The 72,089-nt window shown below is 45.5% G+C and overlaps 1 protein-coding gene across 1 annotated transcript; it reads right to left on the bottom strand.

The window, feature by feature from the left end:
• Positions 1 to 22,607: 22,607 nt before the first annotated feature.
• Positions 22,608 to 61,493, bottom strand: WDR1 (WD repeat domain 1). Its single transcript, XM_066631994.1, has 15 exons — positions 61,346 to 61,493; positions 60,700 to 60,821; positions 49,053 to 49,143; positions 44,461 to 44,608; positions 42,567 to 42,747; positions 41,703 to 41,780; positions 40,890 to 40,961; positions 39,150 to 39,383; positions 37,205 to 37,292; positions 35,930 to 36,086; positions 29,441 to 29,528; positions 28,197 to 28,307; positions 25,563 to 25,736; positions 24,866 to 25,010; positions 22,608 to 23,313 (listed from the first exon to the last, which is right to left on the bottom strand). Exons 1-15 carry the CDS (start codon positions 61,359 to 61,361, stop codon positions 23,204 to 23,206), a joined length of 1,815 nt encoding a protein of 604 aa, XP_066488091.1. The 5' UTR covers positions 61,362 to 61,493; the 3' UTR covers positions 22,608 to 23,203.
• Between the last annotated feature and the right edge of the window lie 10,596 nt (positions 61,494 to 72,089).

The raw sequence follows: 72,089 nt of genomic DNA, 5'->3' as shown, positions 1-72,089 counted from the left end.
GACTTTACACTTACTGACATTGAAGCGCATCTGCCATTTTGCTGCCCATTCTGCCAGTCTGGAGAGATCCTTCTGGAGCTCCTCACAATCACTTCTGGTCTTTACCACTCGGAAAAGTTTGGTGTCGTCTGCAAACTTAGCCACTTCACTGCTCAACCCTGTCTCCAGGTCATTTATGAAGAGGTTGAAAAGCACCGGTCCCAGGACAGATCCTTGGGGCACACCGCTTTTCACCTCTCTCCATTGTGAAAATTGCCCATTGACACCCACTCTCTGCTTCCTGGCCTCCAACCAGTTCTCAATCCAGGAGAGGACCTGTCCTCTAATTCCCTGACTGTGGAGTTTTCAGTAGCCTTTGGTGAGGGACCGTGTCAAACGCCTTCTGAAAGTCCAGATATATAATGTCCACGGGTTCTCCCGCATCCACATGCCTGTTGACCTTTTCAAAGAATTCTATAAGGTTCGTGAGGCAAGACTTACCCTTATGTTTTTTTATTTAGCTTACTCCAAGCCCCAGGTCCTATTAACATACAATTCCTTAGTCAATAATTACCTCAATTTTTCATGTAAAAGATTTTTATTATAGCTTTAAGGGAGCTTCAATTGCTCCAAGATACATATCTACATGAATTACAGTAGCTTAAAAACAAGAAAAGATCATATCTAAAAAAGGCTAAAATTACCATCTTACAGGTCTCTCAGCATTTCTTCCAGTATAAAAACTGTTAACCCCCAGCTCTCTTCCTCCTGCTGTTTCCGTTTTCAGGCACCCACGCCCAGGTTTTATTCTCTCAATTACTAATACACTACACCTGGGTAGCAAACACCCCACGTAATCCATTTTAAAGCAAAAGGCCCTTGCCCCACCCTGTGGCATTAATGGCTTTGTGATGCTACATACAGTGTGCCACCAGCAGGCCATTCTGAACCATGGTCCGGTGACTTCCCTTGACACTCAGGTCACAATGGAACTTTTAGTGCAACCCTGTGCATGTCTCTCATGGGGATCATGATCTCATGAGGAGCAGCCTGTCAAGGGTGGGGCAAGTGCCTTTTCCTTTAACATGGATTAAGTTGGGTGTTTGCTGCCCAGGTGTAGTGTATTAGTAATTGAGATAATAAAACCTGGGTGTGGGTGCCTGAAAATAGACACACAGAAGGAGGAAGGGAGCTGGGGGGGTTAACATCTTTTATACTGAAAATGCTGAGAGATCTGCATGGTGGTAATTTTAGCCTCTTTTTAGTTTCTTCCTCTATGGAGAACTCCTGCAAGGAAAGTGCCCTACAGGTAGACCACAGCTGCGATACAAGGACATCTGCAAGAGGGATCTGAAGGCCTTAGGGATGGACCTCAACAAGTGGGAAACCCTGGCCTCTGAGCGGCCCGCTTGGAGGCAGGCTGTGCAGCATGGCCTTTCCCAGTTTGAAGAGACACTTGGCCAACAGTCTGAGGCTAAGAGGCAAAGAAGGAAGGCCCATAGCCAGGGAGACAGGCCAGGGACAGACTGCACTTGCTCCCAGTGTGGAAGGGATTGTCACTCCCGAATCGGCCTTTTCAGGGATCTGAAGGCCTTAGGAGTGGACTTCAACAGGTGGGAAACCCCGGCCTCTGAGCAGCCCGCTTGGAGGCAGGCTGTGCAGCATGGCCTTTCCCAGTTTGAAGAGACACTTGGCCAACAGACTGAGGCTAAGAGGCAAAGAAGGAAGGCCCATAGCCAGGGAGACAGACCAGGGACAGACTGCACTTGCTTCCGGTGTGGAAGGGATTGTCACTCCCGAATTGGCCTTTTCAGCCACACTAGACGCTGTGCCAGAACACCATTCAGAGCGCGATACCAGAGTCTTTCGAGACTGAAGGCTGCCAACTAACTAACTTTAGCTACTGTAATGCATGTAACCAGTGCTTTTTCTGTATAAAAAAAGGGGATCTTTATTTATTTATTTATTTATTTTTAAACCATTTTTATTGGAGAAATAATAAGATACAACTAGACAACACGCAATTAACACGTACAGAGAGGATAACAAAAAGGCATTCAACACTATTGAATACAGATATATTAAAAATAAAATATTGAAATGAATGGGGACCTACCTGAAATTGGCTCATGACCCACCTAGTGGGTCCCGACCCTTAGTTGGCAACCTTCAGTCTCGAAAGACTATGATATCGCACTCTGAATGGTGCATCTAGTGGGTCCCGACCCACAGTTTGAGAAACACTGTTCTAATGTAAAATGCACTAAAATACGCTGTGTCTACAGTTATCAAGTTAACCACTCTTTGTTATCGGCAAAAAATAGTTCAGGACGTTCTTTATATCAAAGACTTGCAAAACTGAGGGTCAGAAAAACATTTTACCAAATTTATGGTGGTTTTTTTTTATGAATTTGGGTTGCTGATTCCAAAAATGGCCATAGCATAGGCTTCCTCATGAGGAAGCTCCTTGAACCATTCACTGACAAGACTATGCCATATTTCCAAAACTAGAAATGATAGAGGGAAACTGATGCCATTTTTGGAATCAGCACCCTAGTGGCATCACTAGGATTTGCGTCACCGAGTGCAGGAGGCCTGTGCGTCACCCCATGCAGTGGGCAGGGCACTGCCCCAGGGTGATGTACCATCACCCTGCCCCCACTGGTTTATTGGCTGTACCTTTTGTTAGAACACAGATATTTCAGTGTGGTTTGTTTCACTGTATTCTGCATGAAATTATGCATAGATATAAAACATGATGGTATTGCTCCTCCAAATTCTGATTTAATGATTTTGAAAACTTGTAGAGTCTCTCTCTCTCTCTCACACACACACACACCCCTGTGTCAACTTACTAACAACTTATGGCAGCAGTTCTCAAACTTTTAGCATCTTGTTTTGCCAGATTCCAAGGCCAAGCTCTGCCTGGAGAATTATGCCCAATTTAAGCAAATTAGCTCCCCTTCTTTTCCCCAACAAATGACCCTGGTTCTGCCCTGCAGTCCTGCTGGACCCCACCTCCAGGGTAGCTCGCCTGTTCAACCTGCAGAGGTCCTCTCTCCTGCCAGCAGCCTCCCGCCACTACAGCAGACCCTGGGTCATCAGCAGGTCTTGGGCACAGCAGCCACACACCAGTCTCCATTCATCAGTCAGTCCACCAGCAGTCCATTAGCCATCAATTCCTTAGTCCATTAATCCAGTCTCCCCTGCCTCAAGCTTTGCTCCTTCTGCTGCCCACAAACCCTTCCTGCCTCAGGTACTCCTTATATCCCTGAGGGCTCTATTGCCTTCAAGTGGCTGCATTCTATTGAATGGAAGTGGTATAGAAGTGGTGCGTGTGTTCTATTACAAAAAAAGCCCTGCATGTAACTATGTCTTTTGGAGCAATTGAAACTCCTTTAAAATAAAAATCTTTTACATGAAAAATTGGGTGCAATTATTGACCAAGGAATTTTAATAATAATAACAGGTATTTATATACCGCCTTTCTTGGTCTTTATTCAAGACTTTATTCAAGGCGGATTACATAGGCAGGCTTTATTTAAATCCCTTATTAAATAGGGATTTTTACAATTGAAAGAAGGTTCTTTCTTTCAAGAACCACTACATTCAGGTGTTTCATTCCGATCTGGCTTCACATTCTGGCCTCCATCCTCCCACGCTCAGAGCAGATGGAAATAGCTCGGCTTCAGCTTGTCAGCTGCTCCAAGGTCACACGGTGCCAGTGGCCTCGAACTGGCGACCTTGTGGATGTTATCTTCAGGCAGACGGAGGCTCTACCCTCTAGACTAGACCTCCTGCCCTTGGAGGAGAATTGCATGTTAATAGGACCTGGGGCTTGGAGTAAGCTAAATAAAAAACAACAACAACATTGCTCTTGGGGGTTTGTGGAGGATGGTGTAAGATTGGAGGAGGGTTAAATCCTGGTTGACTTGGGAATCTCCCCTGGCCCTTCCCTACCCCAAGGGTGATGTTTGTGACACAGCCCACAGACTGAGGTAAAATACACTGTGCTATATTTAAATGAGATAAATGCAGTCAGTTCTCTCTACATGCAAGTTTGCTACCCACAGATTTGCTTATCTGCCGGGAGCAGGATTGCTGCCTACCTCTCAGTATTTGAGTGTATGTGGAGAAGTGTGTGTCCCAGTTATTTGTAGTTTCTGTGCCATCCCCACCCAACTTGAAGTGCCCTGCAGCATCCGAAAAACCAGCAAAGACCCTCAGCAAGGCAGCTGAGGCCTTCTAAATGGAACCCACAACTAACATGGAACCCTTTAAAATGGCCATGGGAAACTTCAGAATGCCAGTAGCTATTTGCTGGCATACTGAAGCTTCCCATGTCCATTTTGAGGGCTCCATGGAAGTCATGAGCACCATTCCAAAGGTCTCTGCTACATTGCTAAAAGTCTCCGCTGGAATTCGAGGATCTCTGTTGTTGGTAGGTAAGCTACTCCTCTACTACCCCTCCCATAGGATCAATGATTCCCAGTTTGTCGATTTGGGATTTCCCCAGAACCTAATCCCAGCTGATTACCTCTTGCCATACTAGGTAGTTACTTAAGAATGGCAGATGTGCAAAGAGGTGTATCATCGGTTCTCACCCTTGAAGTGACAGAGGGACACTTCACACATTCCACAGAAGCAAAGACTGAGGAAATGACGGTGACTCAGTCCTGTTTTCCCTGTGCTTCCAGGCTGCATGTGTATGTACACGTAGGGAGATACTGCGTGTTCTAGCCTGCATTGGGAGAGTGTCTCTCCCCACATGGAATATGTTCATCTCCTCCCCCAGCTTGGCACAAGACCTGGAAACCATGGGACAGGAAGTGTCAGGCAGTTGCACTTAAGTATGGAATTGACACGAACCACCTGTGGACTATGGGAGGAAGGTCTCGTGTTTTAAAAGCACCCTGAAAGACAGGGAAGTGATTGTTCTATTATGCTATGTCACCATTATTTTATTTTTTTTTACATTTCCTTTGTCTGTGCCTACCATTTGATCTCTTGCATGACCAGTGGTTGCATGGCTTTTACATCACAGTTTTTTAAATGGAGAGAGCGTTTATATTTATGGTGAATGAAAAGCACATTTTGGAACAGGACATGTGCTAACATCTGCTTTTGCAAAGCCTTTATCGGAACAGTTGATTTATGCTACAAGCCTAACTAGCTATGGTAACCCATCTGTAGAGGGCTTCACTCATAAGCACTTCAGGTTTCTTAAATAACAGTTTTCTCTTTAGATGGATTTCAGGGGTTTCCTACTAACTGAGCTAAGAGGCACCTTTAAGGAAGTGATACTCATATTTAGCAAGGGGAGAGCAACTCTCCCTGTTCACTCTGGAGCAGCATTCTGCCCAATGGCTATTTATTGGTATCTCTTTTCCAATTTTGAGTCTTTTCATTTATTTTGCACATAAACCATATTATGAACGCTTTGTTGAAAAGTGATATATACATATCACCATCATCCATTGATGATGATCCTGGCTTGTTGTGTATCTTCCAATTCCAATGCAAAGAAGCCTTTTTTAAAAAAGGGCAGGGTATATGTCAGGCAGCACAATCCAAACCAACCCTTAGGCCAGCTCACGTAACTTGCATTGCCTTCTGGGTGTCGCGAATGTGCCATAAAGCACATTTGCACCATCTTTGGAGTCAGGTAGGCGCCAGCCTTTTGGCACCAGATCCAGCATTAGAGACAATGAGCGCACCAGCCTTGGCAGGCTAGTGGGGATGGGGTTGGAGAGGGTGGCAGGAGGGCAGAATAAGTGTGTTTGAGTGGAGGGAGGACAGGGGGAGGGCATGCCAGTGGGCAGACTGGGTTTGGGAGGAGGGTGGGACTGGCCTTGTCAACTTAGGCTTGTTCCTAACCCTCCTCCCAGTTGATCCGGTATTACACTGGGCTGCTCAGATTTGCTCCAGCAATTTCACTGGCACAGATCTGAGTAGCCCCATAGAGGTGGCAGGTGTGTGAAACAGGGTAAGGGGATAAATATCCCCTTACTCTGAATTGCACTCCAGCCCACCTATACTTTACCAGTCAGCTGGCCTGTTCCAGCGCAAGTTAAGATTGGCCCTAAGAATAGACATGGTTGTCTGAATATTTGACACACACACACACACACCAATTCCTTTCTCTGAAAATGGGCTTGTGCATTGGAAAAGAGATACCAGTAAGTAGTGATTGGGAGGGGTGCAGGGAGAATTGTTCTCCCTGTGCACTTAATCACTTTGGTGATTTTTGTTTTTATGATCTATGTGTGTATACTTTTTGCACTGACTGAATCCAGCTGTGCTGAAAATTCACTGTGTATAAAACAAATAGAACACCTACTGGTCACTCCTTGATAACATGATGGGGCACTGTAGAGGATGGTAGCCCAACCTGTTGTAAAGTTCAGCTGAGGCTCAAGATACCTACACTGCAAATGGAATCATTTGGAATAGAGTCCCAGCTAGTTAACATCACTGTTCAAAGGACACCTTAGCGAACGTTTGTGACTATGTAACATCTTTAAAAGAATACAGATTTGCAACATTTTAATCATCTACTTATTTTAACACACTCATAACCCACTTTCTGATTCCAAAAGTTAAGGTGGAAAAAAATAAAGACGTACCAACAACAGCAGCTAACGAGATTTCAAAGCAAAACATAACATGACTAAAACAATCATTACACTATAAACCGATACAGCAGAGAGAACACAATAGCCCACACCCATGGAAAAGAATCCAGCAACAGGCCTTGACCCAGTGCTCCTGAAACCTGCTCAAATAAAAGAGTATGTTAGGTAAGGAGAAACAACTCCCTTAGGAGGAACGTAGGACCCAGTCCTAAACTGACCCCGCGCCAGTGCTGAGCCCTAGGGGAGGGCAGAATGAGGGTGGGTGGATGGAGGAAATGGGATGGGGGGGGGGCTTCACCAGCTCCTGAATTCCGTGTTGGGCCGGAAGGCACAACACAGAGTCTCTCAAGTCTGTATCAGCAAAATAGTCCTTGTGAGGCTTGGGGCTTTCCCCAGGGGAAGGGAACAAAAGTCCTACTCCCCTGAGGAGACCCCTGACTGCCTCCTTGGGCTGTTCCAAGGCAAGGTATACAATGGTCAGAAAGGCTCTGTGCTACATACATACCTGCCTAACTACTTAACATGGGGGCTGCTGAGCAGGGATGCAGATAATAGCCTTGGCAGAGTCCCATGAGAGGAGGTGGGACTCCTCTTGACCCAGAAAATGCCTGTGTTTCATGGGCTCAAAAGTTAACAGGAAGCCAAGGCAATTGACATAATCTGGATGTTCTTTAATTCTGATGATGGACTGAATCATGTTCATTGTGTCTGCCGAGGGCTGGAAGTAATGCCACTAAGCAGAAACTGACCTCCTTAAGTAGGTGATGAACAGAAACTAGCAGTCTCCCCCCCCCCCCACGCCTAGGAACTCATTAGCCACAAATGGCAGAAGATGAAATATGCAAATTTTGACCATATTTTCATGATACAGTTATCACATGGGCCACCCTTGCGATAGACCAGCCTCTTCCCCTGTACCATTTCTCACCTTCTAAGTTTCCTTCTCTCTCCCTCCCAGCATTTTGGCAGAAGGGAGGCACTGGGAGAGCCCAATTATTTTGTGGGCTGCCCTTTCAGCAGTGATATCTTAGTAGAAGTGATGCTGCTGAAAGGGTGGCCTTCATGATAATTGGGCTCTCCCAGCACCACCCTTTCAGCTGTGTTACTTCTGCCAGTGCATCTCTTTGCAGCTCAGCAGCTGAGAGTAGCTGATGATTGTGCTGGAAGAGCCCAGCTATCACATGCACCAGATAAAGAGCTTATGTTTAGCTTGTAAGGCCCACAGGCCTTATGTTTGACACCCCTGCTGTAAAACTGTTGCCATTGCTATAGCAGGCTGGGGGAGAGAGGATCACACAAGTCTACATATGTTTACAAAGGGCCCAGAAATAACTTATCCTGGCATTGTTTCGTCCCACTTTTGTGCAAGCAGGCTGATAGCATGTTGCCTCAGAACTTTGTTTCACACTCATACATCCTCACTTTTTGCAATTCTACAACAAGACAACTCAACCTGTAAGTCAAAGATTAGGTTCAGATCAATTGGCTGCTATTCATCACATTTGCCCTGCCTATAAAGTTATGAGTCAGTGTACAGTTTCCAGCTAAGTCTCCCAGTCATTTAATCAATATCCTGTTGCTAACGGAGATGCTTAATAACATGTCAAACAATTGCATTCGAGAAATATAATCTTAATGGCTGTAGAAGGTACGTCCCTAGAAAATACTGGCATTACTTGTGGGTAGGAAGTGCTCAGGGTTCATGAGCGCCCACACTTTAGTGGCTAGCAATGTGACTAACACCCAGGTTCATAATTTAGCGTAAATGATAATGGATATAAATAGGGTTGCCTCTCCCCAATTGAATTGCGAGGTTACATTGGCCCTAGGCACTTAATACTCCCGTTTGAAAACTCGTGCTTAGATTAGGTAATGCTTTGAGCTGTAGGTGTAACTCTATTCCAAGGGCAGTGACATTTTTGCAATAAAGTAGAACAGCATGAGATTGAGGGCAGCCCACTCGTGAGCCTGACTGAGGCAGGTCAAGCAGCAGACTGGCACCAGTATCCATCCTGCAACTCCTTTCTTCTGCACTTCCTTTTCCAGTCCACCATATTCTTCCTTTTCCTTTCTAGAGAGAAGAATCCAGACAGGAGGAGGAGCAACGGCCAAGTAAGGGGGGGGTGCATTTAGCACATTTCCTGAAGCACCAGGAGGTCTGGATGGGCCTGAGAAAGGCTCATTACCTTTCTAATGGTCACTTTCTATGAAGCCCTAACTGGGCAGTTTTCAACATTTTTCTTCTCATGGCGCACTATGGTCTTCTCTATGGTCTTCACCTCTTGTGACCTCACTTCCAGCTAGGAGGATCTTGTGGGTTCTGCAGTTCCATTTCTAGGGCTGAGCCAGTGGAGGAAGAGGACAGACAAATTATTACAGTTCATGTTACTCTAGAAACAGAACTGATGAGTTCTGTCTCCTCTGATAACACAGGTGAGTTTTTCAGCTATTTTCAGCCACTGTGCTCCAAATTCCTGGGGCACATCTGTGGACCTTTCAGGGCACACCAGTGTGCCATGGCATACCAGTTGAAAACCACTGTTCTAACTAGTGAAAGGATGCCTGATGCTGGTGCTTCCTTTCCTCCGAGAGTTATGTATAAAAGGAGGTTAGATCATATTGAATAGTCAGCTTTCTAAAGAATCTTTGCTGGATTCAGGAGGCATCTCATGTTGTTGGCAACCTTCAGTCTCGAAAGACTCTGGTATCGCGCTCTGAAAGGTGGTTCTGGAACAGCGTCTAGTGTGGCTGAAAAGGCCAATTCGGGAGTGACAATCCCTTCCACACCGGAAGCAGGTGCAGTCTGTCCCTGGTCTGTCTCCCTGGCTATGGGCCTTCCTTCTTTGCCTCTTAGCCTCAGTCTGTTGGCCAAGTGTCTCTTCAAACTGGGAAAGGCCATGCTGCACAGCCTGCCTCCAAGCGGGCTGCTCAGAGGCCAGGGTTTCCCACCTGTTGAAGTCCACTCCTAAGGCCTTCAGATCCCTCTTGCAGATGTCCTTGTATCACAGCTGTGGTCTACCTGCAGGGCACTTTCCTTGCACGAGTTCTCCACAGAGGAGATCTTTTGTAATCCGGCCATCATCCATTCTCACGACATGACCGAGCCAACGCAGGCGTGTCTGTTTCAGCAGTGCATGCATGGTAGGGATTCCAGCACATTCCATGATGTTCCAGGAGGCATCTAAGCATCTCACATTATGCTGAACCCAGCTACAGAATATTGGTACCCAGGTAGAGCTGTCTGAATAGGGGTGCACATTTCTACATGAATGTTGGTACTTGGGTTTATTCTTAACAGACCAACTAATTCATGTGCAGATAGTACCTGCATTGAGTGTGTGTATCCAGGTTGCAGATGCACAATGATTGTATCTAGGTACACAGGTGTACAGCTTAATATGTGAACAGCACTCTAGTCACAGCAGATGTAGATGACATAGCATCATAGTTGAGTCAAGAACTGGTCAGAGGACCACAGACTTTCCAGTGGCCCAAGCTGGAACAGTCAGCTAAACACTGAAGCCCCCACTCCAAGCAGCAGTGACATGTCACTCAACCAAGCAGCTCATGCTGTTACTGTCCTGTTTTGCTCTCTGCAGTCACAACTGGACTTCCTCAGGGGCCACTGCAATTGACCTCTGATAAAATCCTTATGGATGGGGAGGGACAGAAGAGAGAATACGTAGTAGACGATTCTTCCTTCTGACAGAGTTGCTTAGAATGATGCATGGGGCAAGTAATGGGAGTATCTTGTTGTGTGAAAATTGGAGGGTGTAAAGAATGCCCAGCACTCCAGGACCAGCCTGCCATTCACAAACTTGCTAGCACCTTCCTACACTCCAGCTAGAGAATGATGGGGGAAAGTAAATAGAGCGCAAAATGTTTATTCAGATATGAATGTTAGTTATAGCTAGAACTAATAATCGGTCATTTACTTTACTGCACAGAGAAAACCATAATTACCAAGAAAATTGATGCAATCTGCATTACAATCCCTCTCTAAATAAACTATCAACATGACTGATAAGGCGGCCACAGAGCGATACTGTAAAGCTTCTGTAACAAAATGTGGACAGGAAGGGCATTTACCAGCACTTGTCCAATGGTGTCTGATGCACCATTTTGTACAGTCCCTTGCTCCCAGCAACACTGAACATATATACATGCCAATAATTGGATGGAACTTTTTCTAGCAGATCTCTTGGAATCGTTTAATTGTTTTTCTACTAAGTCACTGGGAAAGCAAAATGACAAGCACAATTGGCAGACTATCTTGAGTCTGTCTAGCCCACTAGTTCCCAAACTGTGCACCTCAGCACCCCAGTGGTGCTACAAGATGTCCCTGGTGGCTCCTCCTATCTGTTCCTATTTTGGATCACATGAAATCTTGTGAGATCAAAGATGGTGGCACCCAAATTTCATAAGACTGGGGCTCCGCCATCTTGGATAACATTATATGTCATGCAGTTTAAGATGTTGGCAGCTGGCTGAGCTGGAAAGAAGAGGCTTCAGGGGCACAGTGACCCCAGTAATTTTGAGAAACACTGATCTAGTCCATAAGCAGCAGACTGGTCAGGCCCCTGATGAGACCATACAGGCCTAACCATTCAAAACAGTCTTCTACTGTAAACTGAAACTTCTCTTCTGAAGGTCTTCTGCGTTTGCCTCCTCAACAGGCAGCACACAACACTTTTAATGATATTGAAACCTGTTGAACTTTGAGCCAGAACCTTGAACGCTTCTATTAAAGACTTATCAAACAGCAATAACACCTTACAGTCCCTTCACGAGACTGCCACATTCCACTAGTGTTCTCATATAAAGATAATAAAGTGCTAAAAGGGAGAGGTGGATCCATAAATAAATAGTGGGTGTATGCCAACTGGGCCTCCCACCAGGACATACGGCCTTGGGCATTTAGGTTGCCTTGGAAAGACAAGGATACAAATCCTAATGATGATAATTATGGGTAGGAATGGCAAAGGAAGAAAGAAAGAAACTCCTGACCATGCTTCTTGGGAAGTTTTATTTAAAGAGCTGGTGCATGTGGTCCCTGTAAATCAGCGGCTTCCAAACAGTGTACCATGGCAAACCCACAGGGGCACCGTGAGCTATCCTAAGTAGCCTCTTCTTATTGGCCATACCGGGCAACGCCATCTTGACTCATGAGCGATTCAAGATAGCAGCACCTGGGGCAGCCAGGCAATGGCACCACTGCAACAGGGCTCTGTGAGTGTGGCAATTTTTTGGCTGTGGCTGATGTAAATGAAGCTGGAAGTGCTACACTTTTTTTGCCTTGAAGGAAACTGCAAAGGGACCAAAGTAAGGAGGGGGGGTGGTCTGTCTTGCTGGGTAGGAAGTGAATCATGGTGGCTTGTGTTGGCACTCTAGGGAGGCAGAAGCAGACTTGGGATGAAGCGCATCCTGAACTTGCCACCTCCCCACAGGGCCTTCTCAATCCACTGCTGATCTCATCTTGCTTCATGGTTGGGGAATGGTTATGGTTATGGGGGATGTACCCAGAGATGTAACGCACTGCTCCAGTTTCTGGCCTAGTGATGTCATGTGACACACGTCATGTAACATCACTTCTGGGTTCTGCCTGGAGGAAGGGCACTTTCAGCAGCGAAGTCACACCCCCACTCCTTCTCTGGTAGAGATATCCCTTCTCTCCACAGGAGAAGAAGCAAAGAGCATGAAGCAGCCTGTGCCTCATCCATAACTGGAGCCCGGGATCTGTCATGCGCCCCTGATTGGCATGGCACCTGGGGTGAGTTCCCCTCAAGCTCAATGCTAGTTTGTGGCTCTGGACGTATTGCCTTTCCACACTCCATATTTTTACTATAAAAGACACAGGTGGAGCCTGGCTGCTCCCTATGGTGTGACTCTTTCCTCCATACCAATGTTCAGCAGAGCTCAACCCAAAGTCCTGTTTTCACTGCCAGGGGACATGCGAGGTAAGAATTCCCTGCCCTGGAAACACATATTGTTTCATCAGGCCAATCCGGAAGAGAAAGTTGCCCAGCCACGGACAATAGAGTGCAGGTACCATGTTGTAACAGGCTGCAGGTATGGGAGCAAGAATCTGGGATAGCTCTCACGAAGGACAGATCTTACATTGACAATGGTTAAGCCTTACCTAAGCACCTTAACAGAGAAATAACCTGCTGAGTGTGTATGCACCTTACTGGGAACTGGCAAGAATTTTAGAAGGGAGAGCAAAAAAAGAAATTTGTTGCCATTGTCAAAATGTGCAGAACCGAGAAATATAGTCTCTGCCAACATCTTCACAAATATTACAGTTATGTTATCTCAGTGTTTCGCAATGGCTACATATCAAGAGGCAACAGAGAAGATTTCTTAACTGAAGCACAGGGAAAACCTCATTTCATAACTGGGGTATCATTTACAGAGATCACAAGTCACTGGAGTAAGAGTGCAGATTCCATTGATATAGAATCTATAAAACACAGCCTTGAGTCTTCCTCCTGGGCTGAAAAGATTTATCTATCTTTTGCTCTTATATCTTTAAATTGAATGGAATGGTCAAGCTAGACAAGACATTAAAGGTTCCTAGCAGTACTATCCTATGTGTGGCTACACATAAGTAAGACCCACTGTGTTCAGTGGGACCTACTTCCTGTGTGTATAGGATTGCATAGTGCAATCAATTGATGCAAAATATACAGTGTTCAATAAATAGAGACCCTTGGGGTATTTTTAAGCATCTCAGTCTACTATTAAGCATACTTGTTTTTCCTCTCCAGTAGCCACTGGGTGGGATCTTGACCCAGACCACTATAGGGAGATCAGGGGACTTTAACTCTTTTATTTCCATGCTGTTTTTCTACCCAAATTGCCCTTGGCTGTTTAACCCCTTAAATGGTGACCAGAATCAGTATTTCAGTGTTGGGTGTGTGTGTGACAAATACCATGCCTCCCTGCTGCTCTTTGTTCCCAGAGGGAAACTGCCTGTTTAACTAGCAACAGGATCTAGATAATATATTATATAAACTGAAAATGTCCTTTAAAAATGGGTGGGACCTTTACTCTTTTTTTTTTGGCAAGGCTTTGGCATTTTGTTGTTGTTAAGTTGCCTCTTTAAAAGGAAAGAAAGAAAGAGGTGAATGGTCCTCAATGATATTGTCTAGTTTCCGCACAAAAGTTTATAGCAAAACAGCCTTGGGTTGGTCCTGGGAAAAGAACAGAAAGCAGGAATCGATTGTATTTAAAAGTAGAGGACAAAAGACTTTGTTTGGCAACAAAAAGTAGTCTTTGCAGCTCAATGATAAAAGTGAAACTATAAAGTCAAAGTTTGCTTGTTGGAAAAGGAACATAGAACTTTTTTTTAAAAAAAACTTTAAACATTGCAAGTGCATTGATCTGTCTATTGGTCTGTCATCTTCTAAGCCTGTGGTTCTCAAACCCCAGGACCCACTTTTTAGAATGAGAATTTGTCAGGACCCACCAGAAGTGATTCAGGACCAGAAGTGACACCATCAAGCAGGAAATTTTTTAACAGTCCTAGGCTGCAATCCTGTCCACACTTACCCAGGAGTAAGCCCCATTGGCTTACAAGCGTTTACAATGTTTACAGTGTTAAAAGCATATACATAGTAGCCTGTTCAAATACAGATGTGTAACATTTCCCCAAATGCAATCACATACCATGGTAGCATCAAGTCTATTAAAAATAAAATATTGAAATGAATGGGGACACACCTGAAATTGGTTTGCGACCCACCTAGTGGGTCCCAACCCACAGTTTGAGCAACACTGTGCTAAGCTGATTTGAGCAGGTGCTTCCTACATATGTAGCCTGATCCTAAGCTGCGCTGGTACAGCAGGGCCTTATAGCCTATGCTGCATCCAGTGCAGCTCAGGAGATGACTGGAGGTCTCCTTTTAGTAAGGGGATATATTTCCCCTTATCTTGATTAAAGCCCCAGCCTTCCCTTTGGGGCTTCTCATACCCACGCCAGCTGTTTAGCTGGTGCAAATTTGGGACACATGGTATAACACCAGGAGGGGGTTTAGGATATGACCTGTTCTGCAAATCTTGCCTCCTCCTAGGTCCAATTCCCCCCCCATCTCCCCTCCTCCTTCCCAGAAACACTCCTCGCCATCTCCCCACCACCCTCTGTATGCCCTTGGAGCAACCTTACTTATGCCATCCAGCTGCTCACTGGCTACTCTGCCTGTGCTACTTACTCCTGAGGTGTTGCAAATGTACTTTATGGCATGTTCGATAAACTTTTGGCCACTGCACTGGCCAAGGAAGAAGTTAGCATTGCATCATGAAACTGTAACTGGTTGAGTATATCTGATGCAACCAACTGTGTTTCATGTCAGGTCGGACTAGACATGCACCTCAACATGATGTAAAGAGCTGAGATTCTAACCAGAAATGCCCCTTTTTCACACACAAAAATAGCTGCAGGAGCAGCCCTGATTGGGAACATGGAGTGTGGGAGGTTCTTTTCCCTAAGGCCAATTTTTCCCCATGTGAAATTCCCCTCCTGAAATGACTTTGTCCCCGATTATCTGCTTTATTATTAGCTTTATTAGCTTTAATAATAATAGCTTTATTATTTTATTGCTGATATGTTTCCTAGATGTTTATGCCTCTAGCATTTGCTGCCTTATAATAGAGTGTGTAACCTTATGTGCTTAATAAACTAAAATATCTTTTACTAAGTTGTTGGAACAAAGGTTCAGAATCCTGCCTAGCCATTCAGCAAGCTACCAAACACTCATTGAGGTCTAGTAACTTGAGGACTGAGACTTTATTTGGAAAAAGAGCTCAGTGCCTGTAAGGGATAGCATTAAGCCTAGAGGGTCTCAGTGTCCCTGGACTGAGGCACTGGCATGTACAGGGTGGTGGCAGTACTACCAGGCAAGGGGCCTTGAGGGTTTTAAGGTTCACAGACCAATAACCCTAGGTCCCCAACCCCCCTTTGTTTATGACAGCCAGACTGTGGGGCAGACTGTAAGCCAGGCCATCAAATGACCCATCATTTTGAATACAGCCCTAAAGTCAGCTGAGAAAGCAGTTGTCTCACAGATAACAAGCTACACCTGCTGAAATCTGCACTAGCCAATTCAGGGGCAAATAAACCCTTTGCTGGGTGAGATTTCAGGAAAGAATTAATCTCCCTTCTCTGTTTACCACAATCCAGATCACAATCCCCCATCCTCCTTCCGTTTTAATCCCCAGCCCAGTCAGTGAGCCCTTGTTTGTTCCAGAAACCTCATGGATAACAATCTCCATGGACAACACTGCAATGACTTACCTGAAGGTAGGGCTGGGCCCTCCAGAAGACATGTTGGACCTCTGGCCCACTTCACGGGCCTCCCTAGGCACCCTCCAAGTCATGACCAGAAATGACTTCTTGTTTGTGTCTGTGACTTCTGGTCACATCTGGGAGGCACATTCTGTGGGGCAGGGAGGTCCACGGAGTGAGCCATAGACCTGCCCATGTTCTCCAGGATGCAACCAGAAGTCACAGACATGACCTGAAGTTGCTTCCAGTCTCATCTTGGCGGTGCAGGATGTGAATGCTGGAGTCTATGAGGGCTGACCCCATGTATAAGGAGAGCCCACAGTATTAGAAAGAGGATACAGAAACCCAAATGGTGGACTATGTCCTGGACCTCCTTTTCTCAATTGCATATACTACAGTTTCTCACCTGCCTGGCATTCACCTATAAAGATGGACAGTGTCTCACATAGATAGTCTCCCTCACTCCTTCTCCACACCATCCTCCCCTTTACAAAAAAAATCTCCATCCTCCTCATTCCCTACCATCCTCTCCATTGTTCCATCTCAAGCTGAGAACATGCAGTTCCTTTCATCTTTAAGTTTTACACTGATGGGGCAGTGTCATGAATAAGTCCATGTTAGGCCTAAGTTGGCATGAGAAGCCTGAACCAAACTAAGAAATTGTAACTGAGAAGTTGCTATCGGTTCCCAGCTGCAGGAATGTGGGTAAATAAACAAAGAGGAAGGAAGGTGTTGTCTCTCCTTTGATGGCCAGGAAGGACAGATAACAAGAATTACAACCAATTGGAGCACTAGCTCCTTAGCAGACAGAGAGTCGCCTTAGCAAGGGTGATTGAGTGCAGCTGTGGATCTTCAGTTGGGAGGGGTAAGAACTATGAGGGGCTAGCAACAAGGCCAACTTTGAGAAAGTTCTGTTCATCAAGGGTTCTGATTGGACAGTCTAATAATTATGAAGTCACCTCAGTACTGTTAGCATAAGAGGTATAATAATGAGTACCCAAGAGGTGTTGTAAGTTACCTCTTGGACAGAGAGTTGGATGCAATGATCTGCACGCATGACAGCTCCATTGTCCATCATGGGCAACTGGCCCCATAGGTATCCCTGGAGCTAAGAGATCTACAAGAGTAACTGACCCAGGTGAGAGATAGGTATTAATAGAGATAGCCAGCTAGCTTTATTTTTTTATTGCTGATGTTTCTAAATGTTTATGCCTCTAGCATTTATTATAGAGTGTGTAACCTTATGTGCTTAATAAACTAAAATATCTTTTACTAAGTTGTTGGAACAAAGGTTCAGAATCCTGCCTAGCCGTTCAGCAAGCTACCAAATACTCATTGTGGTCTAGTAACTTGAGGACTGAGACTTTATTTGGAAAAAGAGCTCAGTGCCTGTAAGGGATAGCATTAAGCCTAGAGGGTCTCAGTGTCCCTGGACTGAGGCACTGGCATGTACAGGGTGGTGGCAGTACTACCAGGCAAGGGGCCTTGAGGGTTTTAAGGTTCAAAAGCCAATAACCCTAGGTCCCCAACCCCCCTTTGTTTATGACAGCCAGACTGTGGGGCAGACTGTAAGCCAGGCCATCAAATGACCCATCATTTTGAATACAGCCCTAAATACAGCTGAGAAAGCAGTTGTCTCACAGATAACAAGCTACACCTGCTGAAATTCTCTCTCCTATACAATTGTTAAAGGTCCAGGATCCCTAAAGTTGAAAGTTTGCCCACCCCTGTACTAGGGTCATGATCAGCTTCAATTGGTTGCTCCCTGCCTGCCTATAACTGCAGGAAACCAAGGGTCTTGCTTTCCAACACTTGCAGCCCAATCCTAAGCATATCTACTCAGAAGTAAGGCCCCTTATAAACAGTGGGACTTACTCCCAGGTAAGTGTGCATAAGATTGCAGCCTTGGTTGACCCACAGTATTTGATTGACCAGCATTTGGCTGGTGGATCACAAGATGTATCTAGTATGTTCTAACCTCTTGGGCCAAACTACATATTACATTAAGTCCATAGTGAGGGTTGGTGGGCTTGGATTTTCCAAGGTAAATGCCCAGAGCACCCCTCTCCCATCAACCATTGTGTGAGGGGAGGGAGGCTTTAACCTTTCCTCCCCATGATAGTTCTGATCTAGTTTGGGTACCATCATGGCTACTTCCTCTGGAAGGGAAATGATATTATGTGATATTGCAACATGACTGCCCTGGATGCTGGGGCAATGTTTTATGCCTCTGCTCCCCGCAGGTTAAATAGCAGCTATGGGGAGGATAGAATCGAGATCAGGACAATGGTAAAGGTAAAGAATTAAAGCCCCATCCCTCTATGAATCCTCCTAAGAGTAGTACCATCTACCCATGTGTTACTATTTTACCCACAATGATATCATGGGAGACTGTCAAATGCTCTGCTCAGATCTAGACATGCTATATCCATGGTGTTCCTACAGTCTATTAGCCTAACATTCCCTCTGAGAAGGAGATGAGTTTAGTCTGGCATGACTAATCAGTTGAAAGCATTTTATTGGTGTTTATGTTGAATGCATCTGACCAGTTTTTTTGTCCATCATATGATGACCCAGAAATGTGCTGATCTAGAACAGCCCTCCCTCCATAGGTCACAAAATACCAAGGGATGAGGGATGAAAGAAAGCAACACACATAAGAGTTCACCATCATCTCTAGAACAAGGCAACTTCCAAATGGCTTTTGGAGAAATTAGCATTTCTCTCCACCTACGCAACACAGAGCCAAAGCTGCAATTAGGAATGAGCTGGGTGCCACATGTTTGAGGTATTGCTGCCGGGAAATTGCTAGAGGGACAGTGTAAGCACACCAGGAAGGAGACAAGATTCTACCCGATGACTGGAACAGCAAACCATTTATCACCTCCCAAGGCAAAATCCTTTGTTTTATGGGGATCATTTCATAGGGCTGCATCCAATTAGGTTACATTTGTAGGGCAGGCATAACTAGTTGGTTAAGCAATCAGATGGACACTTCACAACGCTGTAACTGGGTTTGCTATAGTGAAGGACAGTCATTTGGGGGCTGCTTTTTCTGGGGTGAACTATTGCACAACTGGTTTTTTCTGGCACAAGGTGCAACCCTCATATTCTAGGAGCCTGGGATGTACTGGACTAAGGGAAAGTCCCTTGGAAAGACCATCATTCCACTTCTCATAGGAGCTTGGAACTTTTCATTCAGTGTACTCTATTAAACCAGGTAGAACCTATGCACCATCTAGTGTTGAAATGACAACCATGCAAGTCACTACACTTCTCTCCTGAGTAGCGCGTTAAGCCCCAGACAACACGTTAGAAGTTGCTAAGCTTTATTCTCCTGGTCATTATTATTTTAAGCAAAAACCAAATGTGGTTTCCTGAAAAGAACTGATGGTCCTTCTGGCAATACTAGAAACCTCCAAAACTGTTTCCAGCTCCTGAGTTTCACTAGTTAGAACTGATTGTGAATTTTGGGTTTTTACTGTAATGCATCCACACTAGCACAAAAGTCTCAGTGATGGATCATTTTAAGTAGAGAAAGACAGGGAGAGATCACTCACAGAGAGGGGAATCTTCTACTCCCAAGTTGTTTTGCCAAATTCCTGGTCCAAGTTTTGCCTAGACAACCTATACCCAGTTTGAGCTAATTAGCTCCCCTTTGTTTCTCAACAATGACCCTCGTTCTGCACTGCTGGACCCCTCCCCCCCACCAGGGTAGCTTACCTGTTCAAACTACAGAGGTCCTCCTTCCTCCCCTCTCCTGCCAGCAGCTTCTCCAGCTACCATAGCCACACCTTGATCCTTATTAGTTCTTGCGCATGGCAGCCACACACCAATCTTCAGCAATGTGCAATCCTCAGAAGTCCATTGATTGGTCGGTTGGTCCAGTAGCCCATCAGCTAGACCATTAGCTCCTAAGTCCATTAATCCATCAGTTTAGTTCTTCCTTTGTCCAAGCTTTCCTCCTTCTACTACCCACACCTTTTTTTCCTTCCTTCAGGTAATGCTTTTATCCCTAAGGGCCCTATTGCCTTCAAGTGGCTACAGCTGTGCAGCACACTCAGGCCCTGGTGTTAACCCCATGCTTGCCTACCAGAAAAAGGGGCCACTGTCACCACACCCTATCTCCACACCCTATCACCTTGAGGGATCTTGCGCATTTCCATTACACAAGTTTGACCTCCCTGGCAGCCTTTATTTGTCCATCTTTGCCAAATCGTCTGGAGGAAATATCATAAGAACTTCTTATCATATGTACCCGTACATGCAGCAGAAATGGCTGGCTAGTGTGAGGTTCTGCAATGATTGGGTGTGATGAATGGTGGCTGTGGGGCAGAACGATAAAGCTTCACCATGCCCAGAACAGTAATTCTGGGAGCTATTTTGAGACTGCTGGTCTAGAGCAGCAAAAAAAACAACTGCATCTATACTTTTAAGTTTGTTACAAGACTAGGCCTCATTAATTCCTTATTCATTTTTCCCCCCTCTGGACCCACATATGCCCTCCCCATGGACCATGAAGTAGACTGTAGTTCATGAAAGGCTATGCTGTAATAAATGTGAAAGTGCCATCTTACAAAACAGTGAAACCTATGTAGTGTCTAATAGTCAAATGTTACAGGGGTTCTTTTCTGCAAAATCAACACTTTCTGAGGGCCCAGTTGTACCCAACGTTCCAGCACCAGTGCAGCCACAATGTAGCGCCAAGTAAGGGAACAAACCTGTGTCTGTCCCATTGCACCACAGGATGCAGCACAAACCCCACTGACAATGGCTGCACCAGCACTGGAAAGCTGGAGAGGATTGGACCCTGAATCAATAGCTCCCTCCTGCTGACGGCTAGTAATTCATGCTATACCACTGATTCATTTCAGTGAATCATCACTCAAACTGTAGCTTTTATTCTAGGATAGGGGCCTTCAAACTCCAGGCCGGATCTGGGCTGAAATATTCAATATACTCTGATCATCACCCAAGGGTAAGTGAAAGGTTAGGGCAGTGGTTCCCACACTTTTTTGACTGGCAGCTCTCTTGACTTAACTGGCCCATTGGCTGCCACTTCCCACAATCCTATACATTGTATAGGGTGGTGGTTTTGGTTTTTTTTTTTTTGCAAGGATTCCATGACTCCCCAGGGAGCCACAGCTCACAGTTTGAGCACTAGTTAGACCTACAATTCCTGGGTATATTTGGGGTGCAGACTTAAAAAATGGCATCTCGATTTGGTGATACAGCATAGCCTCACTACTGAATGGTTCAAGCAGCTTCCTTGTGAGTAAGCCTACACCATGGCTTCCTCACAAAAAAGCTGCTAAAACAATTCACTGCCACTATGCCATCTCTCTGAAACTAGACATAGTAGGGCAAAACAGATGCCATTTTTTTGACACTGCACCCCAACTTCATAGAAAACCCACTATAACTGCTGGGAAAAGTTTTTCTCTCAATTTTGCAAACCTGTATAAATTGGGAAAAGGTTCAGAGTAGAACAGCTAAGATGGTGAAAGGTCCAGGAACCAAGCCCCAGGAAGTTAAAAGAGCTTAGTAATGTCTACCCAGAAGACAAGGGGATATGACAGCCTTCGTGTATCTGAATGGCCATCATGCAGAAGGGAAAGATTTATTTTCTGTGGCTCCAGAGGGCAAGATAAGAACCAATGGATTGAAATTACAGGGAAGGAGACCAATTGTAAGATTGGTCTGGCCCTGGAACAGCCTACATTGTGCAATTGTGCCTTTGGATGTTTTCAAAGGGAGGTTGCTTGGACACTTGCACTAAGTGGGGGGGGCGCTGGATTAGATGCTTCTCAGGGTTGATTCCAACTCTGATTTAATATCATCTGCATCCAATCCATACATCCAAGTATGTCAATATATGGTACCCAACTCCTATTGGAAAAATGCATGGATGATACTTACATACACTATAACTCCTTTATGTGATTCATCAACACAGTGGGAACAAACATACTATAAATATCACCTATTTCTCTTATACACACCGATTCCTCATAGATGTCACTGTATTAAATGTCAATTTCTTTCTATTTTGGTGCTTGGTGTACAAATGGCTCTTATTCTCTGTTCAGCACAAATTCCCAACACACAGGTTGGAAGCAAAATCAATTGCACTTAAATTTGTCTCGTGTTCTGGGAAAAAGGTTATAGAACTATATTTTGATAGAACCAGGATGTAATCCTATACACACTTTCCTGGGAATAAGCCCCCACTGAGTACAATGGAACTTACTTCTGAATAGATATTTAGAGAATCACACTACCAGAGATGGAAATATATGTGAATATATATAGATGGAAATATATGTGAATGGGACTTTTACCTGTGAAATAAAGCAGTGTTTCACTGTTTTTACCATGCTTTGTTTCAATGATCAGCTCAACTCACAGTAATGCTTTACTTTTACTTTAATTTCTGTTCTGAAAAAAAGGCATTTGTTATAATTACTGCAAATTTTCTATCAACATATTTCTCTTTAGGAAACAGGTATACTTAAAGCAGATCCAGAAGCATCCCTTTCCAGACTGCAATATCATGATCAATATTCTCATTGGTTAAAAAGAAAAAAAAGGTAAAGGTATATCTGAAAAAAAGAAATGCCTTGACATTTATCTGTAAACATTAAATTCTGAAAGAACAGCAAAGTACAACAAAACCCCACATTTCCATCTTAAAAATAACCACAAATCTGGACAGGAAATACAGAAAAAGTTTATTACGGATGCATCCCATTTTGTTATCTGGTGAAGAAAATTTGAGGCAATGGTTTGGTGCATGACAGACAAGCAAAGTAATATACAGTAGCTGCACATCACTTGATTCAACTCTGGATCACATATTCTTACTATGCCCGTTAGTACAGAAATGTTCTGCAATTAGAAAAAAATGAGAATTATCTCATGCTGTACAATATCACGTGCAAGAGTTTTACGTAAGCGTGTGCTCGTTTGTGTGTGTTTGTGAGAAAGATATTAAAAAGGAACAAAATCCACTTTTACTTCTATGCTGACCTGCTAGGCTGCAGGTCTTGGAATGTTCAGCACACACAAAAAAATTTTTATAAGCTCCAGACATAATTTAAGTGCTTCTCATGTGCAAAACGTTTACCGACTAAAGCTTTTTCGAAGGTCATTTTAATTACAGATATGAACACCTCTGCAAAGATATGAGAATGCGCTATAGGACCCCAGAGGCTGTGACAGATTTATTCATTTTTAAGAAAGAGAAATGCTATCGTTCACTCCAGTAGTTCTATCCCTGATGAGGTTTCTTCGGATTGAAGGCATTTTATTTGTAGGATATGGACCACTCTTTGACAGAGGCGTCGTGTGAGGTTGTGACCAAGGTATGTTCATCCAGCCAGGCCAAGCTGCTTACATGATGTAACCTGTGGGCATCTGGCAAAGGGAAGGCAGACAGACAGACAAAAATGAATGATTGCAACTATCTTACCAAGTCTTATGCAGTCTGAAGGAGGTTTATCACAGAGGAGTCTTTTGGTCTTTGCACACTCATGGGTGCCTGGCCCCTTCCGCATGAACACAAGAAGATCCCCACTGGATCATGCCAAAACCCCATCCATTCCAGCATCCTGTATCTCACACAGTGGCCCACCATATGTCTCAGGGTGCACACTAAACAAGAGACCTGCATCCTGTTACCACTCTCTTACAGCTGGCATTCAGAGGTAGCCTACTTCTAGAACCAGGAGGTTGGGCATATCCATCATTTCTAGTGACCTACAATGGATGTTTCCTTCATAAATCTGTCCAATCCCCTTTTAAAGTCATCTAGGTCAAGTGCCATCACTACATCTTGTGGCAACAAGTTTCACAGACTAATCACATGCTGGGTAAGAAGCAATATTTTCTTTTGTCTCTTCATTATATCACTTGTTAGTATGCTTGCATATTACTGCACCCAGTATGCTGAAACACGGTCAGGTCTTTTACTTGCACCCAAGGCTCACGCACCTCATCTTCCAGCATCTAGGGCTGGAACTTCCTCCTAAGGACTCAGGCACAGCTCTGATTCTGCTAGAAGCTGCCTGTACACTGGAAGCAAAGCAGAGAGCAGGAAAGACTGCCAGAGAGCAAAGGAGAGATAGGCTAAGTGGGTTTTGGCTGGAAGTAAATGAAAATGACTGCGCTGCTAAATATTGGCATACATAGAGTGCTCACTGAGGATGCAGAGCACTTTAACTGTATGATCGTGACATAATCCTAACCACCATGTAAGTTCTATTAGCTTCATATTGCAGCTGGATATCTGAGGCTGAGAGAGAATCCGTTGATGAGCTGACAGACGATGCACATTTTGAACTGTCTTGATTCTCTTAGCTCAGTGATTCCCAAACTGTGAGCCATGGCAAACAAACAGGGGAGCCATGGGATGTCCCTGGAGGACTCTTCTTCCAGCTCTCCTGGGTGCCACCACTTTGGATTGCGCGAGAACTTATGAAATCTAAGATGGTGGTGACTGGGAAGAAGAGAGCACCCGTGAAAGAAGGGTGCCGTGGCCATGGTAAGTTTGGGAACAGCTGTCTTAGGGACTATGCTCAAATATCCTTGCTGTGCGGGAGAAGACAGAAGAGAGGTAGCGACGTGTAAACCTTCTACTGCAAGCTGTCTTAATATATTTGATAAGGTGGAATGGACATGCATAAAATACATATCAGAAGACCTACAACAGCCATTCCTGTTTATGCTTATAGCAAGCAGAAACACAGCTTCGAACCTTTTGGGTCAAGCCATTATTGAAGAACCTTCCAGGTATACTTTCAGATCTATAATTTTTCACCCCTCTGAACTCATTCCTGTATCTGATGCAATCAGCTGGAAACGCAGGACTTTCAATCAGTACACACTCTTATTGAGACCAACACTCAATCCAGTTTAATTCTGAGAAATGCATTCTCTCAAAAACAACAGAAACAGATCAGTAGTTTACCTGGTATTTTGACTCTCGTCTCTGGGTCACTCAGTGTCCAGACATACACCATCATATCCATGCCCCCAGAAGCAAAGTGTTCATTGTCTGGTGACCAGGCAATGCAAACAATTTTTGCATGGTGTCCATAGAATACATTATGCTCCTAACAACAAAGGAGAAACAAAAGCAACTCCATTCAATTTTTTTAAACCTCAGATGTGATTATGAATCTCTTATCTTCTAATTGCACAGTAATCCCAGAAGCTGAAAAACTAACAATATATGATGCAGGAACACATGAATACATATTCTCATATTTAATGAGACCTTTAGCGCCGATTTATACAGATGCTCTCCTCTACATCTATGTACAGTATTCCACAAGTGGACTTTTATTATTTGTGTTTTTTTTTCACCCATTAGTCCTTGACTAGCATAATTCATAGATCTTCCATGGCCAGTTCAACAACATTTAATAGTCTGTTGCGTACGTGCAGAATCCTGTTACAGTTCTAACTAAAATTATATCTGAAATTAGAATCAGTCTTGCCCTAGCAGCTTTACAGTTCAGTAAACCTGCTTCATGGAGGAATATGAAACATGAACACCATGTCCTCCCAGTGCAAGAGCGCCAGATTTTGTCACAATTCCCGGCAGTACTAAGATTAATCTTTACATTCAAGGAGTTAAAAAAAGAACTCAGCAGGGCCCTTACCGCATAGCCGTCAGCTACACTGAAGGCAGTGACAACCTTGCTTGCATCTGTCACTGCAAGGAAGGCACCGTCGTGTGAGTAGGCCAAGTCAGTCACGGGACCTTTCGCTTCCAGAGTCTTCTCCTCTCTCTGTAAAGAAGTTCCTTGGATAGCATACAAATATACTTTTCCATCCTAGAAGTTGGAATATGACAAGATCAGGCTTTACTCAGGGTGCACAAAATAATTTTTAAAAAAGCCTTTTCAGCTTTCAGCTCCAGTATTGTCAATATTAATGTCCACATATAAGAAGAGTCCTTTTGGATCAGACCAAAGGCCCATCTAGTCCAGCTTCCTGTTTTTCACAGTGGCCCGCCAAATGCCTCAGGGAGCCACATAAGACAACAAGAGACCTGCACCCTGGTGCCCTCCCTTGCATCTGGCATCCCAAGGTAGTCTACTTCTAAATCCTGGAAGTTGCACATACCCATCAAGGCTTGCAACTTGTGATGAACTTCCTCTCAACAAGTCTGTCTAATCCCCTTTTAAAGGCATTGTCACCTGGATCCAGCCCAGGCAGCTGGGAGCTCCCCAGGAACAAGGGTCTCCTCTGGGGTAGAGGCCTTAGGAGGGGTAGAGGCCTTAGGAGGGGTGGGACAGACCCAAGAGGGAAGAGGCCTCATAAGGAGCCTCATAAGGAGCCTGGAGAGGGAAGAGGGAGGTCACTCCTCTCCAGAGGGGAGTAAGGCCCAAGGCAAGCAAGAGGGAAAGCAGCTTCCCTGTCTAAGGGATAGGAGAGAGGCCTCCAGAGGCAGGGGACGGGGATTCGCCCTGGAGAGAGGAGTCTGGGGGGGAAGACTTCCCTGACCCAGGGCCCTCCTGGACCCAGAGGGCGACCCCCAGAGAGACTGGGTCACGGAGACGGGGCATTAAAGCCCACTATACCCTGAGGTGGCCAGCTGGCTGGAGAACCAGCACAGAGACAGCAGGGTGCCTCCTGAGGCCAGGCAGCCTGACCCCGACCAGTAGAGTTATATCCGACAAGAGCCCAGACCTCGGGGCAAGGGGTGCGGAGCTGAAGCCTGGGGCTGAGAATGCCCAGAAACGGGGAGGGTCAGGTCCAGGGACCATCCAACGTCGCCGCCACAAATCGGCATAACTTACGGAGGCCTGTGAAGGAACAGGCCTCATGAATGTGAAACTGTTGACGTTATTAAACTGCTTGTATCGAACTGCACCCGACTCCCGTCTGTTATTCCGTCGCTGACCATCGCTCAAGGACCGGGTAAGCCCCTCACGCTCACCTACAACCCCAGGGAAGGGGCCACCTCCCGCTATGGACGTGACAGGCATCTAAGTCAGACATCATTGCCACATCCTGTGGAAAGGAGTCCCACAGATTAATTACATGACCCAGATGCTGTTTAGGCCTCAAGAGCCTGCAGGACCACAGGGGGAAGAAGAGGACAAACTCTTGTGCCACAGGACAGAGGGTGTGTCTCACCCCTCCAAAGGAGGGGAGGAGCCAAGTAGGAGGTAGAGAAGGTAACAGAGGGAGTGGAGCAGGAAGGAGCAGGGACAATAGACCTATCGCTCGGTTCAGAAAGCTTTCTGCAGGCTAAGGATAGAGGTTGGTTAGATCAAGGCTGAGAGAGCAACTGGTTGGGGAAGACCCAGAGGGGATACCCCACTGCTTCCAAAAATGAGGCAGTGGAGGAGGGTTGTGGCTAACAACAGGGTTAACTGTGAGGCCTGGCACCAGCCCCAGACGAGGCAAGATGAGTGAAACCGGGGGAGCTGGGACTTAAGAGGGATACGGACCTCTCGTCACGACCCCCTTCCCTTGCAGGTTGTACAGTTAAGAAACAGCCAGCCAGAAGTGTTTGTTAATAAGATGCGAATCACTCTCTCAAATAAATGCTTTTAAAAATCAACTCTTTTTAAAAGAGATCTTTTAACAAAGATCAGATCATCTTGACTGGACAAACATCTGAGACAACGTAACTGGCTAAAGGACGAGGAGAACACAGCCTAAAAGAGCACTGACATTACCAAGAAAGGTATTTCCACATTCATGGCTGTACAGCTGCAGTGGCTTGCCAAGTGCCTTAATGATTAGAAAATGTGTCCAGGTTCACAGTGGTCAAAAATCCCTGCTGGCCTGGTGTGGTGTCCCTTCCAGGACAACACCAATGCCAAGACCACCGCCCAGAAGCAGGAGGTGATCCTAGCCTTGTGAGAAGCACCAGTTCCCATTCCTCCCTTGTCACCAGGACAACTAGGGGGCAGGAGAACAGGGCACACCTGGGAATGAGTATGTATAAGAGAGCAATTAGTAATGGGTCAAAGAAGAGGCAGAAGGGCTTCAGTCTGTGCCCAAGGAGGGAGAGCTCTATGAAGCTGCCTTACACAGAGGAAGAGGGTATACCCAGGTCCCCCCAACCTCCCCTCTCAAGGAATTCAAGGCAAAGGGGGAGGTGGAAAGTGAGAGACTGTGGATGCAGCTAATTTAGATGCACAGGGGGAGGGCAGACTTCCAACCCTTTGGTACAAGGTGCTTCCCCTTTTTTCCCCTTGTTGGTCAGGCCATGTGAGGGTAGGAAGACCCTCCTGTGCCCTAAAATGCTAACCTTAGGAGAAAAATAAGATGCTTACCGTTCCTCCAACTGCAGCCGTACCACCTCCTGGGTGAACTGCTACCGCTTCTGGTTCAAAACCAGGATTGTTAACAACAAAGCATTTCTTTTTATCCTTCATCAAGACAATCTGTAATCACAGAATAGAAGTTTTTCACACTGAGGCATTTGCACAGAGGCAGGGCAATTATATCTTTGCTATACTGGATCCTGGAAGCCAGATGAGCTTCCAGCTCCATTTGCTCAAGTGTTATACAGCTTGGGTCCCTTCCTATACTCACAGCTGTGTAGAAATCATTTCCGTATGGGTAAAATTAGAACACTTTTGTTCCCTCCCACTTAATTATCTCTCTGTGAGAAGGGTGACGACTAAAGTAGAAACCACAAAACAGACTGTTCCCACATGGCTGTGGCAATATCCTAGCCATATGGGATTGCATCATGGGATAGCAGAGTGTGCGCATGCACATATATACAGAGAGGGTATGCTGTTCAGAAATTCATAGACACTGAAAGGTTTAATGTGTCAGTGCTTCACCAGCTGGACAACCCCGTGAGATGAAAGTTAGCAAAACCCCACTCAATCCTAATTCATCATTAGAAGACATGAGAAAACAGGAATCATACGATTGCAACATTCAGCTAATTTAGATGCAAGAATGACACAACTGAGTTGTCAGTAAAAAGATCTGTTGATTCACTGACAATTACGCAGCTGTTTTCAACCGGTGTGTCACTGCACATTGGTGCGCCATGGGAATTTGGAGCACAGTGGTTAAAAATAGCTGAAAAACTCTTTCAGGTTCTGCAGCTCTGTGAGACACAAATTGTCTGTGTCTCTTCCTCTTCTGATAGCCACATAGGCACACACATTTTAAAGCAAGAACAAATGGGTTCTCTGAACTCTAGCAAGAGAGCCCTTCAGCAATGTGAGTTCCTCAACTAAGGGCCAAATCCTATCCAGTTTTCCAGTGCAGCTGTTCCAATGGGGCATGCTCTGCATCCTATGGGGGGGGCAATCATGGAGACCTCCTTCAACTTAGGGAATGTTTGTTCCTTTTCCTCAAGGTTGCATTTCAGCTGCACCAGCACTCAAAAGCTGGATAGGATTGGGTCCTAAGTAGTTAACGGCAAGATGAATCTGGGTGGAAACAAACTAGTCTTGTGCTGAAAAACTGTAAAACGCTTGAAATGCAAAATGTGAACAGTCAACCAAACTGTTATTTAGCATCTCATGGCTAGATGGCCAATTCTGATACTCACTTCCCCAATGCACACAACGACTGTGTAACCACCTGGTCCGACAGCTACACATTTGGGCTGAACATCCATTTTCACAACATCTTGACCACTGAAAAGGAAACACACAAAGAAATCACTCTAAAGTCTCCCTCAGTTTTAAAATGATTACAGATTCAGAGTCAATATTTCTTGAACACACCCACATTATATTTATATATATATATATATATATATATATATATATATATATATATATATATATATATATATAGAGAGAGAGAGAGAGAGAGAGAGAGAGAGAGAGAGAGAGAGAGAGAGAGACTAGATTGTCTTCTCAGCCCCTGAAACACTAATTTATATGGTTTAAAGCAGGGGTCTCCAAACCCCAGCCAGGGGGCCAGATGCGGCCCACGGCCAGCCTTCATCCAGCCCACAGCCAGCCTCTGATTCCTTGAGAGCCTCTGGCCCAGTTGACCAAACAAACCAAAGTTGTGCTTGTGGCATGGGGGAATGGGGGTCTGTTTAAGTGTGTGCTTTGGGTTTTGTTGGCGTTTGGAGAAATCCAGGACATTTGAGCCCATTTATTCTTTCATCTAAGTTCCATCTCTAATGTATTTATTTAAATTTTATATTTAATTTTTTTTCCGGCACTCAACACTGTGCCAGATGTTTGATGTGGCCCTTTGGACGAAAAGTTTAAAGACCCCCTAGTTTAAAGTATGAAAGCTTTCATACTTCTTTTTGCCCAATGCTGAAATGTACTGTATTGGGAAGCACATGGGGAAGGCACTTTCCTTCCTAATAATCAAAGGCCCGAGTACACTTCTGTACTGCAGCGAGTCATGGACTCTTCGCTCACAACAGGAAACTGAACGCTTTCCACATGCGCTGCCTCCGATGCATCCTTGGCATCACCTGGCAGGACAAAGTTCCAAACAACACAGTCCTGGAACGTGCTGGAATCCCTAGCATGTATGCACTGCTGGAACAGAGACACCTGCGTTGGCTCGGTCATGTCGTGAGAATGGATGATGGCCGGATCCCAAAGGATCTCCTCTATGGAGAACTTGTGCAAGGAAAGCGCTCTACAGGTAGACCACAGCTGCGATACAAGGACATCTGCAAGAGAGATCTGAAGGCCTCAGGAGTGGAGCTCAACAGGTGAAAAAGCCTGGCCTCTGAGCGGCCCACTTGGAGGCAGGCTGTGCAGCATGGCCTTTCCCAGTTTGAAGAGACACTTGGCCAACAGTCTGAGGCAAAGAGGCAAAGAAGGAAGGCCCATAGCCAGGGAGACAGACCAGGGACAGACTGCACTTGCTCCCAGTGTGAAAGGGATTGTCACTCCTGAATCGGCCTTTTCAGCCACACTAGCTGCTGTTCCAGAATCACCATTCAGAGTGCGATACCAGAGTCTTTTGAGACTGAAGGTTGCCAACTACTACTACTAGTCAAAGGCTTGAGTGGAGTCTTCCCCTAAGCAATATGCCTTAATTTTTTTATTACATTTTAAACAAGATGAGTAGAATCTATAGTCATTTGTATTGAGACCTTGGTCCATGCAACTACAGCTTTAACAGCTCACTAAGCTAACCGATACTCCCTCTTCACTGAGTTGTTGGAGGACAGTCACTCTAATGTCTTGACAAACTAGTAAGAAAGGTGGAGGTTTTCACTTACACATCTCTTAACCAATGTATGACGTTATTCTCACAAAAACAGAACTTAGTACAGGTGATGTGAATAGTCAACTTACTGCTAGACCAACTATTTTTCAACCAGTGTGCCATGGCACATTGGTGTGCCACTAACAGTCCACAGGTGTGCAGCAGGAGTTTGGGGAGGGTCATTTATTAGTGGGATCATTGCAGGATGTGATGTGAACCCCCAACCGGCATGACGTGCCTTGTCAATTAACAAAAAAAGATGGTCTGCCTTGACAATTTTACCACCTTGTCAGTGTGCGATGAGATGAAAAAGGTTGAAAACCACTGTGCTAGACAATGCTGTCATTTGCAGTGTTGGTTCCTGTAATGATGCTCCATATTACAACAATAAGCACTTTCGTTTGCTGCAGAACCTTGACATTGGTACCCTGTGCTCACATGGTTGCCACTGAGCAGCTGTCCAAAGCTGAAGGCCAAGGACAGGCTGCAGGACACATGATTTGCGGTGGGACATTTACCACAGAGGGTGCAATCCTAACCAACTTTCCAGCACTGGCATAGCTAGGCCATTAGGGCACATGCTGCATCCTGCATTCAGGGGGCAGTCATGGAGACCTCCTCAAGATAAGGCAATGTTTGTTCCCTTACCTTAGAGTTGCACCGCCTTTATGTCAGTGCTGGAAAGTTGGTTAGGACTGCATTCAGAGTTGTCTATAACAAGGGAGGGCCAATGTGTATCTGATTGGTTTTGTAGACTTTGCTCTTGGGATAAACGGTAAAGATCAGAGTCTTGTTTGACCACTCTTCTAGATAGGTAGACAAACCAAGAAAACTAGTCTTTCAATTATATGCCACCTGAAAACAAAGTAACATTTTAATGCTTGAGCATGTATTGTGGATCTCTTAATGTGTGGCATGGAAGTAGTTACAGTTAGCCCGTGGATACTGAATTTCACAGATAAAGAAATCTGTGGGGGGCCCCCACCAGCAAATTGGAAGTGTCTTCCAGTTGTGTCCAGGAGGCCTTCTGAGGTGAAGGGTGGCTATGTATGACCTCCACGTGCCTTAGAAGAGGCAAATCTGCAGATAACAAGCAGATAAGGAGGGCCCACTGTCAGCTGGTTTCCTGGACAAGTTGATCTTCAAGCATTAAGTGGAAGACCCATAATTGCCTACAAATACCCAATTTGACATTAGTGCTCACTTACATGCAAAGGATATCAACATCAAAGAATGAATCCCTGTACCAAATCAACTGCAAATTATATTCTCTAACATAGAGCATTGCTCTATAATCTAGCAATACAAATTTGTTAACTTTCTGAGTTCCTCTGGATTCAAATCTGTTAGTATACTGGGTCCCTGGGTTACGGTCACATTCACAGTCCATGCTTCTTCTTAAGATGCAATAGCACTGGGTTGGCAAAAGCTGCTTTGACCTATGTATGTTCCGACTTCTGGACAAACCTCGAATGGAACCGATATGTATCTTGGGGATTTAGAGTTGAAATGCTCGCAAATGAGCACAGAGTATGAACTTCAATTCCTTGAACAGTCCACTCAATTTAAGTGGAATTAGAGATGCAAAACAAGATCCAAGCGTCTGAGAATAAAGATCTCTCTTCATAAAATCTGAAGGCACATTAATAAAGACACTTACATATTCTACTGCGGCAATTTTTTTTCCAACACACAAAAGTGATCTTATAAGGCTTCTTATGCTTATTTAAACACCGGCAAAGCTGTCCATGAAAACTCACATGTGTAAATCAGGTGCTACAGAGACAAAACCTCATCTTCCAAAATATATTCATGAACCACCACGTTGTCAAGACAACAGTGTAAGACTTTATATTCAGTACACGTGTTCTGCCACCATCCATATGAAGGAGCTGTTGTATCTAATACATCACAGAGCAGCATTTGCCTTCTTTGAGGGATCATCAAGTTGCTTACATTGAGTGATCAAAACTTGAGCATTTTTCTTCTGTCACTTGCAGCTATTAAGTTTCCAGTGCATATTAGAGAGCCAGGGTGGTGCAGTGGTGGACTCAGACCTGGAAGATCCAGGTTCAAATCCCCCCTCAGTCATGAAGCTTCCGGGGTGACCTTAGGCCAGTCACTTTCTCTCAGTGTCACCAACCTCACAGGGTTGTTGTGAGGCCAAAAGGAGGGGAGCAACTGTACACCACCCTGTGCTCTTTGGAGTAAAGGCAGTATAAAAATGTGAAAATAACATAAATTAATATGTTTCAGCATCACATACCTAATGATGTCAATTCCTGCTTAATGAAATCACTTCTTGCTTAATTATGTCTCTTCCAGCCCTTTGGCTCATTGCAGTGATTTTCAACCTCTCTCATCTCGCGGCACACTGGCAAGGCACTAAAATGGTCAAGGCACACCACCAGCTTTTTGACAACTGACAAGGCACACTGTGCTGTCAATGGGGGCTCACATCCCCTCATGGTTCTATTGATAAATGACCCTCTCCCAAAGTCCTGTAGCACGCCTGGGGACCATACGCGGCACACCAGTGTGCCACGGCACAGTGGTTGAAATTGGCTGGCTCATTGTATGAAATGGGCTATGTCAGAAGGCCAGATGCAAGGGAGGGCACCAGGATGCAGGTCTCTTGTTATCTGGTGTGCTCCCTGGGGCATTTGGTGGGCTGCTGTGAGATACGGGAAGCTGGACTAGATGGGCCTGTGGCCTGATCCAGTGGGGCTCTTCTTATGTTCTTAACTACAATTCCCAGAAAGCCTTGCAGGTCTCTTGTTATCTGGTGTGCTCCCTGGGGCATTTGGTGGGTCGCTGTGAGATACAGGAAGCTGGGCCTGTGGCCTGATCCAGTGGGGCTGTTCTTATGAGTCTGACACCCCTGACTTGTTGGCAGAAGGATGTACTTTGGCTTGATAGTCTCTTCCTGTGCTGCACTGTGATCTTTCATTGAAACCTGCCTAGGGCAGGGTGTTGCAAACTGCAGCCCGTGGATTCAGCACCCTTGCCAATTCCTCTCCTGCATGAATGGAGCTCTGTGGTATGCAGGAGAGGCTACCATCGGCGGTGACAATCTCCCCCATGTTTGCTCCACCCTGCTGCTTCTGCATTCTGGCACCGAAGCAAGCTCTCCACCAGGATCTCCTGGCAGATGCAGCGGAGTGGAGTGAATGTGGGGGGATGGAGATGGGTGGCAACAATGGTAGCCTTCCTGACAGAACAGTAAGCTCCAGTTATGCCAGGGAGGCTGCCTGCAGTGTACAGTGGGTTCCGGTTTGTCTCCAGCAATCTCTAGTACAGCAATTAGCTTCCGAAGTCTATTCAGAGTACAGAACGCATTCTGTTTAAGACACTGACAAAAAGAAGGAAACCAGTATGGCTGCACTCTAATTCAAGCCCGGTTGCTTTCATTATTCTTACAAAAGCAGCTGGATAACATTAGGAGAGATAGCACAGGCCTGCTACTACAACCTCATCATTACTGAAGTTATAAATACACTACCTATGAGAGGTGAATTGAAGCTATGTAGGTCAATTTCACTCCCCCAACACCCAGAACTGCATAAAGTGAGTAGCATGAGAGCAACATCAGCCATACAAAAACATGCCACTATTATCCCATTCAGAATTACAGGTGGGTCCACAGTACCTTTATATCAATATTTGGTATCAATTTTGGTATTGATCAATAATATTAAATATTAAACTGGAGATGCTTCTGACTATTTCTGAGTTAGAGAATATGCTGAGGATTTCCGAAGGTATCGAAATTGTACTTGGACGCAGAACAAAAACATTTTTCTGCAGCTCTTTGATTCTCGTTGCTAAGACTTCAGCACAGACTCAGTTTGAGTTATGACTCAGTTTGGAGCCCTGAGGCCAAGTACATTTCACAGTGCAATTCTATGCCTGTCCTTGTGCAGGAATAAATCTCCTGAGTTCATTGGGCTTTACTCCAGAAATAAAGTGCGGATAAGATTGCAGCCTTTAGATATTTAAAACTTAGGGTTCTTCCACTATGCTTTGATTGAAATGCAGCCTTTTAGTAAAAGATAACAGAGAGTCGGAAAATGTAAGGAAACAAAACTTACTTGGAAAGGGATCTTTTCCACAATAAAACTACAACTTGAGGGAGAAGTTGTCTAGCAAGTGTATTACAAAGTCCTCCATATGTTTTGCTCCTTTACCCTGTCTCTTTCCCAAGCCCACCATAAGCAGATATAACTATACAAGAGCACTAGCAAATACAACACTTGACTTTCGTGTACAGTTGGCCCTTGGTATCTGCTGGGGTTCTGTTCTTGGAACTCCTGCAGATGCCAAAACCCACAGATAACTGAATCCGCAAGTCTGGGCAATCACCTTCAGACATGACTGGAAGCACCCTGTGTGCATCCACGGGCCTCACAAAGCCTCCTGGACATGACAAGAATGTGCTTCTGGTCACATCCAGAGATCTGGACATGTCCAGAGGTCAAATGGGACCTTCCACCGCAGGTTAGAATCTACGGCAAGTCATATCTTTGTTTTAAGATTTCAGATCTATACTTCACCTCCTATTTTTATGTAGGAATTGCATTCTGGCAGGCCATACAAAAGCACAAGAATGCAATTCTAAAATGCGACTAAAAAGCCCTTGTACCACCCAGTTTTATCATAACAGGATGGGAAATGTGATGCTGTCTCACCACCTGATGTTAACACAGGTTATCTACTTCTTGTGGCATTTGGTTATAATTGTTTTAACACAGAATCACAATGGGTTAAGAGTTATACAGAGCATATTCAATTCCTGCTAACAGCAAAACAGTAAATGATTGGAGGAAACACTCACTTACACACCTACCTGTAATCTTTTTTGCTAAGACTGGTGTAGCGCACAGTGTCATCCATGCTACAGCTGACCAGCTGCTCGGATTCATCCACAGCCATTCGAGAAACCTGGTTTGTGTGTCCTTTCCCCAAAAATTCATCGTTCTCCCCTGTCTCAGCATCCCAATAATGTGAGCAAAATGATAAGGAAAATCCCTCCGGAAAGAGAAAAATGGAACGTTCCAATATTTATTCTCAGTAACCATCAAGTGGATAGTTTTTTCTTTTCCAATCAAACTTACATAAATCAAGTAACATCTTTGGATAAAATTCCAGTCCCATCTGCAGTCAAATATCATTGATTATAAACGGAACTTAAATTTCAAGCAAGCACACTTGGATCTGATTTGCAAAATAGACCACTGTACAACAGGAAAGGCAAGGCCCAACCGATGCTTACCATTCTGCTGGGGAGCTGTCCATCCTTGCTGCCCATCTCCCCCAAACTAAGCTTCAGCCTGCCCAGATACCTGGGTGCAGTGGCTGCTAGGGCAATGGAACCAGGAAGTGGTGGGCCAAAGCTCAGTCTGGGGGAGATCGGCAGCAAGAAAGAACAGCTCCCCCATGGAATAGTAAGCATAGTTCATGAGGGTAAGGAAAAAGTAGGGCGCAGGATCCGGCCAGTGGGACCGAGTCTGGAGAGCCCTGTTCTAGACACAGGATCTCAGAACCCAAAGAGCCTCTTGGAAGCTGGAAGTAACATAGAAGTCAGTGTGCTGTGAAAAGAAAAGTTGAAAATCACCACTTGGTTCATGGCCATGCACGGCTTGTGGCTCATGGAATAAGCATCGCAAGCTACTGCCACGAACTGATTACTAAATAAACATATACTGGAGACCGTATTACTCATATATACACTAGTAACACTTCTGAGTTAGAGCTGTCAACTGTGCATTGCAATTTTCCTAAGATACCTCTCTTGTTGAAAATATCCAGTTCCAAATTGGAGGAGGTGGACTTGGATAGTACAGAAAGCAGCAGTTTGAAATTCAACAAACTGGAAGGACTGAAACAGCATCCATCTTCCTGTGGGTTGTTCCCATAGTCACGATTTATCAAATCTAACAGCAGCACTAAGAATTATACTGAAAACCGAACCTCAGTGAGTCAGCTGGGTAACCCTAATGCTTTCATTTATCCATTCAAATGAAAACTGTTCTATCCTTGTATGAGAGCAGCAAAGGTGATAGGAAAAGACAAGGAAAGTAAAAAGAAAAAAGCCAGGTACTTGAACCACTCAAAAGGATATTAATATGTCCATCATGGCTCCCAGAGTAAATGTATGATTTCCCTCCATTTTTATGCACTGTGAGACACTGTATCGATTTACTGTGACCCTAGAAAAAAAGCACAATTATGGCAAACGTTTAACATCGAGCAAATGTAGACTCTTAAAAAAGTGTTAAGAAGAGTGGCCTGGATCTGAAGTAGCACAAGTTTGCTTCCATTCACCTAAAGAGCATTCTGTACCTACTGTCTGGCAGAGGACCACCAGCACATCTCCCCCTGGAGAACGGGACTCTCTGGAGCAGCATTTCACCAGCAAGAGGCTACAGTCAGGAGAAGTTCTCACACACACACACGCTTCCTGCTTGAGAGCAGGGCACAGTTTAGATACAACTCATTATCTCACACTTATCCAACTTACTAACAATGTTAACACATGTGGTTAGCTATTTGTATGCTACATATCACCGCTGAAATATTGTCCAATCTAAGCAGGTGACCTGGAATAGTGCATAAGACTGTATGAATTTCTATCTCAAGCAATGCACTTCAAAAATATTTCATTTTCCTTAAAAACAGTCAATAGCAGTGATCTTCTTGGGGCAGAACTAAACAACAGCTATAGCCCCATAAGTTGCTTTATCCTTACAGGAGCCCAGTGGAATGAATGAGCTGCCATCATTTATAGCACTATCAACTTACAAGACAATTTATGCAAGAATACAGGTCCCTGCCTAGAAGAGCTCACAATCTCAAATCTGACACACAGGAGGGAGGGCAAGGGCAAACGGGGGGCGGGGAGGAACATTCAGTTCAGTTTCACGTACAGTGGTTATCAGTATCTGCAGAATTCAGTTTCAGAAACCCCCATGGATAATAGAATTGCAGGGGGAGGTGGCAGCCCCCCAAAACTGGAAGTGCTTTTGAGAAGCCTCTCAGAGACCTTCTGAGCTGCAAGGAAGTCACGCGTGGCCTCCACACCTCAGAACACCTCTTGGACGTGACTGGCACTTCTGGTCGGGTGTGAGAGGTCTCAGAGGCTCTCCAGCCACAGGTCTGGCACCCACATTGGGCCAAACCCGTGTGTACAGAGCCTGTGAGTAAGGAGGACCCACTGTATTTAGGGTCAGTTTCAACAGACGATGGAGACTAAAGGGTTGCACTTTATAGGAAGAGGGCTTGGAAACAGGGCGGAAGGGGGACAAAAAGTAAGTGGGTCCCATTTAAGAGACTATGATATTAACAGATGATGATCAAGAAGCTGAGGAAACGAAGGCTTCAGGCAGACACATTTTAGAATACGAGGTCACAGGCATGGAGTGGGGAAATAAAGCAGATTTTCATACAGCAGACACAGTACAAGAGGCCCACACAACTAGCTCTTGCATGCCAAGTCCAAGGAACTTTTTTTTCCTCTTTGAAGAGCAGACTCCCATGACATGTCACATTATGCTTCAATATCTTGTCAGTTTCAAAAATGGTTTTACCATGTGACAACGAGAATCAAGGGCAGGAGTGCCTGCAAAAGGAACTACGGCAGCCCTTAGGGCTTTGCATACATAACTAGTTGCATTCTTTGGATCCTTGGCACTTCTGGTCACATCTAGGAGGTCCTTTAGGGGTCTTCTGCTGATTTAACTATTCATGGAAATCAGTATCCTCATGGGGTCCTGGAACAGATCCCCAATGATACGAAGGGCCCATTGTATTTCAATCACCTTGCTCTTAAAATAAAATGTTTATTTTTTCCAGTTTTGATTTATAATTCTCCTCCTCAAGTATTTAAATTTAATATTGTCCAGAAGTTTGCAAACCAAAATTTGCCCCTTTAAATTGTTTGCTCTGCAACTGTGTTGTTTTTAATCATTTGAAGTGGCCTTCACTGTTAACAAACTGTTTCTTAAAGCCACACTCATTGCTAAGAAAAAGACCTGTCAACAAACTGCAGGCCCCAGGATTCAACAAACCTTAATGACACGAAGAGGTTTATCTGGGTTGTTCTTGTCCAGATAGTTGATGTAGCCAGAAAGAGAGAGAGTCAACAAATGGTCCTTTTGCCACAGGCAGCCCAGCTGCTGATCAAGAACATTGGATCCCATATTGAACGTGTTCACTATGCTATTAGCACCAACATCCCAGATCTTGGCCGTTTTGTCTCCTGAAGCAGAAAGTAAATGATTGCCATCTGGACTCCAACTAATCTGTTAAGGAGAAAAATAAGAGACTTAAGAGCATCACCCCACTTCATATAACAAGACATATCTTGGAAGTTATTCCAAGGAGAAATTCCTCCAAAATGACATGTATATGAACACATTCTTCCAGCTTATTTAATGCATGTAGATATGGCTACTGCCTCCCTAATTAACTGAGGACATCTTTTTCCATCAAGACATTCCGACATGGATTATTAATCCAATTAGAACTGACGAAACATTGCAGCCCTAGAAAGGGAAGCAAATTTTTAACAAACCTCAATTCAAATGCAGCAAAGTTAAACAGGAGTCGGATCTTTCACAACAGCATTTTGCTGGCAGTAGACCCCAACTGAAGGCACAGACAGTAGTGTTGCAATAGAGTACACCGCTGTTTTGCTCGGCTGCAGCGGACTCTATACAGCACCACTTCCGATTTTAAGAGCAAAGTATGTCATGCTTGACAAGGAACTGAGTGGCTTTGCCACAATTGCCCAAGCATCACATGCAATTTCAGCTGCTGCGGAGCAAGTTACTGTTTTGATTGTTGCAAGTAAGGTACACTCACAGAATCACAACATACAAGTGCCCCCCCATTCATGGGTCCTTTATCTGCGGTTCACTAATCCCCCCTGATGCATTCTCGGCATCACCTGGCAGGACAAAGTTCCAAACAACACAGTCCTGGAACGTGCTGGAATCCCTAGCATGTATGCACTGCTGAAACAGAGACGCCTGCGTTGGCTCAGTCATGTCGTGAGAATGGATGATGGCCGGATCCCAAAGGATCTCCTCTATGGAGAACTCGTGCAAGGAAAGCGCCCTACAGGTAGACCACAGCTGCGATACAAGGACATCTGCAAGAGGGATCTGAAGGCCTTAGGAGTGGACCTCAACAGGTGGGAAACCCTGGCCTCTGAGCGGCCCACTTGGAGGCAGGCTGTGCAGCATGGCCTTTCCCAGTTTGAAGAGACACTTGGCCAACAGTCTGAGGCAAAGAGGCAAAGAAGGAAGGCCCATAGCCAGGGAGACAGACCAGGGACAGACTGCACTTGCTCCCAGTGTGGAAGGGATTGTCACTCCCGGATTGGCCTTTTCAGCCACACTAGACGCTGTGTCAGAGCCACCATTCAGAGCGCGATACCAGAGTCTTTTGAGACTGAAGGTTGCCAACAGACTAATCCCCCCCATCGCACAAATGACTTACCTTTGGCACCAAGTTCTATGAACTCTATGATAAATGTTGTGTTTTCAACTCTCCAACCCACTTCTTTCTAGCTCTTCCTGCTTGCATTTGCAGGCATCACAGAGACAGCAACAGCTGTCACAAAGCTGAGTCATGTGCATGATGTGGGGAGAAGTTTGTGAGCTGCTTCTTGTAGGGTTTGCTGGTATCTGTGGTAGCTGCAGGAACCTATCCCCCACAGATATGGAGACACACACACGCCTGCATATGTAAACTGATACGGTACTGGAAACTGCAGCCAAAGGGGGAGAGGAAATCATACTTACTGCATAAATGCCTCCATCATGTGCTTTATTTCCACCGACTTTCTCTCCAGTTTTGCCATCATAAATAAAAATCTTGTAAAAAACAAAATCAAACCCCTGTTAAGCGTTTGCTATGTAAATGCCTACTAACTGCTACTATTTCAATATGCAGTTGCATCCAGGAAGTTCTGCGAGGCCCTCCAGCTGCAGACTCAGCAGCGTGGTACTGAAATCCGTGGATGCTGAACCCAAAGACCAGGAGGGCCCACTGTACACATTACATCTCTTGTATTTCCAGAAGCTTCAAATCTAATGAATCACTTTAAGCATCCTCCTCCTCAAGAATCTCCAAACACCACACCTAGACTATACTACTGCCATCTCTTCCCCACTTCAAGTTTTTTAGTTTAACTCTCTAATTGGTTTTATTCACATCTCTTCTGCCTTCCAACTTTGTTTTTCTCACTGTCAACTTAAGAGCATAAGGTTCTGTCCGTCCATCCATTCATGCATCCATCCTTATGAACTTTAAAGTGCCGCATAATGTTTAGATTATCACAAAATGTCTTGTATGGAGTCAACTTATTGGTTTATGTAGCCCACTATTGTTTCCTCTGACTTACAGAATCAGATGAGACAATACTCTCCATGATGATCAGATTTCAAGATCTCAAGCATAGGTCCTACCAAGCCCTGCTGCAGGGGACCCTTTTAAATGGGAATGTTGTGGTCTCACCCTTCTGCATCCCAAGCATGTGGTCCATAACTGAACCTCATGTCCTCCTCCTCTTCCACTACCCTACATTTTATTAGTAAAACATGGCTCCACTTTACCTGGCCATCTGCACTGGCTGTAGCCAGCCTACTTCCATCAGGAGAAAAACGCACACAGTTAACAAAACGGCCGTGGTCCTGTAGAACAGAAGTACACCACAACATTAGTTCTCAAAATCACAGTCACTTTCTTAGCACCTGCTGTGCAAAAACCTCTAATCCCCATCTCCTACATCCAACGGAAAAAGAAAAACCCCAATCACTAGATAGACCAGTCTCCTGGACTAGGTGCAGTATCCCATGTTTATGCAGAACACAGATAACTTCTAAGGTAGACACTGAAAATTCAACTCCACTTTGACAATTCAGCTCAACATGAGTGGTCTGTACCTATCCTCCTGTCTCAATAGGAGACTGCATCAAGATTATAATAATTAAGACATCTGTGAAGGTGCCAGTTCTATTGCCCTGAGTAGATGAAACTGTCCAAGTTTAAGGTTACACAAGTTTCAGGTGCTGAAGCTTTGAGGAAGGGATTGCACTGCAGAACAATTGCTTGTAATTACTAAAATCTTCACTTTTAACTTTGCAGATATAGTTTTCTTATTTAATGGCAAGATCCAGAATCTCAAGACTTCAGATTTGTGGCAGAGCTATACAAATGCTATGGGTAGGTTCAAAAATTGCATGAGCAGTCTTTTTCTAAACAAGGACTTGAGCTCCATCTTACATTCCCTCATGCAGGATTTGGGGAAGGACCAGAAGACCACAGCATTGAGTACTGAGGGCTTCCACTGGAAGGAACCATCACTCCAATGCATATGAAAAAGGCTTTGTTTCTGATCTCTATGCGAGCTTGTGTGTATTTGTGGTAGACACCTGTCAATTAAATGTGCATGCAGATGACAAAAAATGCCAACTCACATTCATTGTAAACTTGAATTTGAATGGTGGTCCTTCAAAGAAAGCAGCACAGTTGTCATCACTGCCAGTTGCCAGGCGGTAGGGTCTTGTCTGCTTTATATCCACACTATTGATTACTTTATTGTGGCCGGTGATCTCACCTACTGAAGACCCAGTATCCCATAGAAATACAGCACCAAATCTATACAAGATACGAACAAATGCCAAGACACGTAAAATGGAAAGAATGAGAGAGAGAGAGAGACAGAGAGTCTGTCAACTCCGTGAGCGCAGTCAGCATGCTGAGCCTATTTAGACAACAGAAATTAGGTCACCCAGTTAATCTCATGAGATTTCACAGCTTTGCTCCCTAGGGCCCTCGAGTGCTTTGTCCATTAGCTGGAAGCTAAAATGTAATGAAATAGGAAACTTGCTCCATGAATTTAGAGATTAATAAGCATTGCTTTGCAACACTATATTTAAAACACAACTTTTTTTTATCTAGACCAGTGGTTCTCAAACCGTGGGTCCAGGACTCAGTGGGTCATGACCCAATTTTCTCAAAACTGTTAGCCTAATCTGCCCTAAGTGCATCAAAGGTTAAACAAGCTACTATGTCGGGGGGGGGGGGGAAGGGGACGACTGCTGCCCCATCACCATTATAGCCTCAGCCCTTAGGCATTTATAAATCAGATAGCTGCATCTAGGGCCTCTTAACAAGTTTGAGAACCACTGATCTAGACTATCAGATAATGAAATCAAGTCCTACTATTTCAAATGACCTCTCTTTCATGAAAAACAACAAGTTAAAGGTATGGATTATCAGCAAGGGTTTTCTTTAACTCTAAATGAGCAATTGCTACTACTGAGACTCCCTTTTGCATTACCTGTATCAGCAAAAACCATAATGAATTTATTTTAAGTGCACTTAAGATACTCTATTAACTGACAGCACTAGAGTACATTAAAGAGACCCACTATCACCGGGATTACTCATAACTTTTCAAGTTATTCAAAGAAGCCTACTCTCTTGTGCAACAGCACTCTTAAGAAAATTAAGATGCAAATTGTATCATAAAAATAGGTTCCACTGAAGATAGCAAATGCATCCTCTGCATCTCAAGGCACCTATTAAAATGCTGCGCTGGGAATAAATGCATCTTAGACCACATTCCAGCAGAGTTGCATTTGACTCAGCTTCTGGATTCTTTTCCCTCTTCCAACACACCAGAGACTCAACAAACTGGACACTTTCCCTGTAAAAGCGATCTAATTGTACAGTAGTCTTTAAAGATTAGATGGGGCTTAAAATGCAAAGGTACATTTAAGAATGACAGGTAGAATTCAGAGGCATGTGCATCCCATCTACATATCCAAAATTATTTGGTATAACTTCCTTCAAATATTTCTGCCTGTTCTCCCCTACTCTGTTAGAATTTTTTTAAAAAAGTAGTTTTGGATTGTAGTACAGAAACAAGACAAACATGGAATGCTTAGATCCCAGGGAAGAGGTTTCTTTCCAGCCATTCTCATGACAACCCTCCTACCTCCATCAAAACACTGAATTTGAAGATCAGGATTTTTCTTTTACTTTTTGTTTTAAGAAACACAGGGGAGGGTGTGTGTGTTTCTACTTCAAGGAAATCCCTTGGGGCATCTGGCATGCACCTTGGACTGTATAGCCCTTCAGCACTGTGTTATACAATTACTACATACGCAAACCCTTGAAATCACTGCTTGATAGCATTCAGAAATCTGTGCTTTGGCGACACAGCCAGTGTTACCAAAGATATATACTATTACAAGCCTTCCAGCTGCTAAATGATCACCTGTCAACTGCAAATCTAGAAATTAATGCACAAGAGTCGTGTTCTCCTGCAAGAATTTAATACACCTGTTTTTTCTTCCTACTTACTTCTCTCTTCCTTCCCCAACAGCGGCAAGCCTCTTGCTGTCTTCAGTCCATGCAATGTCTTTTATTCTTCCTGCAAACGGCTGATACTCGTATTTCAATAGATGTTCTTTCTGCGTGGTATCCCAGATTCTAAGCTTCCCAGAGACATCTGTCATGGCACAGCAATAGATAAGCTCACTGTTCAAGCATGATTAAATTGTTGTGTGACCAATCTGTCACACTCAAAATTTTCAGACATGCAAGCCTCAAAAAGCTTGCCATCATGCTTACTAGGAATGCGGGCATCTTTTGCAAACAATTGTGTAACAGAGCTGTTATAAGCAGCTTGCCACAGGACTGCATTTTGGTTCAGTAACAGGCTATAAAGCAAACCTAACCATTCTAAGTTTACTAGGAAACAATATGATCACTTCTTTTGAATATGCAAGATATCCAAGTGGAATATTTAAGGTTATGGTACTCCTGACTCTTTGGGTAAGACATCAAATATTAAACCATACAAAAGTGGTCCACCTTGCAGTGCATTCTGGGGTAACTCTGGGTGAAAGGAGAAGCCTCAGCAAGACCAGAAAGACGCTACAGGCAGTACTGAAGACCACCTACAGCCCTCAAAACTGGTTTCACTGTGCACTAGTAGGAAAAACTACTTTTGGTTTTTTCTGCACTTTCCCTACTTTTCTTAAAAGGCATCCCTGGAATCTGCAATGCAACTGTGAATGCTGAATCCATGGATTCAGGGTATGCCTGTACAAGAATCCAGCAAATAAATTCATATTATTTTGGGCTATGTGAAAGATTATAGAAAATATGTATCTAGAGTTGCTCATAAACCTTTTGAAAATAGCTACAATGTCCGCTTTGTGGGAACCATTTTATAGGAAAGTAACTGAAGTTGCAGTAAATTACCTGTTAGTGAAACCTGGGCTATCATTACCATAACACAGTGGTATTCAAACTGGGGTGTTACAGCGCCCCAGCCTGTGGGTCCTGGCCTCTGCCCCCTTAAGGGGCGGGGGCAGCCAGAAGACAGGGGGAAGGCGCAATCCGCAGGATCGTGCTGCTCAGAGGGGCTGCAAGGGCTTGGGTGCACTTGCCCAAGCCTCCTGCAGCCTCCCGGGGGTGCAGGGAGCCCTGCGCAACCTTCGGCAGGGCTCCCCAGGGCAGGAAAAGTGAAAGCGGAGCGATGGAAGGATCAGATAACTGGCTCAAGCCCTGAGACTATACAAAAATCATATTCTGTAGCTGCTAATTACCTTGCAAAGAGCTCAGCTCCTGCAGTTTGCAAGCATGCACAAATGCAGGGAGAGAAATGTTTGAGAGTCTTTTTTTATTATTACTTATAAGTAAATAATTTCTAGATCTTAATTTTTTAAAAATCTGACAAACCTAGCTGGGCCTTGATAGAATGTCATTTAAAAGAGTGAGTCCTGGTGCTAAAACATTTGGGAACCGCTGATCTAGAACAGGGGTCGGCAACCTGTGGCTCTAGAGCCGCATGTGGCTCTTTCAGCTGTCTGCTGCGGCTCCTCGGGTGAAAGTGGCAAAGGGGGTAACAGGAGGCACCTGTGTTGGGAGGGCAGGCTACTTCCCTCCACCCCCTGAGCTCACTGCCCTCCTCTCCCTTCACCCCCACCAGCCCCCCATTGGTTTCCCTTTTCAATTTTGCCCGCTCTGCAGGCTTAAGCTCCCTGCTTTTCCCTTCCCCAACTCTCCAGCAGGACACCCTCCTCCTCAGCCATTGCAAGCCCTTGCAACCCGCCTTTCCCTGAGCAGGTCCCCACTCTGCAAGGAGAGGCTTTTCCTCCACAGCTGAGGAGACATCCTGTGTGTCTACTCAGTAGTACGCCCCATTACAGCAGATGAAGCTTACTCCCAGGAAAGAGTGCCTGGGATGGCAGCCTTGGAGCCTGCTCAAGGCCAAGCACAAGGACGGGTGAGTGGGAGCCCGCGCAGGTCTGTTCGAGAGTAAGCCCCGATGTAGTCCCTGGGCTACTCCCAGGAAGGTGTGGAGGGCTGTAGCCTCAGCCTCCTCCTGTGCAGGTCTACTCACAAGTAAGCTGTAGTCAGTGAGGCTTCCTCCCAGGAAAGTGTGGAGAGGACTGCAACCTGAGAGCTCCAACCAACTTGTCTGCTCAGAAGTCCCATTGTAGCCAATGGGGCTTCCTCCCAGGATAGTATGGAGAGGGTTGCAGCCTGAGTGAGGGAGGGCAGGCAGGCAAGGCAGAAGCTGGCCTGTGGCTGCCCCCCCCCCCCGCTCCTTCTCTTCCCCACCTCTGGAGTCTGTGTCCTTTTTTCCTTCCAGCAGGGTGCCTCTGGAAGGTGGGGGGGAGTTCTTTAGTATCCATGTAAGATAAGCAGATGTCATAACCGCCATATGTATTGGAATCCTGGAAGATCTGGTGAGGAGGAGATGTGGTGTCAGCAGTGGCCCCTTTAAGGGTAAGGCCTGGGCATCCAGCAGAGTGTGCTGCACAGCTGCAGCCACTTGAAGGTAATAGGGCCCTCAGGGGTATAAGGAGCACCTGAGGCAGGAAGAGGGGTGTGGGTTGGAGAAGGAGTGCAGGTTGGAGAGGAGGCTGACTGGGCTTATTGACTTGGATACTCTGACTGACTTACTTTGGAATCTGACCTTGGACTGTGACTTGGCTTATTGACTTTGGACTCTGCCCTGGATACTCTGACTTTGTGACTAAGGGACTGCTGGAGACACTGGAGTCTGAAGTGTGGCTGCTGTGCCCAAGACCTGCTGAGGACCCAGGGTCTGCTGTAGTGGTGGGAGGCTGCTGGCAAGAGAGAGAACCTCTGCAGGTTGAACAGGCAAGCTACCCTGGAGGTGGGGTCCAGCAGGAGTGCAGGGCAGAACCAAGGTCATTTGTTGGGGGAAAGAAGGGGAGCTAATTTGCTTAAAGTGGGCATAATTCTCCAGGCAGAGAATGGCCTTGGAATCAGGCAAAACACCATAGAGGACCAGGCGTCTGAAAACACAGGACAAGAATGCATGACAAAACTAACTAAAAGCTACAAGAGGGGGTTACATTATAAAAATGGGACCTATAAGAGCATAAAGGTAAAAAAAAAAACTATACATGCAGTATTATCTTCATTTTAGATGTCAAAAGGGTTTTGGGGCTCCTGAGGTTTTTTCCCCTCTGGAAAATGGGTCCAAATGGCTCTTTGAGTGTTTAAGGTTGCTGACCCGATCTAGAAGAACAGATAGTCTCAGGCACAAATGCATTTATCGAGTTACTGCTTTTAGTATGTAGATCCACTCTTTCCAAGAACAACTTCACACTTTAAACTAGTGCTTGCCAGTATTTCACAACCTGTGATTCCCTCTCCTCCCCCCCCACCCCGGTGTGCTGCAAATGCAATGTGCGGCACCTGGAAGTGACTGGCAATAGCTTCAGTGCCAGTCAGAAACCCCATGGGATGCTACAATCAAAGGCAAGAGGTTCAGGCTGAGCTGAACAGTCTTTCCCAGTATGCAAACACTGTGCACAGGAGCTCAGCCCACCAGACTGAGCCTATGTGGCTCAGTCTGTTTTTGTTGCATCCTATGTGGGCTTGCCGCCAGCCAGCCAGCAGCGTGAGGTGCCCCACAGATTGCCGTGCAATGTACCTGGGTGTCACAATGCACAGTTTGAGAAACCCTGCTCTACACAATCAAACCTTTGCCCACTTCTAGACAACAGGGTTGGGCACTGTGAGTGCAGGTTAGGATGGGCCAAATATAAGAGAATGAAAACAATCCTGCCTATCCTACAAGAATAAAGTGAAGCAACAAAGAACCAGAGTGGTCCCTAGGATTAGGGCAAAGCAGATGCCCGCTGTGAGCTCTGCTTCATCCTGCTGGTCCTGAAAAGAAAGCAGAGAGAAGAGAATTGGAGGGGGGGGTGACCCACCTCTTCCTCCAGCACTGGTTACCTATCAAAAACTAGAGGGACGGCAATGTGTCCAGCCGCAAGTGGGAAGGCATCAGTGTTTATGCAACTCCTTACCTTTCCCCAAAACCAGCTGCTTTTTTCCTGCCATTTAGATATTTTGCAGCTGCATTTGCAATTTTAAGAACACAGGATGCACACAGCCACGGCTATACTAAGACTCAGTCGAGCCAGCACATTATGGAATCATTTCTTGAAAAATGAGGCAAAGGGGAAATAAAAAAGTGTAAAAGGGTTTATTATGTTTTTTAAGCCACGGTTAAGACAGCAAAGGGAATGCCAATTTCAGCCTGGGATTGAGGACACGGCCATTTCAGCCGCAATAATACTCTGTGTTCAAAGCACGCCATAAATATTCTCTTCTTGAAATCTCTAAAAATCACCCTGTTGCGTCAGCATTATTATCTCTGCATAGAGATAGAGGGGGGCTAAGAACAAGGAAATGAGGCTTGCTCAAGGTCACCTAGCAAAAAGTGTCTGGAGGCACCCATGTGGGTCTCCTGTATCAACAGAAGGTTAAATCTGCAGTTACAGGACCCATAGATGCAGAAGGTCTGCCGTATACCTTACTTCGGGTGAAATGGGTAACAACAAGGTTGTGTTAAGTCACATATTTCACAAAGACATGTATATACTAGTATTATACTGTACCTCCAGATGCAATGTAGAATCCACTGGGAGCATACTTGGCAACAACTACCTGATGGGCATGTTCTGTGTAGATGTCTGCAATTGCTGGGTTCTACAAAACAATTTTAAAAAAAATTCAATCTTGGAAATAAATATTCAGAGAAATTTCCAATCTGCTCCTCGCAGACATTCTCAGCAGACAAAGCAGTGAAAATTCCACTGTTTCAGGGGCTGAAACAAGATGAACATTTTCAGAAACCCACAGGGAAGACCCCAAATCTGGGAGTTCCCTTCTAAATACAAGCCAAACTATTGGAATGTAGACCTACAAATGGCCACCAAGGTGTTTAGATGATCCTGTAGTGCTGGACTCAACAGCACCAAAAAGCCTGCCAAACAATATAATTTATGCAAGCCTTCTTGTCCCATCAGCTAGAGTGCCGGTGACCCATCTAAACATCTTGGTGGCCATTTGTAGGACTGCGTTCCAATGAACATAAGAACATAAGAACAGCCCCACTGGATCAGGCCATAGGCCCATCTAGTCCAGCTTCCTGTATCTCACAGCGGCCCACCAAATGCCCCAGGGAGCACACCAGATAACAAGAGACCTCATCCTGGGGCCCTCCCCTGCATCTGACATAGCCCATTTCTAAAATCAGGAGGTTGCACATATGCATCATGGCTTGTAACCCATAATGGATTTTTCCTCCAGAAACTTGTCCAATCCCCTTTTAAAGGCATCTAGGCTAGACGCCAGCACCACATCCTGTGGCAAGGAGTTCCACAGACCAACCACACGCTGAGTAAAGAAATATTTTCTTTTGTCTGTCCTAACCCACCCAACACTCAATTTGAGTGGATGTCCCCTGGTTCTGGTATTATGTGAGAGTGTAAAGAGCATCTCCTTATCCACTCTGTCCATCCCCTGCATAATTTTGTATGTCTCAATCATGTCCCCCCTCAGGCGTCTCTTTTCTAGGCTGAAGAGGCCCAAACGCCGTAGCCTTTCCTCATAAGGAAGGTGCCCCAGCCCCGTAATCATCTTAGTCGCTCTGTTTTGCACCTTTTCCATTTCCACTATGTCTTTTTTGAGATGCGGCGACCAGAACTGGACACAATACTCCAGGTGTGGCCTTACCATCGATTTGTACAACGGCATTATAATACTAGCCGTTTTGTTCTCAATACCCTTCCTAATGATCCTAAGCATAGAATTGGCCTTCTTCACTGGCGCCGCACATTGGGTCGACACTTTCATCGACCTGTCCACCACCACCCCAAGATCTCTCTCCTGATCTGTCACAGACAGCTCAGAACCCATCAGCCTATATCTAAAGTTTTGATTTTTTGCCCCAATGTGCATGACTTTACACTTACTGACATTGAAGCGCATCTGCCATTTTGCTGCCCATTCTGCCATTCTGGAGAGATCCTTCTGGAGCTCCTCACAATCACTTCTGGTCTTCACCACTCGGAAAAGTTTGGTGTCATCTGCAAACTTTGCTGCCACACTGCTCACCCCTGTCTCCAGGTCATTTATGAAGAGGTTGAAAAGCACCGGTCCCAGGACAGATCCTTGGGGCACACCACTTTTCACCTCTCTCCATTGTGAAAATTGCCCATTGACACCCACTCTCTGCTTCCTGGCCTCCAACCAATTCTCAATCCACGAGAGGACCTGTCTTCTAATTCCCTGACTGTGGAGTTTTTTCAGTAGCCTTTGGTGAGGGACCGTGTCAAACGCCTTCTGAAAGTCCAGATATATAATGTCCACGGGTTCTCCCAAATCCACATGCCTATTGACCTTTTCAAAGAATTCTATAAGGTTCGTGAGGCAAGACTTACCCTTACAGAAGCCATGCTGACTCTCCCTCAGCAAGGCCTGTTCATCTATGTGTTTTGAGATCCTATCTTTGATGAAGCATTCCACCATCTTACCCGGTATGGATGTTAGGCTGACCGGCCTATGGTTTCCTGGGTCCCCCCTCTTTCCCTTTTTAAAAACAGGCATGACATTTGCTATCCGCCAATCTTCTGGCACCGTAGCTGTTTTGAGGGACAAGTTGCATACCTTAGTCAAGAGATCTGCAACTTCATTCTTCAATTCCTTAATAACTCTTGGGTGGATGCCATCAGGGCCCGGTGACTTATTGATCTTTAATTTATCAATGAGGTCTGAAACATCTTCTCTTTTAACCTCTATCTGACTTAACTCCTCGATCAGGAGGGGCCGTTCGGGCAGCGGTATCTGCCCAAGGTCTTGTGCCGTGAAGACAGATGCAAAGAACTCATTCAATTTCTCTGCCATCTCTAAGTCTCCTTTTATCTCCCCTTTCCCTCCCTCACCATCCAGAGGGCCAACCGCTTCTCTGGCGGGTTTCCTGCTTCTAACATATTTGAAGAATCTTTTATTATTCCCCTTAATGTTGCCAGCCATGCGTTCCTCATAGTCTCACTTGGCCTCCCGTATCACCTTCTTACATTTCTGTTGCCACAATTTATGTTCCTTTTTATTCTCCTCATTAGGGCAAGACTTCCATTTACGGAAGGAAGCTTCCTTGCCCTTCACAGCCTCTCTAACTTGGCTGGTTAGCCATGCGGGCACCCTCCTAGATTTAGTGGAACCCTTCTTTCTTTGCGGTATACACCTCTGCTGGGCCTCTATTACTGTTGTTTTAAGCAGCCTCCATGCACTCTGGAGAGATTGGACTCTTTTTACCCTCCCTTTCAACCTCCTTCTAACCAGCCTCCTCATTTGAGGGAAGTCCGCCCGTCGGAAGTCAAGGGTTTTTGTTAGAGATTTGCCTGGTATTCTTCCCCCAACGTGCACGTCAAAACGGATCGCAGCATGATCACTGTTCCCCAATGGCTCAGTAAAGTTTACATCTCTAACCAGCTCCTGCATACCGCACAATATTAAATCCAGAGTCACCTGTCCTCTGGTGGGCTCCGTGACTAGCTGCTCTAAGCCACAGTCATTTAGCACGTCAAGAAATCCGGTTTCCTTATCGTGACCAGAACACAAATTGACCCAGTCAATATGAGGATAATTGAAGTCCCCCATGATTACAACCCTGTCCCTCCTTGTCACCTCCCTGATCTGTTTCCTCATTTCAAGGTCCCCATCCGATTTCTGGTCTGGAGGACGATAGCACGCCCCCAGTATTACATCACTGCACAAGCCTGGTAATTTAACCCACAGAGATTCTACAGTGGAGTCGGACCCACCTTCAATCTCTACTTTGCTGGATTCTATCCCTTCCTTAACATAAAGGGCCACCCCACCTCCAACATGCCCCTGCCTGGTTTGTCCCAGTGAGGCTTTTCTGTGAATTATGGCTCAACCTTCTTTGCCTGATGTTCTGCTATCGAGATCAAAGCAGTTGTCTTAACAGCCCACATTCATCAAACAGTCACAATTCAGAACATTTAATTGGGAAACCCAAGAGTTGTGTATAAGTTGGGTTAATCAGAACTCAAAAATTGAGTTCTAGAAGTGGTTATCACCAAGTGCTTAATTATAAAAAAAGGAGAGAGACTACCAACATACTTTCTAGTCACTGTACTGTTGGACCTCTGAAGCCAGCAGATAATTAAACCCATGGGAGGGGGCCATCACCCACATCCAGGAGGTGGCCTGAGGCCTGGGAAGGATGCACATGGCCTCCCTGTGCTTCAGATCACCTCCTGTACACAACCGGAAGGTACAGATCGACCCTCCTGATGGGGTTCAGGACCTGCATTGGGCCAAATCTGCAGGCCCCAAACCCACAGATGAAGGCTGACCTGTACTGAGATTTAAGTAACATCAGCCCAGCACAGAAAAGGACCATTTCGCTACTTATAACCTAGTACAATAATTTCTAAGCATAGATGACCATAATAAATCATTCAACATCAAGAACAGCACTAACTGACTATCAGGACTTAGGGTCTTTGAAAAGTGCATGGTTGTTTTCTGTAAACAGTAAGCCTATTCGACAGTGTGCAAAAGTACACAGAAATCTTTATCAGGTGCAGAATATTTGCTGTAAGCTGTTACAGAAAACATAATTCCCAAGTCAAATGCTGACAAAATGCCAAAGGTTCGGGGCATTCTCAGAATCAAGCCTAGATAGTCAGGAGTAGCTCCAACCAAAGATCATATCACTAGAACACCCACCACTGAAGTCCTCCCAGTACATTCCAACGCCTTGGGATCTACTTTTAACAGAACCAGCGCAGAATCTTGATTAACAATACAGCAAACACAACACACTTTTCCCACAGAAAGCTACCCAAAGACACTCAAATGCTTAGCCCCAGTACCTCATGCTACCAATATTACGCGATGATTATTTACCCTGGTCTTAATAAAGAATAGTAATTTTTGTCCATGGTACACTTAACTCAAGAGAGAGGGATTCAAAAAGTTAGGTGGAAAGAAACTATTATGCAACTGATATGTATACTGCAATTTTCAAAGGATCAAATCACACCTCCTGTACACAGTGCAACTGATTGAGATTAGGCTGGCAACAACGGAAGGAGACTAACATAAGAACGGCTGCTCTGGAGCAGGCCCAGACCGATCTAGTTCAGCTTCCTGCACTGCGCACTGGCTCGCCAGAGGCCTCAGGGAACACTCAAAACAAGAGAACTGCATCCTGTTGCCAGTCCCTTGCATCCGGCATTCTACTTCTAGAACCAGGAGGTCACACATACCCATCACAGTTTCTAACCTGTGATGGAGTTTTCATCCATAAATCAGTACAATCCCCTTTTAAAGGTATCTAGGCCAGGTACAATCACCACATCTTGTGGCAAGGGGTTCCACAGTTTCCCCCTTGGGGACACTGCAACTTTGGAAATCTTTTCCAACAGAGTTAAGAACTGCCTCCTCCTGGGTGACCTTCCAATGGGGGGGGGTGTTTGAAAAACTCTGTTTAAATTAGCCTTCTCCTTTTAGCGCCCCCCCCCCCCGCAAAATGTGCTGTTCTCCCATTTTTATTCTGCTTTTTTTACACAGGCTGCATTTTTATGCTTTTGTATCTTCTTTAAAATTGTATTTTATAAGTTGTGATATCTATATAGGTTTGGGCATCTTGGTTTTTAAGAAGAAAGGCAGCATATACATCTTTTTAATAAACAGGCCTGTGGAGGTTCTCTCCACAGACCTTCTCTGGCTTCAGAACTCCTCCTAGATACAACCAGAAGTTGTGGACACGAACAGGACATGGCTTCCAGTCGTGTCTTGGAGGTCTTCTGATGGGACTGGGAGGCTGGCGTGACCTCCAGAGGGGCCGGCGCAGCCCCCAGGTGAGTCTTTGTGGTGTAGCAGATTTGACCCACACAGATTTCATTATTCATGGATTTCAATGTCCACGAGGGTTGTGGAACTGACCCCCCCCCCCCCACGGATACTGAGGGTCCACTATATAACCTCATGTAACTACAGAGGTAAGGGCAAAGGAAAAAAGCTTCGGGAGCGAAACAAGTGCTATCCAAGAAAGCAATAGAACCAGGGAAAAACAGGAGAGAAGGATAAGAACAGACTAGGAGAAGAGAATAAGAACATGAGGCTATCTACAAGACTGAAGGTAAGAGAAGACAAACTGGAAGAGTAAACAGGCAGAGAGAAGTGTGCCTGACTAACAGCTGCAGCGATAATGAAGGTTGAAATTCATGTAATACTCTTTGGACTTTAGGATGTAGTACAGTTGACTCAAGGAATGAGTACTGCTGATGTATAACTGACAAATACAGGCATGCTGGTTGAACATGCTCCCAACGTTGGTTAGTCATCCTATTGCTCACTACTGAGTCACTCTGCCACTTTCCATTCTGTTAGGTCAGGGAACGCCAAGAATTCCTCTAATACCATGCTCCTTCTACTGCTCCTTCTGCTGCCACAATCCTAAAATGACTGTCCTGCAAGTGAGCCCCAACGACAACAAGGAGCAACTTCTAAGCACAGGGAGAGTTGGCTTCTGCAGATGGTTTTAAAGGATATTTAAATATTCTGTTTTATGATAGCAGGGGAAAAAAGAGGGGGCATTACGATCCATTTTAAGCCAAGAACTTCACCAAAAGGTCAAACACCTTCCTTGTTGTTTAAGTCACCCACCTTTTAAAGGCCCAGCGTTAAAACTGGAACGTAATGCATGTGGTCATGTCTATTTCTATATTGCAGCTCCTCTTTGAGCAAGAGACTAACACAGACCAGAGAAGCCTACAAAAGTCATTTAAAGGAAGGAGAAAAAGCCACCAGGAGAGCTCTGAAGGAAATCAAATACCAGATGCTTTAAAAAAAAAAAAGCAGCAGCAGCAAACTAACTAAAATCTGAAACACATTCCGCTATGTCGTTCTCTAATTAAAACAGGGTCCTTTTTAAGCCCTGAAACTAGAGATACTTATGAACAGCTTGCAATTGATGAACACTGCGCTGGGCAAAAGGTAAAATATTCATGCCACTGGGTAATCCAGTCTTGCAGATGGTGCTTTCTAGAATTCTTCTGGAACATGAATACTGTGTGTGCCAATTACGGATGAAGGGACAGCAGCACAAGATAATGCTATGGTTGTATTCAGGGCTGAAGAGGCACAACTAAATGGACTGGAGATGTATTTCAAGGTTACTTTAGAAACCATCACACTTCCTTACTGAGCAATCAACCAATGGTTTCTCAAATGGCTTACTCAGTGACCCCACACAACGGCTTGTAGCAAATGATTCTATCACAAAGGTTTGGCTGTTTGCCATATATCAGTTTCACTGGGTTCTTTTGCTAGGTTCATATCGTAAAAAGAATATGAATAAATTATACTACCTTATTACAAGCACTTAGCTCTGTACAACAAATGCAAATTCATTTATAAGTCCATGCACCCTCACCCCACCAATTAAGAATCTTTGGTGCTCAAATCGTACAAGACACTGTTCGTTGCACTGTCATATGCAATAAAAGATTTAGCACTTTTTGGAATTTCCACTAATTTCCATTTTGTTGTCATAGCCAATTACTCAGTGCAGTATTTTTTCTAATCATTATCCAAATTCCATCTTGACTAATGACATGCTCTGAACACAGGACATTTTGAAACTTTTCTTTGTAAGGACTTCGTATCCTACCTTTATTCCAATTCCTTCTAAACCAGGTCATTGGCAACCTTCAGTCTCGAAAGACTCTGGTATCGCGCTCTGAAAGGTGGTTCTGGCACAGCGTCTAGTGTGGCTGAAAAGGCCGATTCGGGAGTGGCAATCCCTTCCACACCGGGAGCAAGTGCAGTCTGTCCCTGGTCTGTCCCCCTGGCTATGGGCCTTCCTTCTTTGCCTCTTTGCCTCAGACTGTTGGCCAAGTGTGTCTTCAAACTGGGAAAGGCCATGCTGCACAGCCTGCCTCCAAGTGGGCCGCTCAGAGGCCAGGGTTTCCCACTTGTTGAGGTCTCCAAAGCGGAGACCGCTGTGCAGCTGAAAAGCCCTCCCTGTCCCAGCCAGCACTTCCCGTTCCACTGTGCTGCTGCTGCTCCTGGCACCCAATCTCAACACAGGGACACTCCAGGCAGTTGTGTCTATAGCCCATCACCCCAGCAGGCTTTGCGACACGACGTCCAGGTAGATGTGACTGCCCAGAGCATCCCTGTGTCAAGTTTGGGGACCAGGGGCAGCGGCAGCATGGCGGAACGGTAAGCGCTGCTCACACAGGTGAGGGCTATCTCCAAATGTCGGATCCAGCCCATGGGCCATAGTTTGGAGAGCCCTGTTCTAAAGCACTGCAAGTTCTTATAGTCCTGGAGAGGCCAAATTGTGGTTTCTGAGATACATCTGGCTCCCTGAAATACAAGGTGCAGCTCTTGGAAAAATGCTGGCATCACAATTGTAAGAACATAAGAACAGCCCCACTGGATCAGGCCATAGGCCATTCTAGTCCAGCTTCCTGTATCTCACAGTGGCCCACCAAAAATTTTGCATCACAGTATAAAAGGTAAATAAGACATTTCCATGCGTTATAATCATTTACCAGGTACAAACTGGAAGTCCACTAAATTAAAACATATGTTTAATGTTCATGCTGAGTAAATACATTTAAGAATATAAATCCTTCTTAAATACTGTGACTCTCAAACAGCTCTCTTATGGCAAATTTTAGATGTTGAGAGTCACATGTGGCTCTTACGTTAAGCAAGTCTGGCAACCCCTGTTATAGTTTTAAACACAAACACCACATATAACAGACATTATGAGGTGATCATATGTTAGCCTGCTTGTGCTTCCTAAATTACAGCTCACCAGACTCAATGCAGGACTAAGAAACTGCCTTGCTCCCTTACCTAAAGCTATCTGGCACTCCCAAACTGAAATTAAAGATCAAGAGTGTAATCTCCAGGCTGTTTTCTCTATAAATAGTTCTGCTGACACTTTTTGAAACTATCCTGAAAGTTACAGTGTTAAATGTTGCAAAAAGAAAGATGGAACTTCCAATATCTACAAAGAATGGTCAACTGGATGTCATGTCTCAGAGAAGGTTACCAAAGCTGGTCAACCAGCCTAAAACATAGTACTTCATGAAATGGTAAAGTTGAGTCAGCTGTACTTCTTAGCTACATGTTCCTCTGTACAGCGCGACCCCCATATTCATGGGTGAGGCACTCACAGACTTGACCCACCCTTGGTTCAGAACCTGCATCTGGAGGGCCCAGAGGACCTCCAGATGCAACCAGAAGTGCTTTCTAGTCAGAGGACAACCAGAGGTCCTCTGTGGGTCCAACTGCATATCTCAGAACCTGCGGGTTCGGTATCCACAGGTCCAACCTGTACTATGAAAATGCTTTGCACATAGAGAACAAAACTTCATATGAAAGGCAGGGTTAGGTCCCTTTTCCAACATTTAATTTTAAATCACTCAGACCCCCTGCCTACAGTGGTACAGCTCAGACAGCTGGTTTAGCATCTCAGTGAGAACTAGGTGTTAATAGTTATCTGGTATGCGAGATACCCTCTGTAAGCTTAATCACTTCCAAAATACTGCACCATCTTGTTTAGTCACAACTTAATACCAAGCTTAGTGTGCAGTGAATGAGAGCAAGTGCTGTACAGCAGATTATGTACTGGAGAGGATTGGGTTAAAGTCTCTGCTCAGCCCTGAAGCTCAATGCAAGGTACTGGGTTAGTTTCCCCCCCTCTTCTCCGAGAGGCACTTCTAGTTTGCTGAAAAACTAAAGTGCCTCTACGAAGCCTCTATGAAGCCTTCCGAAACACATGGAGGCCATTCCTGGCCTCACCACACCTCAGAACACCTGAAAGGCACTTCTGGTCATGTCCAGAGATCCTCTGAGCCCTCCGTCCTCATGGATTTGAAAATCCATGGATTTTGATATCTGCAGGGGTCCTGGAACAGATTCCCCCATGGATACTGGGGGTCCACAGTATACAGTACATGAATTTGTAACTGTTTAAGATTTTACTCCACAATAATGTTTTACAATAGTTTTGGCTTTCAACATCTATGCCCAGGAAAGAATGGAAAGAAGTGGAATTCTCAACATTGGCCAGTCTAACAAAAAAGCTTTGGTTTAGCAACTGCAGATTATGAATTGAGGACCTCTACTTCCTGGTTCCGTCTCTGGGCATCAAGAATTAAGTAGTAAACAACACTACTACATTCTCTGAACAGGTATGCAAATTGTGACCACTCTGTGCCATTCCCTGTGCCAATCCATTATAGTGAAGCCACAGAGTTGGAGGCAAGCCTGCACCCCTTCCCCAAGGAAAATACCACTTTCCTTACTCACAGGAGGGCTGTTTTTGAAAGAGGGAACCCATGCCTAGAGGAGTTCCCCTATTTGTGCATGCACTTGTGCAAGACTTTTTAAAATAGTATCTTCCTCATTCAACATATTTCTCACACTTTAATATGATCCCTGCTATGTTGAGGCTCTTTGATGTGAAAAGTCTTCCATCAGCATTTCTGCAGGAGTTCATAGAACAGCATTAAGTCAATTTCTCCTTTACCATTCTATTCTTTGGATACAATCCTCTGTTCCCCCTGCTAATGATGCTTCTAGTTCTGGGCCATCAGGCCACAAAACAGACCACAGTGCCCAGCCTTGGAGTGAGGCAGTAGTGAGGCTTGGGGAACGGAACAGCCAAGCCCACATGCCATTTTGTTCCTGTCCGTGCATGCCAGAAACTCCTGTTGCCCAACGTGTAGATGGGTCACCTGTAGAACAGAATGTAGTTTGCCTAGGTCCACAATTTAACAGCAACTTACTGCTCATTAAAAGGGCAAGATGGTCCTGTTTCTTAACAGTGGGTCTCAAACTGTGAGCCATGGCTCCCCAGGGAGCCACGGAAACCAGCCAAGGGCCACAGAATCCTTATAAAAAAACCTGCTGCCCTATACAACGTATAGGATTGTAGCCCTAATGGGGAGCTATAGCCATTGGCCACAGCCAATGGCCATGATGTCCAGACAGCCATCAGTCAAAAACGTTTGGGAACTACTGCTCTTTATTGTGCTTTCAAGGCATCCCAAGTGCCTCAAAGCCTCAGCAAGAATGCCAGGACAACTCTCCACTTTTCTCCCCAGTGCCAAGGTCAGGAGGATTGGCACTTGTCTGGGACATGGCACTCCTTCCCAGTCCAATGGCAAGTGCATTTGTAGACCCCCAATCCTTTCCATTCACATGGCAGTTATAGCAGGACCATTTTTGCCCCTTCAGACAGTATAATCTCTCCAGAGTGCCTTGTTGCTAAACACCAACACCAAAACTTAGATAATCCCACAATTATCAGCATTTATGTACACTGCAGAAAATACAATATAATTTTCCCACCCCAGCCACTTTTATCACAACCAAACTTCTAAGTGGGACGATTTACTAGGTATCGCTTTCAGGGACATGAAGAAAGCGGAAGAATTTCCCAGTGGTCGTTCTTACTAATAAAGTGGTTTGGCCTTGTGGGTTTTAAGAAGGGCTCCCAGAAGTACTAAGAGCACACACATATAACCTCTGTGTATCTCAGCAGAGCAAGAGAGGTTTACAACTAATAACCACACTTCAGATTTCCCCACTGTTCCTCCATAGCTTGACAGCACTCAGAACTGCTGATGACACTCCTCTGTCCAGAGAGGAGATAAGCAGACACAATCTCCTGCAACAACCACTTGAAGCTACTGTGCAGTAAGGAAGTTATTTACTACTACTAATTAGGATTCAGATGCAAAACCAGTCTCCAATTGCTCAACACACAAAAATATTTCCATAAAGCAGGAGAAACAGACTAGACTCCTGCTGTGCCGGTTACAAGATTAGGGAAAGCGTAATTGGGGAAAGCAGATATGCTTTAATTGTTATGGTATGACTTATTAACTTAATATGGTTCCACACCTCCCTGGGGTATGGAGTATTACATTGGTATTGAAATATGCCCATAAATAGTCAACTTTTTCCCCCTCCACCGAGCCTGATTTTTTCACATTCCAGCACATCTCTGCCTGCAACCTCCATTCTTCCCCAGCCTTGGCTCTGTGCAAGTCATTCATCGCCTCTGCCCAATGCTCAGCCACATGATCAGAGGTCTTGCTAATGCCGTGAGCATGCAAGAGCTTAGAATGGCACACCTAGGAATGGCAAGGGGGGAAAAAAAAAACACGGCCCAAAGAATGTAAGCGGCGACATTACATCGATGTTCCGGATGACGACACACTTCCCGTTGGTGTACAGAAAGTTGTTGCCCTTTGGGTCTCCCCCGATGATTTTGGAGACGCCTCTCTCGACCTGGGGCAGGCTGGCAAACACTTGGCCTGGAAGGGGGAAAAAAAAAAGTGCATTCACGTTGGCATGGCTCACAGCAGTCTCTGGGGGAGCAGGCGCACTGGTGGCACAGCCAGAGGTGCATGTTAACTTGTTGCTGGCCAGAGAGGAGAGACGCCCCAGAAGACTTTGGCTGGCCACTGGCAGATCATGGAGAAGGGAGTGGGTGAGGGGGAGCTGCCCCCCTTCCCGCATTCTGCTAAAGATAACCTGCATGCTGCAATCTCGCTGCTCGCCCTGGAAGAGTGCGCAGAGTTCAGTCCTCCCCAGGCAGCCCGCAAATGAATGGCATCCTTGCCCCCGTCCCCTCCCCAAAGCCCCCACAGCCCCCCCACCAGGGTGGGCAAGAGGGCACAGGAGGGGGCCCTGGAACGACAGCAGCAGGAGAGGAAGCCCCCCAGCAACACCGCTGCCACTGCAATGGCTGGCGGGCTTCCCTTCCTCCTCCACGTCTTCCTGGGAATAGAAGGAGCTGCACCCCGCACGCGAGCCGGGCGCGGCCAGGCGGACTCACTCAGCTCGGCAGGCATCTTCGCCCCGCTTGTTCCAGCTGCTGCCAGGCCGCGGTGGAGCCCAGGGCGGAGGGAAGGCGATGGCCGGGCTCGCAGATCTCCCGCAGCAGCAGCGCAGCGCGTCGCCTCCCACCCCTCCGCCTTCCCTGCTTTGACCATATATAGTCAACTCAGCTCCAGCCGCGCAGCGCAGCCCGGCCCGTCCCGCCCGGCCGCCTCCGCTCCGCCCGCCGCAAGCTCAGCCCGACTCCGCCCCGCTCGCCCGCGCGCCAGCAGGGAAGGGCTGCGGAGGCGAGCACGAGCTGCTGCTGCTGCTACGTGCGCGCGTGCCCGGGCCGGGGAAAGGCACTGGGCGGGCAGGCAGGCGCCGGCATCGCCCCTGCGCTGTGCTCTCTGCCGCCGCCGGGGGCGCATCGCGCGTTGGGTAGGGGCAGCGCTGGGAAGGGGGCAGCGCTGAGCAGTGGCCTGGAGGGCAAGCAGGAGCAGCAGCTCTGGGCGAGCTGGAGAGTAGGTCTCAAAAAGGCACAGAAAGAAAAAATGCACCTAAAGCAAAAAAAAAGGCACCTTAAAAATACTTTTTAAGCAAAGATGCACCTTAAAGATGCACCTAAAGAAAAAATGCAGCTTAAAATACCTTTAAAGCAAAGATGCACCTGAAAATGCTCCTTAAAATGCACCTAAATCAAAAATGCACCTGAAAAATACTTTTAAAGCAAAGATGCACCTTAAAATGCACCTTAAAGAACATAAGAACAGCCCCACTGGATCAGGCCATAGGCCCATCTAGTCCAGCTTCCTGAGTCTCACAGCGGCCCACCAAATGCCCCAGGGAGCACACCAGATAACAAGAGACCTCATCCTGGTGCCCTCCCTTGCACTGGCATTCTGACATAGCCCATTTCTAAAATCAGGAGGTTGCACATACGCATCATGGCTTGTAACCCATATTGGATTTTTCTCCAGAAAATTGTCCAATCCCCTTTTAAAGGCGTCCAGGCCAGATGCCATCACCACATCACGTGACAAGGAGTTCCACAGACCAATCACATGCTGAGTAAAGAAATATTTTCTTTTGTCTGTCCTAATCCTCCCAACACTCAATTTTAGTGGATGTCCCCTGGTTCTGATGTTATGTGAGAGTGTAAAGAGCATCTCTATATCCACTTTATCCTTCCCCTGCATAATTTTGTATGTCTTAATCATGTTCCCCCTCAGGCGTCTCTTTTCTAGGCTGAAGAGGCCCAAACGCCGAAGCCTTCCCTCATAAGGAAGGTGCCCCAGCCCAGCAATCATTTTAGTCACTCTCCTTTGCACCTTTTCTATTTCCACTATGTCCTTTTTGAGATACGGCGACCAGAACTGGAAACAATACTCCAGGTGTGGCCTTACCATCGATTTGTACAACGGCATTATAATATTAGCCGTTTTGTTCTCAATACCCTTCCTAATGATCCCAAGCATAGAATTGGCCTTCTTCACTGCAGCCGTACATTGGGTCAACACTTTCATCGACCTGTCCACCGGCACCCCACAATCTCTCTCCTGATCTGTCACAGACAGGTCAGAACCCATCAGCCTATATGTGAAGTTTTGATTTTTTTCCCAAATGTGCATGACTTTACACTTGCTGACATTGAAATGCATCTGCCATTTTGCTGCCCATTCTGCCAGTTTGGAAAGATCCTTCTAGAGCTCCTCACAATCACGTCTGGTCTTCACCACTCAGAAACGTTTGGTGTTGTCTGCAAACTTAGCCACCTCACTGCTCACCCCTGTCTCGAGGTCATTTATGAAGAGGTTGAAAAGCACCGGACCCAGGACAGATCCTTGGGGCACATTGCTTTTCACTTCTCTCCATTGTGAAAATTGCCCATTGACACCCACTCTCTGTTTACTGATCTTCAAACAGTTCTCAATCCATGAGAGAACCTGCCCTCTAATTCCCTGACTATGGAGTTTTTTCAGTAGCCTTTGGTGAGGGACCATGTCAAAAACCTTCTGAAAGTCCAGATATAAAATGTCCACGGGTTCTCCTGCATCCACATGCCTGTTGACCTTTTCAAAGAATTCTATAAGGTTCGTGAGGCAAGACTTACCCTTACAGAAGCCATGCTGACTCTCCCTCAGCAAGGCCTGTTCGTCTATGTGTTTTGAGATCCTATCTTTGATGAGGCATTCCACCATCTTACCCGGTATAGATGTTAGGCTGACCAGCCTATAGTTTCCCGGGTCCCCCCTCTTTCCCTTTTTAAAGATTGGTGTGACATTTGCTGTCCTCCAATCTTCTGGCACTATGGCCGTTTTGAGGGACAAGTTGCATATTTTAGTCAAGAGATCAGCAACTTCATTCTTTAATTCCTTAATAACTCTTGGGTTGATGCCATTAGGGCCTGGTGACCTATTGGTCTTTAATTTATCAATTAGGTCTGAAATGTCTTCTCTTTTAACCTCTATCTGACATAATTGCTTGGTCAGGAGGGGCCGTTCGGGCAGTGGTATCTGCCCGAGGTCTTCTGCAGTGAAGACAGATGCAAAGAACTCATTTAATTTCTCTGCCATCTCTAAGTCTCCTTTTATCTCCCCTTTCCCTCCCTCACCATCCAGAGGGCCAACCGCTTCTCTGGCGGGTTTCCTGCTTCTAACGTATTTGAAGAAACTTTTATTTTCCCCCTTAATGCTGCTGGCCATGCGTTCCTCATAGTCTCTCTTGGGCCCCCCGTATCACCTTCTTACATTTCTTTTGCCACAGTTTATGTTCCTTTTTGTTCTCCTCATTAGGGCAAGACTTTCATTTACTGAAGGAAGCTTCTTTGCCCTTTACAGCCTCTCTAACTTGACTCGTTAGCCATGCGGGCACCCTCCTGGATTTAGTGGAACCCTTCTTTCTTTGTGGTATACAACTCTGCTGGGCCTCTATTACTGTTTTTTTTAAACAGCTTCCATGCACTCTGGAGAGACTGGACTCTTTTTACCTTCCCTTTCAACCTTCTAAGATGCACCTAAATAAAGATGCACCTTAAAAATGCACCTAAAGTAAAAAAATGCACCTTAAAATTACTTTTAAAGCACCTAAAAATGCACCTTAAAGATGCATCTGAAGCAAAAAATGCACCTTAAAAATGCACCTAAAGTAAAAAAAAATGCACCTTAAAAATACTTTTAAAGCAATGATTCACCTTCAAAAGGTTGGCACACTGGGATAGTGGCTATGGTTGTGCCCAGGTAGAGGAGTGAGGAGAAAGGCTAGAAGGGAGAGAGAAGTGGAATTGATCTCTCCTTAGTACCAGATAGTATGATGGTCCTTGGATTTGCCTGGAATGGGGGTGGCTTCATGTAGCCCCAACAGGTCAACAAATGAGAGAGCTTTACAGCCTAATCCTATGCATGTCTACTCAGAAGTAAGTCCCAGAGTCAATGGGCCTTACTCCCAGGACAGTGTGGATAGGATTGGGCTGTTAGCAAGGCAGGATGAAGGCAAGGAAGAGAAACAAATGAAGACAGGATCTTGTGATCCAGGTTTGCTAGACAAGATGAAATTGCTTACATCTATCATGACTTTGACTCCACATGAACAGTTTCAGGCAGGCGCTGTCCTTTCTCTGCTTCTTCTGGCTCTGTTATGAATTCTTTTCTGCCTGTATAGCCCGAGAATATGGACAGAATTCGCTGGAGCATGAGGCTGACTGCTTGCCCATTTGATCCTACTCAGCTTGGCTTATTAGATTTGTGGGGGGATGCTGACCTGGTGGCCAGGGAGGACGAATAATTCAAGAACTAATCACCCTCCCTGAAGATTTGCTGCTGGTGGCCTTAAAGCAGATGGGCCTTAAAGACCTCCAGGAGGGCTCCATCCTGGAGGAGCTCCCTGGACACCACTGTACTGGATAACTAAAGCCAGTCTCCTTCCATTTCTGTACCAGGACTACTACTGCTACTGCTACTACCGCCGCCACCACTACTACTTCTGCTAGTAGTAGTAGTGTAGTAAAACACCTTGTTACTTCTTGATTGGTCTTAATGGCATTAAGCTACTTGGATACTACATTTTGGGGCAGACCAAACAGATGGCAGTTGCTGAACTTGTCATTATGGGGAAAGCTTCAGGTAGTTGATATTCAAGTAGTTAAACTCAATATATTACTGAGGCTCCAGTCCTATCCCTCATCACCAGCACAGATGCAGCCACACCAAAAAAGGTATGTGCTGCATCCTATGGTGGCAGGGTGATGCAAAGGCAAACCGTAAATAAAGAAAAAAATATTTTTTTACTTATCTCTGCCTAAGCCCTGGCGCCATCTCTGGTTTCCCTTAGACCAGGGGTGTTTTGGCAGGAGGGCCACATCATCTCTTTGACACTTTGTTGGGGGCTGGAGGAAAAAAGAATTCATTTACATTTAAAATTTGAATAAATTTACACAAGTTTACATAAATGAATATATTAAAGATGAACTTATACGAATGAATGAAGGTCTTGCAATAGCTCAAGGCCTTGCACAAAGCAAGGCTGGCCTTTCCTTTGCTGCCGCTACTGCATCACAGACGTGAAACAGCAAGCAGTGGAGGAAACCCTCATCCCACAGCTCACGCCAGAGGTCAAACAGTCGCCCTCACGCTGAGAGCAGTTGCATCGGGCCAGTGCGGGCTCCAACAAACCTCTGGAGGGCCAGAGGCTCATTGAAGATGGGGGGGCTCCCTGAGGGCCGCATGTGGCCCCAGTGCCGGGGTTTGCGCACCCCTGTCTTAGACATACACCATCTATTTTGGTGGCATATATCTGAGGAGGAAAAAGGAGCAGGGAGGTTTTTGAAAGCGGCTGGCTGTCATAGCTGGCCACCAGTGCAGCTGCCATTTGTGGCAGTAGCTTCAAAATGACCGTCAGCAGCGCACTATGCACACAGCCATCAGAACCCTGATCAGTTGTCATAACTAGCCCAATAGGATTGGGCTGTAAGAGCAATTTATGTTATTTTGTGGAAAGTTTTCAAATATTTTCCTTTTTTTTAATGGATCAGATATTTAGAACATATTTTGCAAGTGCCTTCAGAAACATCAGAGCTCACATCAAATGATAATTGTCAGTCAAGGAAGGCTTCCCACAACCCACGAGAGGCCGGTGCTGGCTTAGGTAAGTCTAAAAACCCTCTTCTGCCCCCAGCAGTGGCACAATTATCAATTACGTCTCCGCCATATCCCTGCCCCATTCCTTAAGGGCACAGAGACAGGTCTTCCCCGGCTGGGGTATTGTGATGCCCCAGTTGGGAACCTCTGCAGTATAGATAAATAGTGGACCTTACTTATCTGCAGGTTTGGCATCCACTGATTTGAATATCCACAGATGCTAACCCTGCAGGGAGGTGAGTCCACATCCTGAACCATGACCTGTGTTTTCTTCAGGCTGATCGTCAGTCCAAAATCTTGGCAGGCCTTGCTAAAACGATCCATGAGCTGCTGGAGATCTTTGGCAGAGTGGGTAGTGACAGCTGCATCGTCGGCAAAGAGGAAATCACAAAGACATTTCAGCTGGACTTTGGACTTTGCTCTCAGTCTGGAGAGGTTGAAGAGCTTTCCGTCAGATCTGGTCCAGAGATAGATGCCTTCTGTTGCAGTTCCAAAGGCCTGCTTCAGCATGACAGCGAAGAGTACACTTCTGTACTGCAGCGAGTCATGGACTCTCCGCTCACAACAGGAGAGGAAACGGAACGCTTTCCACATGCGCTGCCTCTGACGCATTCTCGGCATCACCTGGCAGGACAAAGTTCTTAACAACACAGTCCTGGAATGTGCTGGAATCCCTAGCATGTATGCACTGCTGAAACAGAGACGCCTGCATTGGCTTGGTCATGTCGTGAGAATGGATGATGGGCGGATCCCAAAGGATCTCCTCTATGGAGAACTCGTGCAAGGAAAGCGCCCTACAGGTAGACCACAGCTGCGATACAAGGACATCTGCAAGAGGGATCTGAAGAACTTAGGAGTGGACCTCAGCAGGTGGGAAACCCTGGCCTCTGAGCGGCCCGCTTGGAGGCAGGCTGTGCAGCATGGCCTTTCCCAGTTTGAAGAGACACTTGGCCAACAGTCTGAGGCAAAGAGGCAAAGAGGGAAGGCCCATAGCCAGGGAGACAGACTGCACTTGCTCCTGGTGTGGAAGGGATTGTCACTCCCGGATTGGCCTTTTCAGCCACACTAGACGCTGAACCACCTTTCAGAGCGCGATACCAGAGTCTTTCGAGACTGAAGGTTGCCAATATATATAATAACCCTGCAACAGGAGGGCCTCAGATGACCTCCTGGATGCAACCAGAATTGCCTTCCAGTCATGTCTGAGAGTTCTTTGGAGGTGTGGGGAGGTCGCTTCTGAAAGGCACTTCTGGTTTTCTGGAAAAACTGGAAATGCCTTTCAGAAGTGTCCAGGAGACCTTCAGAAGTGCAGGGAGGTTGTGCAAAACCTCCCCATGCCTCAGAAGGCCTCCCAGATGCTCTGAAAGGCACTCTCAGCTTGCCAGAAAAACTGGAAGTGCCTTTCAGAAGCACCCAGGAGGACTTCTGAGCTGTGGGAAGGCCTCAGAATGCCTCCTGAAGGCAACTAGAAGGCACTTCCCGTTTGCCGCCCCACCCACGGATTTAGTTATCCACAGAATTCGGTATCCATGGGGGTCCTGAAATGGATCCCTTGTGGATACCAAGGGCCCACTAGACATCTGTCAATCCTGGGGGATGTTTCGGGTAATGATGGTATCTTGAAACATTTTGAAGCATTCTTTGCCACTAAGTCCCAAGAAAAAAAACACACAGCATTACTTACAGATTAAGAACAAAATTTGGACCAGGCACATGTGCAGTGCAAAACATTTCAAACTTTATTTCCAGTTTCTTATACATTTCTAATGGGTGGAAGCCTGAAGCCTCTAGAGGAGAACAGAGACTTGAAATAAGGGGCATAATGAAGTCATTCAAACCAAACAAGGCAGGCAAACAGTAGCAATGATTAAGCCAAGTAGAAAACCAATTCACCCTTCAGCACACTAGAGATGCTCAGAGCTGAAAGCTCATTTCCTTCATATGCCATTGTGATGTAAATTTGTTTATTCATGCCGGAAAGAGGTCACTGAATATATTAATTAGATTTTGAAAACAGAAATAGTCTTCATACTTAAACTCCTTACCCATGGGATCAGGGACCGGATACTCAGGGCTGCTGCAACAGCTCAGCGCCTGGTTTTGAGAGGGTGGAGCATGCTTGGCCTAGATATGGCTAGTGCAGAGTTTGCTCTGGTTATGAGACAAATGCAGGCTTAAGAAGAAAAGGGGTAAAGTAGAGGTATATACTTGGGTTGTGGGGTTCATAGTTGTTTTGTAAGGACAGGGATGAGCCTTCTCTTACATATTCATGGCCCAGTCCTACACCGCTGGTTCCAGCAGGGGGTGGACAGAGCCCTCAATGCTGCCTCAGAGCTGGGGTGAGAAGGGGGTAGAGGCACCGTGTCTCCTTCTCCACCCAGGGGATTCAAGGGCACCTCTCAGGTAGGTTGGGGTGGATGCCCAGCAAGCCAGGCTTCTTTGCGGCATGTGTGAGAACCATTGATGTAACAAATAATTAGCACCTAGTGAGTCAGTGAAATGATGTTTTATTTTACCAATGTTACAATAAATATGGATTGTGTGGCATCAGATGAAAGGTATGGTTGCTCCAAAATACAAGGTTGTCTAAGGAATTGGGTTGTAAGGCAATAAATGCATAAAAAGTAGTCTCACTGAGTAAGTATCTCTCTCCTAAGACCGTGATGCATGTGTCAGTAGACTACTAGTTCTCACACATTTAGCACCAGGGCTCACTTTTTGGAATGAGAATCTGTTAGGACCCACTGGAGTGATGTCATGACCGGAAGTGACATCATCAAGTAGGACAATTTTTGACAATCCTAGGCTGCAATCCTACCCACACTGACCCAGGAGTAATTCCCATTTACAGTAGCTTGTTCAAAGTACAGGTCTGTAACATTTCCCCAAATGCAGTCGCACAGCCTGGTAGCATCAAGTCTAATATATTAAAAATCATGCGAGGTGAGGAGTGGTGGTGATGTGAGTATAGAAGTTTTAAAGCACAGGAATGCTTTGTCAGCCCAGTCCTATGGGTTCCCTTGCCATTGCATGCAGCCGGGAGGTGGAACGGGAGGCTAGGGAGTGACAAGGGAAAGTATTTCCCCTTGCCTTCCAATTGTCAATGAGTATCCTTGGATGTGTGCCAGCTCTTTAGCTGGTGTAAGTCTGAGGAGTGAAAGTGGCATGTCAGGAGAGGAGGAAGCAGGCAGAATCTGGTGCAAGTCACTTTCACCAGGTGCTACCCCTTCCCACCTCCAACATGCCTTCTGCCCTCTCCTGTTCCGCTTTCCTCCTGCCCCATTCTGCCCCTGCGGCTGACTCACCATTGTCAGCAGGCACTTTTTGGTCCTCCATGGTGCACTGGGCCTCTATGGCCTTTCCAGTGACAGTCCAGAAGCACACAGCTACGCCCAACTTTGGATCACATTTTACAATGGCTGGAAAGCACATTTTGCCATCAGAATGCTAGTTCTGGTAGTGAAGCCCATCAATAGAATGGAGCCATGTGGCATATACCTTGTCATCTGAATCGCAACTTGATATCAGCTCACTACAAATGATATTGGAGAGGAGTTAAACTGTGCTGTAGACTTAAGAGCCAATGATAAACTTTTGTACATTGGAATGCTCTATGAATCCATCCATTGCGCATGCAACGGATGCTGTATCATCAAAAATGCTGGGCTAAGCATGTCAGTCATGTGCATAGGAAGGAAGATAGTAAAGGTGAAATGACAATGATGGGGTCTAAATGTAGGTCGTGTTGCACCTGAAGTTAAAATATATTAACTGAATGAAATGTCTTCAGCATTGGTGCCTTAGGGCACAATCCTAACCAACTTTCCAGGGCTGACATAGCTGTGCCCATGTGGCATGCACTGCATCCTGCAATGGGGAAGCAGTCAAGGGGGCCTCCTCAAGGTAAGGGCATATTTGTTACCTTACCTTGGGGCTGCATTGTGGCTAGGCCAGTGCTGGAAAGTTGGTTAGGATTGCGCCCTTAGAAGACATATATGTATTAATTAGGGGTCACAAGGGATATAGGCAGCTCAATCCTTATGTCATGGAAGCAGCTGAAAAGATTCATCAGAACAGAGTTAGCACTGAAGGCACTTAATTTTTCTGTCCTGAATGCCTTAATGAATCACCAACAGTGTAAGTGAAGTTCACAAAAGATGCTCTCTGAAAGTATTAAACCACCCCCTTTCTATTCCCAGACCAGATTGGGCTCATAGCTTATTATTTAATAAAAGGACCACTTGCAGTCCACTTCCAGGAAAAGCCCATCTGTCACTGGGCACTGGATGTTCAACAGTTCATTAGCCCAAAATAATAGTGAAGTGATACCATAGTGAAACAATATTTAAGATGTTCTTCAAGGGAAGATTGCAATATCAGAAGACAGAAGGAAGGTAGATGGAGTGTTTTCTAAAACACTGATGTTGGTGTGCCTAAATACAGAGATGGGTTGAGAATAAAGTATCCTAAAATCTGCAACAGAAGCATGATTTACCTTTTCAAGTAACAACTGGATCAGTTATTCACTGTTTGACCCATGGCAAGACATGACCCCCACTCCAAGAAGAGGGGAACAAGTAGGTCAGGAGAACCAGCCCTGGATCCTGCTCAGGCCTCAGCCTCCCCAGTCAGGAGACTTCTGAGCCTGAGAGGCAAAAACCTGAGACCCTAGAATGAGAAAATTCCAGTCCAGCCTGAGATCTTCATGGTCAATGCTTGGAATTTCATATTCCTTAGAGCCTGCACCATAGAACTGACAAGGGTCAGGAGGACTGCAGTTGAGTGAAATATGGCAAATACCTTGCAGTTGAGTCTTGTTATGGACCAGAGCATGGATGAAAGTAAAAAATAGATGAATGTTAAAACATAGCCTTAATTAGCTCTGCAAATTTATTTTGGCTGGCAAAAAATGTAAATTACTAACTATATAACGCAAATTCATGCAATACCTAAATAAGCAGAAATTAAAGAAAAATAAACAAAAGAATCTTGACAAACCTTTGTGGAAAGTTGGATGAAAACAGACTAAAGAGGAAAGCACGTGGCTGAAACTTGAAATGTGGTTATAACTGAAAAACAGCTGAAAGAGCAAAGCGATGAAAGTCAAGTGGATGAAAGTCAAGGGTATTGCTATACAAAGAATCTTCTAGTGTCTCATCACCCAGTAGCGGTGGAGTAGCTAAGGGGGGTGTAAAGCACTAAGTTTTTCAGGGAGCCTCACTATGGCATGCAAGCGGCCCCTCCCCCTTGGAGTCATTCTGGGCTGCAAGAGCAAAACAGAGGTTCGTTTTGCTCTCGCAGCCTGGAATGGCTCCATAGGGGAGAGGGAGGGTCTGATTGCATGCCATGGTGAAGCTCCATGCAAAACTTAGTGCTTTTCACCTCCTCAAGCTGCACCACTGCCCAGTAATCCTGTGGAGTTGGAGGATTACAACTTTATTGTCATTTTTGTACAGTCCATTTCAGTAAGAAGGGAAGAATGGACATTCAAGAACATGGGGATTGCCCTCTCACTCCTCCGTTGGCTCTTGTGGGAGCACGCTGCTCACATGAAGCTCTCCAATGTGCTGAAACCCTGGCCAACCTCACCTTAAGAGCATCGCAGCCTGATCCTAATTGGGCTGCCTA

The sequence above is a fragment of the Tiliqua scincoides genome, chromosome 6 (genome assembly GCF_035046505.1).
Source record: "Tiliqua scincoides isolate rTilSci1 chromosome 6, rTilSci1.hap2, whole genome shotgun sequence".
Lineage (NCBI taxonomy): Eukaryota > Metazoa > Chordata > Lepidosauria > Squamata > Scincidae > Tiliqua > Tiliqua scincoides.
Note: the sequence above shows the minus strand (reverse complement) of the source record. Positions and strands in the feature narration are given on the sequence as shown.

Bases quoted from the DNA above. Each gene is read 5' to 3' on its own strand.
- WDR1 (XM_066631994.1), bottom strand. The intron at 29,529-35,929 runs GTAGGTGTGTAA...TTTCCTTTTCAG, and splicing joins CTTAGCAAAAAAGATTACAG to TGGTCAAGATGTTGTGAAAA. The intron at 28,308-29,440 runs GTGAGTATCAGA...CTGTGATTACAG, and splicing joins TCGTTGTGTGCATTGGGGAA to ATTGTCTTGATGAAGGATAA.